This window comes from Crotalus tigris, unplaced genomic scaffold, assembly GCF_016545835.1.
Source record: "Crotalus tigris isolate CLP2741 ecotype Arizona unplaced genomic scaffold, ASM1654583v1 scf7180000018299.754606, whole genome shotgun sequence".
NCBI classification, from domain to species: Eukaryota; Metazoa; Chordata; class Lepidosauria; order Squamata; family Viperidae; genus Crotalus; species Crotalus tigris.
This window is the reverse complement of record NW_024096930.1, coordinates 628,240-700,328: the sequence shown is the minus strand read 5'-3', so window position 1 is coordinate 700,328 and position 72,089 is coordinate 628,240. Positions and strand designations below refer to the sequence as shown.

The following is a 72,089-nucleotide window of genomic DNA, read 5'->3' as shown; positions in this document are numbered from 1 at the left end:
GAATATCTGGAAGAAATACTATTTGCCTGCAAGCAGCAACTGGTAGAATCACAAAACAGATAAAATAATAGAAAATAAAGAAGCTAAACTGCTCTGGGACTTTAAAATTTAAACAGATCAACACTGCCATATAGCACTCCAGATTTAACAACTATTAAGAAAGACAAAAAAGTTTGGAAGTGGACATGGCAGTACTTGGGAGACAGCAGAATAGAAAAAAAATAGAGAAAAATATCAACTAAATACAAAGACCTACAAATAGTTGTAGAATGACTGTGCCAATGGAAAGCAAAAATTGTACCCAAGGCAACCAGTGCTATTGTTACTACCCCAAAACATTTGGAGCGCCATCTGAACACCATTGTCATCAACAAAATCATCAGTCAATTTAAAATGCAGCTTTACTTGGACAACGTCCATCCTGCGATAATATCTTTAATACCATCAAACAACATCTGCCTACTCCATATATTTGGGAAGGACTTAAGAGGTGCATAAAAATGCCAAATTCAGTCTAACCATCTGGCTGAAGTTCTGACGAACAATTTATTAAACTTGTATGTTGCCTGACTTCAAGGACTCAGGGTGGATTATAGCAATCAAATTAGAATAAAGCCATCGAAACATAAAAAATGAAGATAAAAAAAATGGCAAGGGCAACAGGCCAGATGGAACAAAGTGAGGGAGTCTTGTTCTCCCTTGCCAAAGGCCTGGATCTCCATGGCAGAGTCTTCTGCCACGATCTGGCTGGGAGTAGCAAAAGGTCTTAGTATAGCTTTAAGAAGCTCAACCTAATTAATTTGGTGAACCAGGAATTGTAGTTTTACATCATCTTCTAATAAAAATGAATTTCCCTACCATGTATATTCAGATTTTTAGCTTCGCAAGTAAGAATCTCTTTAAGCTTGCTCCATAGAAGCTGGAATAATCTTGTGCCATTATTTTTCTTTTGTCTAGTATTTGAAGAGTGTGTCACAGCATCAGCTCTTGTTGAATCTGCTGTTGGGCTCCTGAAGAACTGTCTTTCTGTTATGCCATCAGGTAAGTAAAGGGTATTAATTCAAAAATCCGGAATGGGCAGGTGAACCGTGTGGAAAGAGCTTCTCTCCTGAAAGTTAATATCAAACAGGATAAAGCACAGGATGTATAAAGCTCTATGTTATAGCCTCCGAACATTTTTCCCTCTCTCAGTCCTTTTTAACATTAATGTCCAAGTGTTGAATATTTATTTCCATGGTCTGTTCACTAGGAGGTTGAATGGAAAAAGCATATTTTAATCTTCCATATCACCCCCTGCATTCATAGTGGGAGAGATACCTTAGAGGTTCTCATTATGACTTAAAACAGAGGTCCCCAATCTTTTGGGCACCAGGGACTGGTTCCACTGAGAGAGGTTTTTCTGTGGACCGGAGGTGGCGTGGTTTTGTGTGCTGCCTGCATCCCGCGGATGGGGCTTTGCTTGTTTGTGCGGACTGGTTGCGGACGGAGGTTGGGGACCCCTGACTTAGAACCCTGGAAAATTGTAATCTTATTCAAGATTAAAATTGATCATGCAAGCAGCTAGGATGAACCCTGTTTTTCCAGTTATGTTTGTGTCAGCTGAAACTGCCCTAAGGAAGCTTCCTTTTGCATGCAAAGGCTTATATGTGAGCTGAAACACTCTATACAAAGGATTTGAACTTGTGTGGAAACTAAATCATAGAGCTCTCTATATGTGAATGTGCAAATGGCTTTTTGCCCTTGATCATGAATTGGAAGAGAGTGGTTCTTCATAAATAAGGAATAGTTCCTGGTTCAATATTTATTCTCCATATTTAGAGGCTGGTGTTAGGAAAGATGAAGAGGAACCATGTTAGTTTACTCCTTTCTATATTTTATGTCTTCAATACAATCCTTTGAAGAGGATTATTTGATCTAATACTAACAATTTCTCCTAAATTAATAAGTATCTTTATTCATTGTTTAGCCGAAACGAACCCTGCTTCCCTGGCTTGCCATGAACATTTTGTTTGGGTGAGCAAGTGGGTGGATTATTCCAACAAGTACGGATTTGGTTATCAGCTCTCCAACCACAGCATTGGTGTCCTCTTCAATGATGGAACTCACATGTCTCTCTCGGCTGACTGGAAGTAAGTGGAAGAAATTGATTGATTGAGGAGTTGAGGAGGGGATATGCATATAGTTGAGGCTGGTAATGCACTTGGATCAGCTCTTCACTACAGTGGAAGATCTACTCAGCCTTATGTGCCGAATGATAATCACTGGGTAGTACAGGCAATATAAAATAATGGATAATTGAAGACATGTGCAAGAAGATTACAACAAAGAGAAAGTGACATTTGTGCTTGCCCTTTTTCCCCCTTGGGATGCTCTTGAAGATCTGATATGCATTTTTAAAACACCTTTTAATATTTATCACTATATTAAAAGCCCTCTTTAGGAGCTGTGAACTCCACTCCCATGTCATATGGCAGGATTGTTGATGTTACCAATGCTAAATTGTTGAATGGCCCAAAAAAAATTATCAAAATAAGAAGGAGACACCTCTCCATTTCATTCTGCCATATGTAGATAATTTGTACATCGTAATAGATCTAAGGTGCTTCTGGCTATTGCTATCTAACTACATTCTCTTGCCTTTTAGGAAAGTACATTACAACCTGACAAATAGCAAACATTTCTGCTTCCCAACTTCAGCAATTCCTGAACAGCTACAGGAACAGATGGGGATTCTGCAGTACTTTGCTTCATACATGGAGGAGCATCTCATGAAGGTGAGATGTCACGTATGTTCATGTTTATGCTGTGTTGGTTTCTGAATGCAGAAGGAATTGCCAACTTTCTAACAATTTCATCTAGAAGTTGATAGGCATCTTTCATAATACTTTCAAAGAGAATAGTTAAATACTCCCTCCCTCTCCCCCTTCCTTTCTCTTTGATCAGCAGGTCCCATTGTCTGATCTGTTCTCAAATGCAACGCCTTATCCTTCTGGTTATGCCTATTCCACACGTGTATTGAAGCTTTAACTAAAATTCTGCAGAATGCAGTGAAATTTTGCTAACCTGACTTTTCTTAAATATGGTTTCTGGTATTGATGTACCTGAACTATTGTTTTGCAGTGGAAGCTGAGGAATTACTTATTCTCATTTGGGTAGGAATGCTGAGAATAGATTGAGGAGGAATGTTAGGAATTGACCATTCTTTTGTCCATTTTTTCTAACTTTTCTGTCCTCTTTCAAAGGGTGGAGATTTGCCCAGCATAGAAGAGACTGGACAGCTGCCTATGCTGCTTCTACAGTGGGTGAAGACTAATCAGGCTTTACTGATGCTTTTCAGCAATGGAACTTTACAGGTGTGTAATGCATCAAGTCCCTTATGTAAAAGTATTTATGACCTGCGCCCTCTTCTACTTAAGAGAGTTCTAGACAGACTTCTCATGCCAAATACTTCCAAGGCTACTTCATGTTAACTGATATGAGAAGTATTTTTATTTACAGGAAGATGCTATACCAAAGGTAGCTTATCTTTGGAAGGTTTTTATTTATTCCCTGCCTTTACTATTTTTATAAATAATGCAAGGTGGTAAACATACCTAACACTCCTTCCTCCTCATGAAAATATAAGGCTGTGCCTTCAATATTCTCTTAAAAACTGATGTTGCAGTGGAAAGGAGTTGCCTATGAGGAGGTTTGTGGGAACCCCTCAATCCTATATATTGCTTTGAGAGTAGAATAGTACAATACAGTCATGTTTGCTACCTTATTATACTTGGAGAAAAGGCAGGATATAAGTGCATATGTGTTTGTCCTAGTAGTTTAACATATATTGGATACCTGTAGGCCCATTTCTGTATATCCGGTTTTCTAGCCCTTCAGTTCAACTTCTGCATTTTGTTTCCTTCCAGTGTTTTAACTGAAGGGAACAGAGGAAGAAAAATACAGCCAAAGTCTCATAGTCTCCTAGCAAATACGCTAACCAAGGGCGTGGCGTGCATATTTTTTACAATCTCCATAACCACAAAGATCATACAGCCAGAATTTAGTAGCAAGCCACTAAATAGTAGCTGTTCAATTTCTTGCCAATTTTCAGTAGGAAGTGAAATATAGTAAGTCCAGCAAAACCTTATATGCTTAATCCACATTATATAAAAGGTATCCACCAAAAAGCAGATCTAAAATTTCAGGCCTATTTCTGCTGAAGTTATAGAACATTGCCTACAGCAGTGTTTCTCAACCTTGACAATTTTAAGGCATGTGGACTTCAACTCCCAGAATTCCACAGCCAGCATTGCTGGCTGTGGAATTCTGGGAGTTGAAGTCCACATGCCTTAAAATTGTCAAGGTTGAGAAACACTGGCCTACAGCAGTCTATAATTGTAGAAGAGTTCTTTGTGCTTAATCTAGATCAGGGATCCTCAAACTTGGCCACTTTAGGACTTGTGGACTTTAACGGCTGGCTGGGGAATTCTGGGAGTTGAAGTCCACAAGTCTTATAGTGGCCAAGTTTGAGGGCCCCTGATCTAGATGCATGCAATATAACGTGGAGAATTCAAAAAGAAATGCTAGACTTTTAAATAGCCATCAGTGATGAGTATTAAGAAAGGGATTGTGCTGTCTTTTTTTTTAATAGGTGAACTTTTACAACGATCATACCAAGGTGATTTTCAGCAAACCTGACCACTCCTGCCTCCTTACCTACATAAACCGTGACAGGAATTCCTATACTTACAAGCTGAGCAGCATCGCAGAACTGGGTTGTTCACCAGAACTTCAACATCGGCTCAAGTATATTCTCAAACTACTGCTACAGCGAGCAGATGCTTAAGGCTGCAACTGGTGTAGTCTCACCGGAACACCCATTACTCCAAGGAGGGATATGTTAATAACATAAAGGCTGGCAACTCTAGGCAGCCATAGTGAAAACATTCCGATGTCTAATTTTCTAAAAAGGAAAACTTCAAATCTGTACACATCTGTAGCTCCGAACCACTCCTCAGGATTCACCCACTTCTGGATCCCTTGCATCATTGTGTTTGGTTTTTTTTTTTTTTTTTAAAAAAAATCATCTTGATGTGAATGCTTCAGTTCACAGGAGAATGGTGCAGGGATAGATGCCTTAAGTTTTATGTCTGTGCAATCATTGCATAATTAGTTATGCACATGGTGTCACTGGGTAGAAAGGGTGGAGAAATTATGCTCCATACACTATGTACAGGGAACAATGCAGGGTAAGGAAAAAAGTACAAATATTTTTTATGATGGTTTCTAGGCTTTTAGTCTAATGCCTGATACTAGATATTTGGTGTGGAAAGTGGTGTACCGGATGGAAAGAGGAATACAAATATAGAAATTGGTGGCTTTACTTATGTGTTGTCTCAAATCCTTGCAACACTACCATCATCTGCTCAGGAAACTGGCATAACACCGCTGGGAGTTGCATTTCTACCCAAGCTTCACTTGGCTCTGACTCATGGACCAAAGCTGTGAATTGGGTGTGGCTATCTAGAGAAGAAAAAAGCTTATGCAAGGAAGCAGTTGTGGCATGGCTCACTTCTCTACTGTGAAAGCAGATAAACAGCTTCTTGTTCCAGCTATAATATAGTTCAAACACAAATGCTTGAGCCACTTTAGTTGGCTAGAGTGCCAATTGCCTGTCCTCTAGAACTGGTAGAGAAGAACCCCTCCAAATTTGGAAGGACTGGTTAATAGACCATTGAATGTTCAGCCTTAAAATCTGGATCAATTTTGGTGTTACTGCGAAGTACTTGAAGCTATGAAAGGACATGTTGGGTAATATAACTATTACACTAATTAAGCAAATGGGATGCCTTTTTGCTGAAACTGTGAATGACCTGCTTGCTTCAATTTCTTGGCTGCTTTTCGGTCCAGGGTACAGCAGGGGATCTCATAAATTGGTACAGACTTGAACAGCTTAAATAGAAGCTGCCCACTTGAAGTTTTGAACCTGACAGACTGTTCAGCTGTGGGGCCTACATGGTGTGAACATCAAAGAACCTTATTTATGTATTTATGCCAACTATTTATTTGCACATGTCCTATCAATCACGCACACCATATTTCCCAAAATGCAGCAGTTTGATTATAATAAACACATTTTTAATAAAAGCAGAGAAATACTTATTTTGTGTCAAAACAGTGTCTTGTGGCAACCAGTTGACTCTGTGGAACTTGGAGAAAGGCAGATGAGCACACAGATTTCTTTAGGGCAGTAATTTCACATTCTCACATGCTATAATATGCTGTATGCTCTTCACAAAAAATGTTTTACATCAGTATTTTGATACAGAGAAACTTAGAAAACAAACATCTGCGTGGTGGACAGATTGGGTGTTCTGTGTTTCCAAACAATTTTCATGCTCCTGGCATTCTGCCTATTATCCAGAGACGCTGACAAAAGACATTTACTGTTTATTGATTGCAGTATATTCATTTTTATACTGCATATCCTGAAAGATGCCAGTTTATAGCCAATTCCCATGAAAAGCATAGCACAAAAATATCTATTATCAAACTTGGATCAGTGAGATAAAATCCCAGATGAAATGAACAACTCGAAAATAAATAGCCTTAAAATTCAAAAGCAGATCTGAGCAAGATTATTTTAACCATTTTGAGGAAGGCTGGCTGTGAAGGGGTCACATGTGCCTCCAGGGCCAAGTGTGTGGCCAACCTGGGGAAATCCCAACCCCCCCCTGAGCTTCTTGAGTTTGCCTGGCAATGGGTCATCAGAGGAATTTAGGTGATCAATTACTTTGATTAGGTTCTCGCCCTGTCGTGTAAACACATTGGAGATTCTTGCCCTCTTTCTAGATAATTTTTATTTATTTTTTAAATACCCAATTAACAAAATAATCTTTTCTCTTAAAGAAATAGTAATGACGCAAACTCAAAGAATGCAATTATGAAAAAGAAAAAAATCTTATATTTAATACTTATCAACAGATTTTTTGTTGTTAGCTGCGAAGTCGTGTCCGACCCATCGCGACCCCATGAACAATGTTCCTCCAGGCCTTCCTGTCCCCTACCATCTGGAGTCCAGTCACGCCTACTGCTTCAGTGACCATACAGCCACCTCATTCTCTGTCGTCCCCTTCTTCTATTGCCCTCCATCTTTCCCAGCATTAGGCCCTTTTCCAGTGAGTCCTTCCTTCTCATTAGGTGGCCAAAGTACTTGAGTTTCAACTTCAGGATCTGGCCTTCTAAAGAGCAGTCAGGATTGATCTCCTCTAGGACTGACCGGTTTGATCGCCTTGCAGTCCGGGGTACTCGCAGGAGTCTTCTCCAGCACCATAGTTCAAAGGCCTCAATTCTTTGTTGCTCAGCCTTTCTTATGGTCCAACCTTCACAGCCATACATTGCAACTGGGAAAACTATGGCCTTGACTATACACACTTTTGTTGGCAGGGTGTTGTCTCTGCTTTTTAGTATGCTGTATAGATTTGCCACAGCTTTCCTCGCCAGGAGCAAGCATCTTTTAATTTCTGCAGTCCCCATTTGTGGTGATCTTGGAGTCCAGGAAGATAAAATCTGTCACTACCTCCATTTTTTCCCCATCTACTTGCCACGAATTTAGAGGGTCATATGCCATGATCTTGGTTTTCTTAATGTGGAGTTTCAAGCCAACTTTTACTAACACATTAATATAACCAGTACAACATGTAAAATATCTCAAAATCTCTGCCATAGTAACACATATAGCTGCATCCTTTGATCAGTAGAAAATTCTACCTTTTCTAAAACAGATCACATATTTCTGACAACCACTAAACATCTGGAATAATGTTTCCAATTTCTCAATATGATTCTTTTAGCCACTCTCCATTCTTGGTACAATCATAATTCCTGATGAACAGATTCTAAAGCTTAGTACAACATCGCATTAATATCTTTATCATATGAAGATTTTCCAGTAAACCTATTTATGGACATAGTTTTTTATTTTTTTCGTTCAATCATGTATAACACTCGGACTGCCTGGACAAGTCCCTGCAATTTTCTTGGCAAGTTTTTGAGAAGTGGTTTGCCATTGCCTCTTTCCTAGATCTGAGGGAATGTGATTGGCCCAAAGTCACCCAGCTGGCTTCGTGCCCAATTCAGGATTAGAACTCAAGCTTTCCCATTTTCAAAGGAATACATGACCGTATCCCATGGGTTAATGAAACCTCACACTTTTTATACTTCCAGCACAGAAAACCTGATGTCCAAACTTTCAGATATTTGAAAGATACTTTGAGATACTTGCACCCTTTTCTAATCTCTTTTTATGCTTTATTGCCCTCTGAATAGAGTGCAATAAAGCTATTTGGGTAGCTTTACTGAACAACCAGAATAGGGTTTTTTTATAAAATTTATACTTTGTAACTCAGAAGCCAGATATTACAGACCTAGAATATCTGATGGGTTTTGGCTTTAATGCATAATGTTAGTATTTTTTATCAGAATTTATCACTCAATTGTGTGTTTGAAGTAATACCTGACAAAATGTGCACAATAACCTACATTCTAATAGGCAATGTAAACAATTCTATCAACAGAATTAAAACAACTTCTAGCAATAGCAAAGATATTTTAACAATTATAGGTGTTTAAGTTCTGTGAAAATAAACATTAGGTTTAATTAAATTTAATTACTTTAATTTAATTATACTTAGAAAATAAGAGACAAGTCTTTCATAGGAAATTACGTCAAGGGCAAGTTGACAGCATGAACTGGTCTATATAAGGTCTGAGGTGATAAAGGGACTTGTGTTTTTTTATGGTAAAGTGGTCTTAACTCTTACAGACTTAAAGATTAAAATGCGCTATCAGTTAGAATGGAAAACAGTGCAGTGGCAAGGCAGAATCTTACTGCCATTTTTGGTAACATTCCTTGGTAACTAAAATCCTTTCTTTCAATAGTCAATCAGGTGGAGTTAAGTAATTTTATGTAGGGAGAGTAATCTCCATATGACCTCTTCAGCATTACATTCAGCATGTTCATTTCTAGTTAATAGGTGCTAATAGTTTGGACATCACTACTCCCATTTAGCAAAGTTGACAGAGATGGCAAATTCATATTTGATGCATAGCTTTCCCTAAATTAGTGTTCACCCAATGTGTTAAAGCATAACTGCCATTATTATTAATATTTGGCTATGTTGTCCTTTTTCTTTCAAAGCAGTAAAGCTAATCAGTTATAATTTCAAGAGTTAAGTCAAGAATGTGTTGGGGTTTTCCCATATTTGTGTTGACAGTATTAGGTTTTTGACCTCAATGGAAAAAGTTACATTGACGTAGGATGCAGTGACAAGAAAGTGTGTTTCTATGTCTCAAACATTCTCAAGGTTTTTAAAAGTCTTGGTGCCGGCAGAGGCCTTTTGATATTTTGGTATTTCACTTGCAGTATGTCGCAAATCCAGCAAATACTTATACAGCTATATTTTGGACATCCTTTAACACAGGGGTGTCAAACTGCCGGCCCGCGGGCTGCTTGCATCATACAGAGGCCACAAAAAAAGTTACCATACGTAGTGACACGTCACGTGATGTGCGGGTTTGACACCCGTGCTTTAACATAATCTTGTTTTGAAAGATCCTCTTTGCTCAAGGAAGAGCAATGGGTTTATTTTTTTGGAAAAGGAAGTTACATAACTGTTTGTACAAGCAAAGACATAACCAAACAATTCTAACTGCAAATTTAACAAAAGGACTCTTAAGGAGTTAGATTGACCACCAGCTCCCACTGGAGCAGATTTCATAGTTATATCTATTGCTACTCTATTATTTTAGCATATATATTTTGCACACTCTCTTGTTACTTTAAACTATGTCCAGATACATACCTAGATCTGACAGACCATAATCTAATGAAGGAGAATATTTGTAGCTCAGGGTTGGTGCTCTCTGAGCTTGCTTGCTTTGTTGCAAACATTTCATTACCCTAACTAGGTAACATCATCAATGCTAGTCTACCTAGTTAGAGTAATCAAATGTTTGCAAGAAAACAAGCAAGCTCAGAGAATGCCAAGGACCTCTCAGACCATAATCTCTAGCAAGATAAAATTAGGAGAAAGGGAAGTTAATCTTTAGAAGCCTGACTCATTCATAATACAGTCCATGTACTGTGACTACAGCAAAAAGCGATGAATTTGTGAAAGTGGCTGAAGCAACGCTATCATTCTCCACATCCCAGAGGGACCGACTAGCAATGTGCAAGCCTTGGTTGGCCAGCTGGCCCAGAAAGACATTACACACAAGTTTGTAGCGTGGTGGAGTTAGTTCTTTGACCCTGCTCCTGACGAGATCTGACAGGTTTTGGACCAACTGCCCACTATTTGCAGGATTGTATTTGACATCACTAAAGTAGCTGTCCAGAACTGACTCAAGAATCTGCTGTGTGCGTGAGGAATTAAATCTGTAACCTTTATCTGGCTGGATCTTGTAGGTGTTCTCATAGTGTGTCTCCTGAATGGGTTCAAAGAGTGGTAGCCCAGAAAAGCTTACTCGACCAGAATGCATCCAGGGCCCAATAGAAAGACGCCTTCCTCCAGCAGCAAATGAATTTCTCCTACTTGAAAATGGGGCATTGAGGATGCTCATAATGGAGCTTCTCCGGGATGGCGGGAAGGGGCCTTTCCCTTCAATACTCTGCAGAGGCAGTAATGGTCTGGGTGCCATATCTGAAGGCTGGGAGCTTTGGTGGAGAGGCAGTGATCCTCTCTTTGGATGGGTAGAATCAGTATCTTCTGAATCCATTACCTAATTGAAAGTTTCCTGGGATGTTGCCAGAGGCCAATCTACCATACCACAGCAGTAAAATCCTAGAAAAGAAAAGAGGCACATAGTTATAAATGATTTCTTTCTGAAACCTATTTTCCCAGAACTCATTCTTCTTTATATATGTACGCAAAAATATATATCCTTAATTGTATTAAATGTAGTAGACTTCTTTTGTGGAATTATTTTTCACTATATGTCCATTAATAAAATTGAAGGAATTACTGTTACATCTCCTATTATTAGACTTATTTACTTATTTATTATTAGCTACCCAACTCTAATGGACTGAATATTTTGAAAAGCACTCCAAATAAAGCAAACAAAACCTTGATTTATCTTCGTTATATAAAATTACATTACAAAATGAAATTATGTGATATACTCATTTGTTCATATATATTTTCTCCTATCTTGATAATCTTGGTGTTCTAATTCTCTATCATTATGAAAAATGTTTATGATTAAAAAATAAAACAAGCCTGGAATAAATAGGCTACTGCTAAAATCATAAAGCCGGTGAGAGAAGAATAACAGCCAAATATTTGATAAGCTTCCTTTAATTATTTAAATTGCAAAACACTTGATAAAAGCCAAATAAAAGAAATCAAGAATGCATCGTCACTCTTGTTGTAATAAACATCACTGCCATATAGAAATAGGTAAAGTCTTAATGTTACCAATATTCTTAAAAATTCAATTTTAAATTATTTTAAAGACTAATATTTATAATATTGGAATAAATTTTTTAAATATTCTGTTTTGTAAATAGTATGGGTTAAGTATTTAAATAAATTCTATTGATACTAGGAATTTGATTTATTTATTTTGCAATTAGGGAATACTATCTTAATCATAGTGGAACCATGATTCATATGGTATGCAAGCATAATCTTATTCTAGCTGTTTCCTGTGATTTAATTATTTATATTGTAATTTTGGCTACTACTGTAACCATCTTGAGTACCCTATGGATAGAAAGGCGGTGTATATGCTAAAATAATAAGTAACATACCTGGAAGCAATACAGACTAGAGGCTAGTAGGCTTCCTGGCAGGTGAGCTTTGCTGGATCTAAGACCTACAGCAGATTGCAAAGGCTTTTAATACTGTTATCTTGTTAAAGCTTGCTCAGGCTTGTTGCAGAAACCTGCTGGAGCCCTTACTACCCTGTCTTAATAAGTTTCTCCCTTGGCCATGGTAAATCATTGGCTCTTTGAAGTGACAGCTCAATGGGAAAGCCATCCAAAGGGCTGTAGTAGGGCTGGGCAACCTGCCATCCGAAATGTGTGATCCCCATGGAGACTGTATCATTTACATTATTTTTGCAGACTGGTGTGCGTGAAGAGGAACGTTAATGCCTCTCAGCATCTTGATGGCTTCTTAAATCCAGTAAAAGGATCTGGATCTGGACAAGTGACTCTTTAATGACTAATTCAAGCTAAAATTTCCCCTTTCAGCAGGCTTCCCTGGAGTCTCTTATTTTACTTCAACGTTTGTCTTTTGAATTTGAAGTAGTACTTTCATAGCTGCAGAAAGTTGATGAGCCAAACCAGATTTAATGCACACATGTCCTTATATAGGCAACTCCTTAACTGTTAGTTTACTTTGAAAAAAAATCAAAATATGGCCACAGGTTTGTGAAATGTATCCTCAGTTTAAATAGATTTTCCAGTTTTATAAACTAGAAGGGATGTATTTTGATACAGCAGCTTTAACTATTCAGCGAGTTTCATTGCCAAAAGCTTTAAAAAAGTGAATTCATCTAAAGAGGTACCTTGCAGCAATTTTGGGACTGCAGTCTCCAATTTTACCAACCAATTTGAAGTTGCAGAAGGCTTAAAGTATGGAAATGTTAGGTATGGAAGATCAGGACCACATATATGCACAGGAATCAACTAATGGTTCATACTATTTTGGTACTAGATAAGGTGAACAGAATTAAAAAGGAATTGAACGCAGTCCATTTGTGGCTACATAGAGATTCTAGGCTGATTCCTCTTTTGACTCTTCCTCCAGGTTCTGCCACTCCTCCTACACTACAGGAAGGATTAAAACTACATTCCAAGGCTTATGTATGATATGGTTGCTCCTGACAGTTGTTTTCAGTATCAGGACTTGCTTAGAAGTTTATTATGTACAGCTACAATTTACTGAAGATTGAGGAAAAACATTTTCTGGCAAAAATTTTAGAAACATTTTATAAATTTCTTATATTTTCTGATATGAACCTAGCATATGAAGTAAGCTGATTGGAATGCCACTACCTTACCTTATTGTTGCTTTCTGAGTTGTCCTAATTTGTTAAATAGTCTTCGTTATTGTTTGTTAACAGAGTTGACCCATTCCAAACTGCATGTCTTGCAGTTTTTAAATCCAGTTTCAAGTCAGATAGAGGGCTTGAAACTGGATTTAAAAACTGCAAGACATGCAGTTTGGAATGGGTCAACTCTGTTAATAAACAGTAATGAAGACTATTTAACCAATCAGGACAACTCAGAAAGCAACAATAAGGTAAGGTAGTGGCAAATGTCAAACATTTTTATGCTGATTGTTCTACATTTTCACAATCACCTTTCTATCTACTCAGACATTCACTTTTTATTCAAGTTCATCCTAATTCTCCTATTAATTTTAACACCTGTCTTTCTGGCCCCATATGACCACTCCTCCTTCCTAACAATTTATTGCCTTGAATATATCCCCACTTAGCCATCAATTTCCTTATCTGTTTAGCTGAAACTCATTTCTGCATTCTCTGCTGAAAGCATTATTTTATTTCTGGCACATCTTTGTTTGGCTACCTTTTGCGTACCGTACTTGGAGACCTTCTATAATAGGAGACAAAGTACCAAGAAATTATGTGTTTATTTTATAGTGAAACATTTTTGTTGCTATGTGACACAGGGTTTCTCCAAGCATATCATTCCCTTTTAACTCTTTGCAGCCATTGTGTGTTTAGAGAAATGGTAAATCAAGATCCTCTGACAAGGCTTAAACTATGGTTCATGGTTTAGTAAAATATATGAACCAATTGCAATTTATTCAATAAACAATGATTAAATAAAGCCCAATTTAACATTTGCAGAGTTTATTCATGTGAAACTTTAAGAGAAGGGTACAAAATAAAGACAGGGATAGAATCAAGACCAAAGGGATAGAACCAAGAGCATGTGAAGTGTTAGTTTCACTTTATAATGCCTAGGTAAGACCATACTAGCAGTATTGTATCCAGTTTTGGTCGCTACGATATAAAAAAGATGTTGAGACTCTAAAACGAGTACAAAGAAGACCAACAAAGATGATTAGGAGACTGGAAGATAAAATATATGAAGAGTGAATGCAGGAACTGGATATGCCTAGTTTAATGAAAACAAGGAGTAGTGGTGACATGATAGCAGTGTTCCAATAACTAAAGCAGTGATGGCGAACCTTTTAGAGACCGAGTGCCCAAACTGCAACCCAGACCCCACTTATGCATCGTCAAGTGCTGGGTGGGTGTGGCCCATTGCCTGGGTGTGGCCAATTGGGTGGGCGTGGCCAATTGGGTGGGCATGGCTGCGGTGGTAACGGCAGACTGGGTGGGACTAAAAAGTTCAATCAATCAATTCCAACTTTGCAAGATCTTTTTTTTCTGGGAGAAGTTGAAATTGACTGATTGAACCTTTTTTTTTTTTTTTGCACACGGAGGCGGAGGCCTAAAGCGAAAAGATTTTATAAAACCCAGCTGAAGGCCTAGGACTGGGGTGACGGCACGAGTGCCCACAGAGAGGACTCTGAGTGCCGCCTCTGGCACCCGTGATCACCACCACTGATCTAAAGGGTTGCCACAAAGAACAGGGGATCAACCTATTAACCAAAGCACCTGAAGGCAAGACAAGAAGCAATGGATAGAAACTAACCAAGGAGAAAACCAACCTAGAAATAAGGAGAAATTTCCTGCCCTCAGTGGGGCAACTTGCCTTCAGAAATTGTGAGTGCTCTATTAATGGAGATTTTCAAGAAGAGATTGAATAACCATTTGTCTGAAATGGCATAGGGTCTCCTGCTTGACTAGGGGGTTGGACTAGAAGACCTCCAAGGTCCCTTCCAACTCTGTTATTCTGGTAGCAATAGGTCAGGGAAGAGTTTGGTATTCTATTTCCACAACAATTCTTTCTTCTAAGCTGAACTGAGCTGGAAACAAATCTGACAGGAATTCATTAAGGAATGAAGCATCAGGATTTCATTACAAGTGTTTGTATTTGGCACATAGTTCAATATATACATGTTCAAAATACAAGGCTAACTCCGTGGTTACTGCTGCTTATAACATAACCTATTCCAATACTATCTTTGGTTGCTCCCCACCCTCTTTTAGCAAAGCCAAGTTTCAGCCATTATTGTACTAGACATGACAGTGATTTGATATTTCAAAATGCTTCCTGGATATTTCTTTTTAGATAAAAGAAATGCAAGGGCAGCAGGGGTGTGTGCATCTAACTGTGATCATGCAATTCCTTCCAATTAATCTGAACTGATTTCTTCACAAACATAAGAAACTCATTTTGACAGGTGTTAGCATTTAATTACCAGATACAGTTGTATTTATTGAATTGCATTGTACAGCTTGGTCTTGGGAAAAATTGTCTCTTAATTAGGATTTGATTAGCCAACAGAATCAACTAAAGGCAAGTAAAATGTGAAGTTTAAGTAAGTAGTTGTCAGTAACAGGAGAGCTTGCTCAGTCTCATATTTTTTCAGATACAAAGCCAGTGCATGACAGGTCTTCAGCTAACCAAAGAGAGGGTTAGATTACAAAGGAGCAAAGAACTGTAATAACATATTCTCATATAACTTTCATCGAGCTGTTAGCTAAATTCCACCAGATCAGTTTAACTTTCATAGTTGGAATAAGCCAAGGCATTTTGCAGGGAGCCAAGATTAAATGAAACAACCTACTGGAAATTCATACAATTATCAGAGGCAGTTTCATAAGATGGTGTTTTATTCTGCACAATACACTGAAGCGAAACAAAGTGAGCAGTGTTGTTTATAAGGATACTTATTTGCTAGTTGTAATTATTTATAATAAAAACTGAAGAATGGACCTGCAGCAATGGATCCCTAGCCCATCTAGTCCAGCAGTCTATTCTCACAGTGACCAAGAATCCTACTAGTCTCTCAGCAGATGGTCTTCAGAGGCAGTTACTGGAGGGTTTGTATTGCCATCAAAGGTATTAGCTTTTGATCTTCATAATTTCCATGAATTAGTTCAACCTGTTTTTGAAGCCAGCCAAGCTAGTAGCCAGCATCACATCTTATGCCAACAGATTCCAAAGTTTAATTATGCATTGTGTACAAAAATGTTTTCCTTTTGTCTATTCTAGTTCTTCCAGTATTCAATTTCATTGGGCAACTTCTTGTTCTAGTATTTTGGAAAAAGGAAAGGAGCTTCTCTTTGTCCATTTTATCCACACCTTGCATGGTACCCTTCAATCATGTTCACTCATGTTCACCTGACTGAGACTAAAAAACCCCAAGTGTTGCAACCTTTCCTCATAGGCAGTCTGCTCCAGCTGCTTTCTTTAAACAGATGATACTAGAATGTGAATGGTAAACATGTTGTAGGAAGCAGAAACCTTGTCATAATGTGGGCTTATAAGTAATTCACCTAGATTTAGTTCAGTAGCATGGGATCCTAACACAGAAGAAGTAGTATCACTTAGGTTATGAAACAGTAATATTTGGGAAAACAGATGTTTGCTATGTCTGTCCATCCCACTACAAACCCCCCAAATGTGTTAACATCAGTTCCCATAATCCCTAAGTATCACTGCCAAAGGCTATTGTGTAGATTGAAGTCCAGTATACTTAGAAGACACAAATCTCTTTCAAACTGAGCTCAATCCTTGGAGACTTCACAAACATAGTCATGCTGTTTTCTTGGCAGTGAAATGGAATTGGTTTGTCACTACTTTTTTCAGGATTATTTAAAACTTCCAACTCTAGCTTACAACCCAGAGGTTCATGGCTATCTCTCATCTGAGTATCAGGCCAGGGGTAGGCAATCTTGACTCTTTTATAACTCATGGACTTCAACTCCCAGAATTCCTGAGCATGGCTGGCTCCATTTCTCCTCAGCATGGCTGGCTCAGGAATTCTGGGAGTTGAAGTACATGAGTCATAAAAGAGCCAAGGTTGCCTACCCCTGAGTTAGGCTCTTCCAGATCAATCAGCATTAGTTGGAAATCATCATGGAAAGCGGTCTACCAAAATATCTCCTCTGGATGATATCACCTTCATTATGTTACTTTATTCTAAACACTTGCTCTCTCATAATAGTTCCCCTCCACATTACTGTATTTGTTGAGCTACTACAAAGTAAAGGGGTGAATAAGTTTGTTACATTTACATCCTATTACCTTCTCATTCCCAAAATTGATCTGCATGAGCATGACCTAACTTGCACATAGATGTATAATGTGCCCCTCTGGCAGGGGTGTCAAACTCAATTTCATTGAGGGCCGCATCAGCATTGCGGTTGCCCTCGGGGGGGGGCAGGTGGGTGTGGCCAAGGTGGGTGTAGCCTACTGTGTGGGCGTGGTTGGAATGGGTATGGCATACTGGGCAGGCGTGGCCAACTCTACATTGTTCGCGTCAAGGGTGCTTGTGGGGGCCTGGGCAGGAGTGGGACAGATCTAAGGCTCTCTGGTAGAAGGGGGTGGGACTGGGGCAAGCGCCAAGGCATGGTCCATTTCTTCATTCCTCACAAAGGGTGACACCTCCTCAGCATGCACCCAGGGGGTGGGGCCAACACAGCAGGGACTGGTTCCTCGCTGTTTCTAGACGGCCTTGTAGAGCTGAGATTGAATGCATTTCAGCATCGATGCCCACCACAAAATTGTACATTGGCTCCCGGCCAGCCTGGGCCAGGGCCAAGGCAGCGGGGGCCGTTCCCTCACTATTTCCAGGATGGCTTCGCGGGCCACATGAAACCACTTCGTGGGCCGCATCCGGCCCCCAGGCCTTTTGTTTGACATGTCTGCCCTTTGGTGTTGGAGAAGATTCTTGAGAATATTGTGAACAGCCATGTAAACAACCAATAAAAGCCAGAATTCTTATTTGAGGTACAGATGACCAGATTTAAATTATCCTACTTTGCATACATTATGCAAAGCCCTAATTTTTTTGGAGAATGTTCTAATGCTGGAAAAGTTAGAAGGGAAGAGGAGAATAACCAGGAGCAAGCAGTTACAATGGCAATGAATGCATAGTTGAAAAAGCTGAAGGCCCAGGCTAAGGTCAGATCATCATGGAGAACATGTATCTATGTGGTCACTAAGAGTCAACATTGACTTGATGGCATCTAATCTAATCTAATCTAATCTAATCTAATCTAATCTAATCTGGAAACAATATGAAATTCCTTCGCAGGAATTCCATCCCATTCCATGCAGAGACGTATTGTTTTAATTTTGTTGAAAGAATAGTTGGCAGTTAGATGATACCTCAGTTCCAAGCACGAACTTTTTCCAAACATTGAGCTGGTTCTGAGCACAAAGCCCATACATGCAATTTCCCCAGGTAAGGAGAAGAGCCTATTTGTTTTCTTTACAACAATCCTTACCCCTGGTTTGAATGATTTCTCTGAGCCTGCTCTTGGGATTCCTTCCCAGTTTTTGCAACAGCCTTTTCCTTCTATATTTTTGTGGTCCCTCCCACAACAGCTGGATATTAGGGCCTTGGCAGCTGCCTGTTGCCCGGCAACAGAAGTGTTGCTTTACGCTTCTTTGGCCTTTCTCTGCATTCCTGCCTTGCCGCTGAGGCTCCAGCCAGCCGTGTCGATTCTCAGTATTATCGCGATTGCAACCAATAAACCAAAACCAAGGAAACTCGCACAAAGCTAGTGTTTGGCTGCCCTTCCCTGCCAGGGCGGACCTATGGCCGCCGCCTCTGGCTCGGTTCGTCTGCTGGGGGATCCATCTGCTTTTGCTGCCTCCCTCAAGACTCTCATCAACAACCCCCAGTTCAGGTAAGCGTGCCAGCCAATCTGCCTGCCTGCCTGCCTGCCGTGGGAATCAGCCCGAAGAACGGGCAGGGATGAGCATGTGACCGGGAAGGAAGGCAAGCCCGTTCCATTAGGCTTGTTGGAAAAGTTAATACGTTATCACAAAGAAACAAGACGACTTTTGTGTGGTTTTAAACAATTTCCCTGACTTTGCACCGCAATGAATGTGCTTGGTTCTTTGAATCTCTCCAGATCACAACTATGTCTCTGATTTGACAAGAGAGTTTCTTTCCGGCCTACGTGGCTTCAGTTTATAAAGAAATTCTGGGTTTGCAGTAAAATTGCATACAAAGGCAAATGGTTGCTTGTTGCACATATAGTGCGTGTGGTCTTCTTTCCTTTGGGCCCTGCTTCTTTAGTAAAAAGAAACGACTCTTTGCAAGAAATGGAAGCCCTCCTTTTTTCAAAATAGCATTGATTTTATAATCTTTCTAGTTGTAAGCATGGAAGGGAAAGAGTGAGTCACATGATTGTTTTGAAAGAGTTGTCCTGTAGATGCCAAAAGATTTGGATCAGCTGTTTTAAAGACTGTTGTGAGAAATGAGGATGAAAGTATCTCTTTACAGATATGCATTGTGAAACCTGAAATTTTAATTTTTATTTATTACATTTATAGGCCATACATCTTGCCTAGAGGTGACTCTAAGTGGTTTACAACAGAGTAAACACAACAAGATAAAACATTAAAATATTAAGATCATAAATATCCACATTAAAATTAACAAAGGTAGCAAGGATGGGAGCAAAATTAAAATGGGATGAAGGTGAAAACTTCTTTAGTCCATTAATCACTCAAGTATGACAAGTTTCCATCGGGGGCCCAGGCCAGTTGTCAGAGCCAGGTTTTTAAGGCCCCTATGGAAGGCCAAGAAGTGCAGATCTCACCTCAAGGGGTGCAGTGTTCCAAAGTGTGGGAACCATGGTAGAAAAGGCTCTTTTCCCAACCCACTAGTGGAATTCCTTGACTGATGGGGTCTCCAGCATGTCCCTTTTGCCAGCATAGGTCAGGCAAGCCCATCCCATTGGGGTAAAATGGTTCCTCAAGTAACACAGACCCATGCAATTAAGGGCTTTTAAGTAATAACAAACACCTTGAATTGGACCCCCCCCCCAAGCAAACTGGCAACCAGTGCACTCATGTAACAACATGGGTCATTCTAGGGGCCCCAAAAACAATCCACATAGCTGCATTCTGCACCAACAGTAGCTTCTGAATCCTCTTCAAAGGTAGCCCCATGTAGAGCATGTTGCAACAGTTCAGCATGAATGATTCGATGCACAGTTACATGAATTTATTGTTCATTGACAGCCTAAAATATGAGAGTTAGTAGCTCTCAAGTATCATTGCTACTACTTTGTCCTAGATAATTATTTCAAGTCAATTAAACTACAGTATGTTAAATGTGTAAATACCTCTTTTAATCTATTCACAGCACTTGTTCTTGACAGGAAAAAAATGTCTATAACCACAAGTGTCTGTAGGAAAAGAGCAAGTGGCAAAATGTGCTTTCTGATGTGACAGACTCAATTTCTTAGGTACTTGTGGTACAAGTGTAAAAGAGTGGCATTTTGATGATGCACATGTTGGCATTTTGATGTAATTGCTGCTGGAAACAGACATCTATAATTATAATATCGGGTTTTGACAAAACCAACTAATACATTTTTCCTAAATGGGAATTTGAATTACAATGTTAGTATCCAGAGATCATTTATATGCCTTATTCTAAGTAGCAGGCTTTTTCAGCAATCGGGGTGAACAAGCCTGTCACTTAGAATAAAGAAAATACACTGTATTGTATACTGTAAATCTAGCTACTATGGTTATAGTTTACTCAGTAATTCATGATGAGGCAAATCGAGTAGTGTATTTATTGTGTTTAGTGTACTGTAGCATTGACTATGCTATAATGTAATTTGATTTTGACTGATACAAAATTCAAAGAAAAAAAATAAATTATATGTTATGGACACAAAACTATTGATTCCAGTACTTTTGAGATTATTTTGCAATATATTGCATATTGGTAATATCGTTGTGTGATTGTTATTATATTGTGTGTTTGTTGTTAGATTTGGAATTAAAGTCATATCATAACTCTTAACGGTATAGACAGCCAATTGTCTCTATAAGCTAAGAGGCTTATAACTAGACCTAGATTTAGGTTAAAAGTTACATAGCTGAATTTCCTGTTTCTCTGTTTCACAGTGAATACAACAGGGTCAGCCAACAGAAGAATGAAATACCAATCTGTGGGAAGATCAAAGGCCTAAACTGTGATCTAGTAAAAGTTTTAAGAAGGCAGTTCTTTTCAAGATATTCAATCTATTTAAAGCATTCAAGAGAATAATGATTAACATTGATGAGAACCAACTGTTAATGCTAGATAGACCATATATTGAATGATCCCTTCTACCTTTTCCATAATGAAAATATTTTGTCTTGCTTTTTTGAGCTATCTTGATCCATGTTTTCTGACTATATTCCAAATGGTGCTGTTGTGACAATACTCAGATTGTATGTGTCTGCTCTTCAGTGGTACTATATAATGCAGCGGTTCTCAACCTTTTTATACGGTGACCTCTGGCCACACGGACGCGCCACGCATGCGCGGCGCCGCCCCCTGAGGGGGGAAAATGGCGGATCACGTTGTTTGGCGACCCCCACAAAATGGTCGTTCGACCCCAAATGGGGTCGCGACCCATAGGTTGAGAACCGCTGATATAATGATAATTGATACTGTTTCTGGTGCAACAGATCATTTGAATCTAATGATCCTAAAATGTATAACTGCCTGATCTGCAGCACTGCTTGGAAAGCAGAAAGTACCTGAGGCTCTACTCATTAAATTACAGTAGTGAGGTTATTGCCTCATTTTTATTTTTTCTGTTTGCAATGTGTTCTAATCTTATTTTATAGTTATTCATTATTTAGTATTCTCTTGCTACTTTTTGTTGAAGGCAGCATGACTATTCAATGAGTTTTGTTATCTGATGCAGAATAGGAAATTTGTTCCTTCTTGAGTTAAATTGTTTAATCTCTAAATTCAAGTATAATATGATCATTTTTTCAATTTTAACCAATTCCTCATTGCTGGTAAGGATTAGGTCGAGAATACTAGATTCACTTGTTCTTCTACCTGTTAACAATGAAGTTGTCAACAAAAGGGAAGAAGAATTTCTTGGAATTTTGACTCTTGGCAGAGATAGATTCTCAGAAGATGTAAAAATAAAATAAAAAAATAGAATCCCTCATTATCACTGATGCATGTCTCTTTGAAAGTGAGGCATTTTATTTATATTTATTTATTTGATTGCCCAGGCAGTCTATAACAAACTCCCTCTATGGCAGAGGTCCCCAACCTTTTGGGCACCAGGGATTCGTTCCGTGGAGAGAAGTTTTTCTGCGGACAGGTGGGTGCGTGGTTTTGTATGCTGCTTGCATCCCACAGATGGGGTTTGTCTGTGCAGATCGGTTGCTGGCATACTGCGGTACCGGTCCATGGACTGGGGGTTGGGGACTTCTGCTCTATGATATTACTTTTGTTTTTTTTCTCACATTTTATTTTTTCAATAAATCCCCACTTTCAACAAGGTGTTACATATTCTGATTTTTTAATTTCTAGATTCCCCCCTGCCTTGTATTCAGTGAACACTCCGTTCCTTCTGTTGCATCTCCTCCTATTGTGTACAGTCTAGCCTTTCAATACTATGTACCAATCATGAGTATCATCCCACCAAGTTTCAATGATATCTGTCACATTATAACTATCTTCCTGAGAGAAGATAAATTGTCTATTTCTCCCTGTTGAATTATTATCCTATAAAATTTGGGGTCCTTCTTCTGGCCTCATGTTTCTCCCATTGTATTCTGTTTTTTTGATCCCAATCTTTGATTGGATATTCAGTTTTTGGTTTTTGCCAATCTCCATCTTTTATTTTAGTTTAGTGCCTTGATGAGAGCGATAAAGCATCTGGCAAACATTTTCTCCTCAGGTTTTATAATGTAAACCCTTCTTGCAACACCATCCATGTAGCCAGTTATTGATTGCTGTGATTCTGTTTTCTTATACTTTTACCCCCAGCTGAAATAACTGATACAAAATTACTTTATTTATTATTTAGATTTTTTAATCTAATCTTTAATATTTTAACTTAAGACAGTGAATATACATAATACTTCTTCCTTGTCTTTTCCCCACAACAACAACCTTATGAGGTAAATTGGGCTGAAAAAGAGTGACTGCCCGAAGTCACCCAGCTGGCTTTCATGCCTAAAACAGGACTAGAACTCACAATCTCCCGGTTTCTAGGCCAGCATTTTCACCATTACATCAAATTGGCTTTTCTTAGTTTACTATCTTTCTATCTATCTTTCTTCTAGTCCAAACCCGGAATAAACAAAATGGAGACTACTTTAGAAAAGGTTGTAGTTTTTTGAAGAGCAGAGCCAAACAGAAGTATGGCTCTGGGAAAGCTGACCACATGTTGCTGGGAGTGATGGGTTAATTCTATTATGTCCTAAAGGTCATGTCTTTTAGAGTTTGGGTGGGGTATGTAGATTTTAGGGGTCTTTGTCTTTCTAATTTCATCAGCTTCTAGCTTCCTAGCTCTAACCTTTCTGAATAGGATTATCAGATCTGTATTTCTTTTTTTTCTTTTTTTTTATTGAAAGTTTTTAGATTTTACAGAACAATACAATTCCCTTCCCCGAGCCCCCCCAACCCTCCCATACCCTCCCCCGACCTTCCCAGAGCTGAATACAGGCTTAATTAAAAAATTTTCAAAAAGTCTTAAAACAGATATAAACCATAAACAAATCTAAATACATTAATTAAACAAGTTGTAAAATAGTTAACAATAATATATGTATAAAAAGACAAAAATACAAGGAAATAGAAGAAAATAGGAAGAAAGAAAAAGAAAAGAAAAAGAAAAAAGAAAAAGAAAAAAAAGAAAAGTCTATAAAGTCTATAAAATATCTTAAATTTTAAATATAAGTTATTGAAAAGCTAAATAATATTTTTTTATATCCAACTTATATTGTATAAAGTCTATCCATTTTTTCCATACCATAAAATACTTCTCTTGCGATTGGTCTTTCAAGAAAGCCGAAATCTTTGCCATTTCCGCCAAATAAGAAACTTTAAAAAACCACTCTTGCAAGGTAGGCAAAGATTCCTTCTTCCAACATTGCCCTACTGACAACCTTGCCGCTGTAATTAAATTTAACATCAATATAGTCTCTTTAGTATCACAATCAGAAATAATACCTAACAAAAACAATTGTGGGGTAAATTTTACCGTTCTTCTAAAAATTCTTTGGATATTCCACCATATCTTAATCCAAAAAGCTTTTATATTTTTACATGACCACCAGATATGATAATAAGTAGCATCCAAACATCCACATCTCCAACATTTAGGCTGTAAGTCAGGATACATACGAGACATTTTTTGTGGATCAAGGTGCCATCTATAAAACATTTTATAAAAATTTTCCCTTAAGTTTTGGGCTTGTGTAAATTTAACATTCCTCACCCAAATAATTTCCCAGGTATCTAATAAAACCGGTTCATCAAAATTTTGTGCCCATTTGACCATACATTCTTTAACTAATTCTGCTTCTGAATCCAATTCTACTAACACCCCATAGATTCTCTTAATATGGGTTCGTCTTTGATCTTTTATTTGTTTTAATAAATTCTCATCTTCTCTAAGCAAACCCACATTACGATCTATCTTCCACCTCTCCACTATTTGTCTATAATGAAACCATGAGTAAATAATATTTTCTTGTATTAAATCTTCCAAAGATTTTAATTGCCAGTTTCTACCATCCCATCTAAGTAATTGTACATAAGAAACGCTATCCATCTTAACTCCTCTCCTTATCTTTTCTATCGCATGCCCCGGTATGGTCCATAGTGGAATTTTAAAATCACTTCTATAATATTTCCTCCAAACCCGAAGTAAAGAGATCCTTATAATATGAGATTTAAAAACCCTATCAACCTTTTTATTAAAAATTAGATAGGCATGCCATCCAAAAAGTAAACAGATCTGTATTTCTACAGACCTGGTTTCTGCTTGGGGGGTGGTGGTTTCTGCCTAAGATTTTCTATTATTCCTTTGGGGAAATATATTCTACTTTTTTAATATTCCCCAAATGCAATATTTCAGGGGCTGCCATAAAGAAGAGGGAGTCAAGCTATTCTCCAAAGCACCTGAAGGCAGGACAAGAAGCAACGGATGGAAACTAATCAAGGAGAGAAGCAACTTAGAACTAAGAAGAAATTTCATGACAGTTAGAACAATTAACCAGTGGAGCAACCTGCCTCCAGAAGTGGTGAATGCTCCAACACTGGAAGTTTTTAAGAAGAGATTGGATAGTCATTTGTCCGAAATGGTGTAGGGTTTTCTGCCTGAGCAGGGGGTTGGACTCGATGACCTCCAAGGTCCCTTCCAACTTTATTATTATTATTATCAATGGAAGATATTTATTTCTCGGGGGGGGACTGCTGTCCTCCTACATGCCCAAGGCATCATAGTTTCCAAGAGATTTTTCTAATGCAGAGGTCCCCAACCTTTTGGGCACTAGGGACCGGTTCCATGGAGAGAGGTTTTGCCATGGACCGGAGGGTGCTTGGTTTTGGGTGCTGCCTGCATCCTATAGATGGGGCTTTGCTTGTTTGTGCAGACTGGTTGCTGGCATGCCGCAACCCAGTACTGGTACACGGACTGGGCATTGGGGACCCCAGTTCTAATTTCTCAAAAACCCCACATAACTAATAGTTTATAATAGGTGTTGAAAAAATGTCAAGCCACTTTTCTCCTTGAAAGTCCTGAAGACCAGAATATGGAATGGGGAAATCCCTGCAAATGGGGAAATAGATTAAAACTGCCAAAAGCTTCATCATTAAAAAAAAGAGAGAGAGAAAGACCAAAGTGTTAAATAATTACATAAATGAACAAGGTTCAGCAGTCAAACACTGTTGATGTTACAGGATCAGAGAAATCTAGAACTGCATTTAAATACATCTTTGTGTCAATGTGCTCTCAATTAGTTCAGTCCTTGGTTTCACTTGCTTTACCAAAGGTCATCTGAATTCTGCATGTTGACTCTCAAAAGGAGGCATGTAAAGAAAGATGAGAGAGAGAGAACAGGCTAAGAAGCTGAGCCATCTCAGCTAGTTAAACTCTGTTATACTGAGATCTATGTTGCCTCTCTTCCTATAGTGATGTAACTTTTCTGGTTGGCAAAGAGAAGCAGAAAGTCTTTGCCCATCGTTGTCTACTCTCCACCCGCTGCCAAGTTCTCCATGCAATGCTAAGCCAGCCCCATGAGACACAAGTCCCGCTGATGTTGAATCACATACAGCCAGAAGTGTTCCTTACAGTCATTGAGTATCTGTACACCAATGGTGTCACTCTCAACAATCTTACGGTAAGTATAACTTATACTACTGGCTGGGCTTCCACAGAAATGGATGGAAGAATAATTAAAATTAGTCAGCGGTATTTTTAATTAGTTTGTAAGATGAAATAGATGAATTTTGAAATTCTGTAAGCTTTTTAGTGACACATAAAAGCATTTGTTTTTTTCTCTCTTTTCCTGATTTTGATTGATTCTGCAAATTGGAAATCTGTTCATATTAGGTAGTCTTTTCTAACTATGAAGTTGCTGTTTTTATTGTCTTTTTAAATATTTTTTTTTTTACCAAGAACCACCTTTAGATATTTCCAGTAGGACAATGAAGTGTGCATTAGACACATGATAATGAAAAATTAATGTGAAGATGATAATTTGGGCCATGGTGAATTAGTGGCCTGGAAAAAATCAGTTAGATATCCTGGTGGGTGAATGATCAATAGACTTTTTTAATCGACAGAACTGACACTAAGATTCTAGATGTGTCCAAATAGCACTTGTAATGTGCAACATATATGATTTTTTACCGTTGAGATGTGTTTGAATATTAGTAGTTTGGGTTGGTAGTTGGGCTGTTGGTTTGATCTCCGAGCTTGGTGATTTGGCTGCAATCGTTTCGTCTCCATTTGGGGGGACATCTTTAGTCTGCTTTTGAATTATGCTCGAGAAAGTTCATTACCATATTTTCTTTGAACATGCAGAGAATATTTTCTCATTTTAGTCATCAGCCAAGTTTTATATCTCTTATTTTTTTTCTCCTAAAGGAAATTATGCACTTATACTCCCCTGATTTGCCATTTTACATATCTGCGTGCTCAGCGTTTTTCTATTTGGTTTTATGCTTGCTTTTATTTCTACGTGGTTATATTTTTCAGCTCTAGACTTTCAAAATACAAATTTATCACCTCACAACTACTTATCTTTTCTTATTGGCTGTTTCTCCCCAAAAAAAGAAAATTCTGTCACGTGTATGGCAACTATCACAATCTGTCCACAATTTGTATTTTTAAAAATTTGTATACAAGTGTGATTTAAAAAAAAAGCAGGAACACACTGTGCACAATCTGTGCTGCAGTTCCAGTGACAACAACAAACCCTCCCCCCCCAATGACGTAATGTGAATGAAGACTCAGTCCTGGATGCAGCCTTTGTGATAGTGATATGTGAAAGATAGGAGCATTGAATTTCATTCATATTAACAATTCTTAATATTTGAAGCAAATCTTTTCCATGGAGTGTTGAACTGCAGAATCTTGAGTTCTAAAATCCTATCACCCCTGTAGTATAGAGAAGCTGGTTGAAGATGCGAAGGAAGAAGGATGTTTGTGCAGGAATGCTGGCTTAAGCAACTACTCTGAAGAGCTTCCAGATAATAAGTCTTGTTGCTTAGCTTTTTTGCTAATTTAACATTGTTGGCAGCCACCCTAAAATCACTGGCACAGTTCTGATATAAGAAAGCAATAAAATGATTTTTGAATAATGTGTTTCAAAACTACACTCAGCATGTAAGGCTGTCTTTTCCTTTACTAGCATGGAGGGAAAGTCTCTTGGAGACAGAGAATTAGACATTGTGATCCCAGTCAATCTGAAATTTCCTATTGAGCTGTCACTTTTTTTATTAGCGTTTAGTCTCTTCATTTGTACTGTGTAATTTCAGAAATACAGCAACTTTATCTTTCCCACTATCAGCTGTGTCATCTGCGAAGCCCACTTGTATGAAGGACTTTTCTGCAATAGAAGATCCTATTTGGATGAAGATAACCATCCATATGGAATTGATGTTGGGTTTGGGGGCAGATATTACCTTTATCATATTGTTTCTACATATGTGTGGAGCATATGTCATCCTATTAATTATCCTGGATCTCTCTTTCTGTTTTTGTTAGTAGTGATTAGTTTCACTTATTGGAAACAAAAAGGTACATTTTCCCACATATGTGGCAGAAGTAGTATCAAGTTGATTATTTCAATGTATACCAATTACCCTTATAGAGTTTTTTTTAATCTACAATTTGCTTCCCTTGGTTTTTAATATCTACAAGAATCTTCAGAGTGAATTGTCCAGAATTACGGAATGCAAAGTCATTAGTATGCATTTCTGAAATCATCAAGGCCCTAGAAATTCAAGTATTCTTTCACAAATCAGAAAATAGAATGTATCATTAAATCTGCTTCATCTACCATTTTTTTCTGTTCACTAGAAGAGCTGAAAGAATATGTAAATTAAAATCTGCAGATGTTATCTTAAAATAAAGATGGGCAATTTGTGTCTCATTATATTTTGCTGAGCTACAGCTTCCATCAAGCCCGCATATTGATTGCTGAGGAATGATGAAAGTTGCAGGTTTCTTTCCCTTCCTTTAAAAAATGATCATATAGTTAGAAAGAATGCATAGTTGGCAGAGATAGTGTCTCCCAACAATGCTGAAGATATCAGTCTGAATAATTTGTGATTCTATTAACAATATACAGCATTTCTGAGAAGGTCAAAATAAACACTGAAAAGGCTCAAAGCATGATGAAATCACATAGAAATTTTTTATACTGCTGGAAAGTTAGAAAATAAAAAATTTAGGTACAATTTTTCATCTTTGACAACATAAAGGATGTGGCTTATTACAAAATATTTGCCTTATTCATTTTATTTACAGGCCCTTGAGGTTTTGACTTCCTCCATTGAGTATGGGTTGAATGACCTCAGAAAGGTAAGGATCTCGCACTATAGTTTATTAATCCTGATCTAGGATTTTATAATCTATGGAAGTATGTGCCATGTAGTTAGTGGTATATATTGTAAGCAGTAGATACTGGCTTATTTGATTAAAATACTGTAAGGTTTGAATCCTTATACTACTTTAGACATTTTGCTATTCTAGACTGGATTACAGGTCATTTAACCTAAATTCTTGAGATCCCTGCCTATGCAGAACTAATATAATGGTAGGATTTTCTACCATTCCTCGCTATGAAAATCTTGTAAGTACAGTATGGATATTGGCAGGACAGAACCACATCTTGATTCAGCCCATAATCAAAATGTTCTGTCCTGCTACTTTTCTCCCTCAGTTTTGTCTGTTACCAAGGTGTGCCATCCCGCTATCTTCTTCCTAAAAGCCTAAGAAAATATTAAGTAAATTATGATAGTTTTGTAAGTAAATGGCAGAAAGAAAATAATCACAGCAGTTTCTACCACTAGGAAAGCAAGGTGGTTTAATTAAATAAGAGCTTTTTCCCACTTGAACTCAATCTTGGCAAAAATCTGTCCTGGGAACATTTCCCCCCCCCCCTCCTGATTGAGTTATATCAGCTCAGATTTGTTACTGAGGACTGAGTGGAGCAGCCTTAAGTCATCTTTAGCACAATGGATGAGCCCCTTTTTCTAGCACCTTCCAAGAGTGCTCTCAAATCATTCAAAGACAGGCTTTGTCACTGGTTATCTCAGGGAGGCCAGATGATTGCAGTGATGAAACAGAGGCAATCTAAGCTCGACATGGCAGTGGGAATTTCACGCTGTTATTATCCTTTTCTGCCAGTTAAAAGGATGGGGGGATACTCAGCAGTGGGGAAAGGCCTCCAAGTAAGCGGAAGCCAAGTAAGGCCTGCATATAGAGGAAGGTTTTGTTGAAAAATTGTCATAGCTATGGTCTATTAGGCAGAAATGTAAGATTTAATGGTGGAGTTTAAGCTGGGTCTTCATTATAGGTTGATTTTTCATTAATTGGAATTTACATACTATTTGTTAAAACTCACAGTACCTCTGACTTTAATAATTAATTGAAGCTTTGTGTGTTGACAATATATTGTCACCGATATCAAAGAACCCAGGGAATTGCTGTGGGAACAGCATTAGGGAAATCCTATAATCTAAATTAGAAAAAATAGAAATTCTACTTTGGAAACTGATAATTCTCTGTATATGTGCACACACACAGAGACACACACACACATTAACTGCAGGTGACTTGGAGGGAGCAGCATATATTGGCTCCTTTCAGATTTGCATCAGTTGTATAAAAACAGCAGCAACTGTCACATTATTGATGGCATCATGGAGCTTTGGCACGGCAGGTGCTATTTAGCACAGGAACTGCTGACATTGTAGAACCCTGTTCTGATGACATCATTAACATCTGTCCTATTTAGACAAATCTAATTTGGATAATTCCTATTATGTGAAGGCTTTGTGTCTCCCCATTTGGTTTGCTTCTGTTTTGGACAAAATCCATATTCTCCCTCCAAGTATTTAGTTCTAGAGCTTTTTTTCTTTAAACCCTTAGCTACATTTAGCCAGTTTCCTGGATTTTTTCTTTCCTATGTTTACACAATTCCAATTATAACATTGTGGAATTTTGATTATTTTGTTTGTACAAACTTACTGAGTTATTTGTAGTGATGAAATATAGTCCATATGAGTTAGCCATCTCTTTGATCTTCCACTTCCACCCTATTGGAATTTTTCCTCCTATTAAACTAGCATTTAATATTTACTTTTATAGGAGTAATCTGAAAGAAGCTCTAGTGCTGGTCTTTTCTCAGACTCTGATCATTCTCCTTCATAATAGTTGTTATAATTTGCTTTGAATATTTTACTGTATTCCGTGTTTGGTTCTTTTCCATTCAGTAGACCAAATAAAAGTCAGTGGGATATGGTTACAAACATTGAGTGTTCTTATTTCTTATTTTAACCTTCGGAAAAAGATACGGTCTTTTTTTTTTTTCCCTGTATAGGGCAACTTCAGAAGAAAAAAATTATGCTGTATATAATGATACTGGGTAGGTTGCTATTGCACAGCAGAAATGGAAGCTCTCTCTTTTTTTTGCCAAATCTGGCTGGGTATTCACAAATAGTACCAGTTTTAATTTGTTGCGTTAACTCACTGGGTGTTATACAGTGAAATAGTGCTTGTTCTCACTTTACCCAATTGCCTAACCAGAGGAAACAGTCTTTTTTATATTACTAATCTCATTATGGTTGAGAGCTTTTTCTCATCCGGTGCCAGTCCTATGGAATCAGCTTCCACTAGTTCTATACCTTGTGTTTGATCTGTCAGATTTTTAAAAGATATTTAAAATGTTTCTTTCTTATGGGCCTTTGTTAACCTGCTTTAGGCATTATTTTTAAGCAGTAAGATATAATAATCATTTAACGTGATTTTTAATGCTTGTTTTAAATCATATGGACCATTCAATTACTGAAGCTGTTTAATTGTGATTTTAAATTGGATGATAGTGAGATTGTGCCTTTTTAATGTTATGTTTAACTGTTTTGTTCTGCTAAGGGAACAAAGTAGATGCATCCGAATAACTAGAGTCATAGATTCATTTTTATGCATGTATAATCTAGTTACAGATATGTGAAAAATGAACATACTGTATACTAGCAATACACCTACTATTGAAGGGAAAAAAGAAACTAGTATTAATTTCCAAAAAGTGAGAGAAAATTAATATTCCTTTGTACTAAGCAAACAACTCCAGATAATTATTGCAATATTAAAAGTATTTTTCAACTATTGTGGCATATAATCCAAGCTACCTGAAGACATTGGTACTTCATTCCATTTCCCCTGTCCAGTTCTAGGAGATAAGATGGAATTATGCAAATTCTTATGCCGGTGAAAGGAATTAATTTCATTTGCAAGAACTCTGAGGTCAAGACCCAAGTACCCCTTACCCGTTTTTCTCTATGTTTTCTGTTCTGGACATTGGTAGCTAGTATCTAGGATGCTTAGAAATATATAAGCTATTAAAGTGAACCTGAGAGTATATGTATTTGATTGATTGTACAGTTATATTGTCCATCCTCTTTTCAATAAACAAGAACCACCAGAAAAGAAGCAAAAACGATTTTGTGAATGCGAATCCATGGGTTTCTGAAGGGCTTGACATTGAATTGTAAAATATACCTTGGAGTTACTCTACTTGCTCAAATTAGTTACGTCCTGTGGCCGGCATATTGCACTTAGAGATGGCATTATGGAACTCTAAACTGTTAGCTCTCTTTTTATATACATAAATGATATATTTCCCCTTTTTATATTTAAGAAATATTAGAGCAACGTATTACGTATGCCTTTTTATATCTTAGTGTTGTAACTAACTCTCTTGGAGGTTTCTGGGGAAACATAAAGCATTCTGAGCTTTTTCTATTCCCTTGCATTTTTGTTATTACAAGTAACAATATACAATAGGCTTGAGAAAAATGCCATTTATTAATAAGAATATATACATGTAAGAATGCATCTAAAGATGGTACTTTAACTGGCAGTGCTAATTGTTAGTTGATTTTCTTGCATATATATATGTGTATAGATAGACATATTTTCTCAAATCTGTAACAGCGTGAGATTATTCAGAATTTCTCTGTCCTCTGAATAGGAGTAAACATATGTTCCCAGAAATAACACAGCAACAAAGACTCACAAAAGGATGGGAAAGCTGGATGAGAGAGCACTAGGTCTTGACTATTAACATGAATTAGTGACTTTTGGAGGGACTTTCTTAGGAAGAGAATAGAAGGAAAATCATGGAAATAAACAAAGGAGAAGTGACAGCTGGCTAGGGACATAAACTTATCCATCTGCTTTCCGAAAGCTTAAAAGCCTAGGCACTGTTCACTGGGGAGTTGTCATAATCTGTCATTTCCTTGCTAGCTTGATGATCCAAGAATAGCCTTATGTGACTATCAGGAGTTTCCCAATTGATACAAGTATTTTAGAATGTGGGAGTAGCGGGAAACTACATTTTGATGAGCACATATATTCAACAGAAGGTAGCTCACAAAGGCAAATAAAAAGGAATTAATGTCATGACCCTGGCAATTAGGAGGAAGTATTGAGTCTAGAATGTGGGAATTCTTGGAGATTAAACAAAAGAAAAAAAGATTTAGAAAATATGATGGTATGGACTTGAAGATTTTACCCAATATAATATTGTAATGCAAATATTAAAAATTATGAGGGAACAGAAAAAAATGGAATAATAGTATCTATAATGAGGAGAGACAAAACTAGAATTAGATCATTGTAAAGATTGCAGAAGAAGAGCCATGTTGGTTTGTGGTAGCCAAAAATCAGAAGGAGTCTGGTGCCATCTTTTCAGGCAAACCAATTTTATTAAAAGTCCTCACACTACAGCTCACTTCAGCACAGGCATGCAATAGCTAAAATGAAGTAGAATTTAAACTAGAATTATACAGGGGTTAAGGAGGAAGAAAACAGTGTGGTTATGCCCATGCGAGTTATTGGTAAATCAGATTGCAAATACCGTATCAATTAACAATTATAATTTAATTGTTAAAACCTACTGTGTTTGTCGAGATTTTCAGAGAAAACCTAAACCATTTGATGTATAGGAAGTTTGGCAGTCTCTTGCTAAATATTATTTGTTAAGTCCTCAGCGAAATGGCAATGACGCAAGAAGTAGTTGTAGTTCTCAGGAACCTCTTTATTTCTGTTCAGCATACTGGTTACAAGACGCCGACAACGCCCAAGTCTCCCTGCCCCTTTTATAGGCGATCTCCGGGCCAAACTGCAACATTTGGCGCGCTTGCACTCTGCGCATGTGCGCAAGTGCTGGCGACAGCCAGTCTGGTCCCGGGCAGCTTGCACCTGCCCGGGACCGTTGCAATGCCCCGAGCCTGCCTTCACAGGCTCAGGACATAACACCCCTTCCCCCCGGCTAAGACTATAATCATACAAATAATAATATACAACCCAATACGAGTGTGATACCCAAACTAGCTTTCGTACCAGTTATCTCTTTTGCTTCTATTGTTCCCCAGTGTTCCATTCTTTTCCTACATGTACAGGAATACTCTCTGTTAACTCTGTTTTGCCAGTAGGGTTACAAAATCTTCCAAATACTTAGGAGATCTTTTAACTCTCTGTGACCTCCTGATTTCTGGGTACCCTCCAAGTACCCCTTGACTGAGGGGTGCTGTATGATTGTTCCCCTTGCTTGGCCCTGGTGATTCCCAAGGACTGTGCTCCAATGCCTGGCCTGCTTGCTTGCCCACCGGGCTCGTCAGGCCAGGGCTTCTTTCTCTGTTTGACCTGGTTGTCCTGCCTGGTTGCAGGCTCTCTGGCCCTCCTAAGTGACTGCCACTGTTGGGCAACTCTGTAGAACCTCCCAGGTCTGTCTTAGACCTATCAAGAGGCTGTCTTCCCTCATGTTCCCGTTCTGTAACTGGGCTTACTAGGGTTTCAGTACTGTCCCAAAACTCAGTTGTCCCCTGAGTGATGCCAGAGGTGTTGTAATCGGGATTCGGTTCCTCGACCACCTCCCTGTGTGCCAGCTCTCTTGCAGGGTGTGGGTTGTTTGGATGCTCCCGAATATCCTCCCTGACTGGAGTACTGAATGATGCTGGTGTGTAGTGATTATGCCCTCGGGGTGACTCCGTGGCTGGACTAGGCACTGGTGCCTGAATTCTAGTTGGACTCCATGAATTCCTATTTGGAGCACTCGCGGAATTTTGGAATGAGCTGTCTGTGGTTCCCTCGTTAATGATAGGCTGCAGCTCACACCCTTCCCTTTGCCCATAGGGGTCCCCCTCCCCCCCTGGAAAAAAAACAGGAGTCTCAGTGGGAAGGTCCTGTCTTGTGCGTAGCTGATCGATGTGTCGTCTCAGGACACGACCGTCGTCCAGGGAAACCTCGTAGGACAAAGGACCTGTGACCCTGGACACAGTGGCAGGGACCCATAAATGACCAGGCCCGTAGTTACGAGTCCAAACCGGGGCACCCACTAGCAGTTGTCTAGGTGCCCTGGGGTGTGTGATTGTAGAAGGTAGTCTGTCCGGGTGCAACCGGTCAAGCTTGGTAGTCAGTTTGCGCCCCCAACGAAGTTCAGCTGGGCTCCTCCTGGTAGAAGTGGAAGGTGTAGTGTGATAAGAAAGGAGGAAGTCAGCCAACCTGTGATGCCAGTCTCCATAGGTTAGTTTCTTCAAAGCATCCTTGGTGATGCGAACCATGCGTTCAGCCATACTGTTGGTGGACGGGTGGAAGGGCGCAGAGGTGGCATGACGAATCATGTTGGCCTGTAAGAAAGCTTGGAATTTGGAAGAAGTGAATTGAGGGCCATTGTCAGATATGAGGACATCAGGAAGCCCGTGTGCAGCAAAAATTCCCCTCAGTACTTGAATAGTCTTTGCAGTGGTGGTGGAAGAGACAGGTACAACCTCAAGCCATTTTGAATAGCTATCAACCAAGACCAAGAAGAATTGACCATGAAAGGGCCCAGCGTAGTCAATGTGCACCCTAGAACATGGAGACTGTGTTTCCTCCCATCTATGTACAGGAGCTTGGGGCATTTCAGGGCATGAGCGTTGACAAAGGTGGCATGCATGCACCTTAGCTTCAATGTCTCTGTCTACCCCAGGCCACCACAAATGGCTGCGCGCAAGCACCTTCATACGTACAATGCCAGGATGACCCTCGTGGAGGGAACCTAAGACCCTAGTCCTCATTGAGGTAGGAATGACAACTCTGCTCCCCCAAAGCAGACAACCCTGGAAAGTGGATAACTCATTCCTTTTGGACCAGAAACTCTGAAACTCAGTGCCTGGACAGCTCTCTGGCCATCCAGATAAAACACAAGATAGGACACGAGAAAGTGTGAGATCTGTGGCTGATTCAGCAGCCACATCCCTGGCATCTAAAGGGGACTCAGGCAAGGCTTGAATTGAGAGGATATTGATTGTTGGTGCAGGCTCAGCCTCTACTGAGGCCATCAGCATGGCCCATTTCTTTCCCAGGTTTGTGAATTAAGGAAAAATCATAGGCAGACAGAAAGATAGACCATCTCAGCATTCTGGGGGAGATGATTTGGGGGGTTTGTTTATGTGTGGTAAACAGCCCCAACAAAGGCTTATGGTCAGTGAAGACCGTGAAATGCCTGCCATATAGGAAATCATGGAATTTTTTGATTCCAGCAACAACAGCTAAAGCCACCCTGTCAATTTGAGCATAATTTTGCTCTGCAGAAGACAAGGTCCTGGAATAATATGCAACAGGAACCTGGGTTCCATCAGGTCTGAGGTGGCTTAGTACGGCTCCCAGCCCATAAGGAGAAGCATCACAAGCGATGCACACAGGAAGGGATTCATTGAAATGTGCAAGCACACTGTTAGAAGTGAGTAAGGCCTTAACTTCATTGAAACTTGCTTCATGTTTTTGTGACCACTGCCACACTGCCTGTTTGTCCAGGAGCCTATGAAGAGGTTTGGCTACACTAGCCTTGTTTGGAAGGAAGGAGTTGTAAAAGTTCAAAAGGCCCAGGAAGGCCTGTAGTTCGGCCTTGGACTTTGGCCTAGGAGCATGCATAATAGCTTTTAATTTGGACTCAGCAGGGTGAATCCCAGTAGCATCAATTTTGAATCCCAGAAAATCTGTAGAAGGCACCCCAATTTTACATTTGTCCTTCTTGAGTTTGAGGCCCGTTTCACTGAACCTCAGCAGGACAGCCCTTAGTCTCTCAGCTAAGTTGTGTGTGGAGTCTCCAGCAATTAAGACATCATCAAAATAGGGGCAAACCCCTGGTATACCCCGTAGTGTGTTTTCCATTATGCTTTGGAAAATTCCAGGAGCAACATTTACTCCAAATTGTAACCTCTTTACCTTGAATGCCCTCCTGTGGGTCACAATGGTTTGAGCTACAGCAGCAGCAGCATCAACAGGCAACTGTTGATACGCCGGAGCTAGGTCAAGCTTTGCAAAAACACGCCCCCCCTTGAGGGAGGCCAAAATATGACTGACCACAGGGACAGGATAGGCATGTTGCTGCAATGCCTTATTCAGAGTGCATTTGTAATCTGCACAGATGCGAATGTCCCCATTTGCCTTAAGAGGCGTGACAATGGGGGTCTCCCAAGGACTGGAGTCAACAGGTTCTAAGACTCCTTGCTGAATCAATTTGTCCAATTCGGTGTCAATTTTACCTTTCAAAGCAAAAGGAACCCTTCTTGCTTTAATTCTAATAGGGGTGACAGTGGGGTCTAGTTTTAATGACACAGGGGGTCCTTTGTACGTGCCCAGCTGTGGGCTGAAAACATCTGCAAATTCTTTGCAGACTTCCTGTAGATCTACTGTTTGCAAACTATTGAGCCCTGTGACGTGTATTCCCAAGGCCTCAAACCAATCGAGTCCTATGAGACTCGTTCGCTCACCCCCTACTACTATTACATCTAATGGACCTTCAAAATCCTTGTACTGCATGTAAGGGTGGCCTCCCCCTTAACACACACTCTTCTGCCTCTTCTGCAGTAACCTCTCTCAAGGCATCTTGGAATGATAAGTCTTCTTTAGCGAAAAGTCTCTGCTGCCATTCTCTATGTCTCAGTCCGCATACAAATCTGTCTCTCAGCCGTTCTTCTAGATCTTTGAACTCGCAGTGTTTAGCGGCTTTTCTCAGCGCAGCAATGTACTCTTTGGCTGATTCTCCAGGCCGCTGATCCCTCTGTTCAAAGGTGTGGCGCCAAGCGATGACGGACAACTTGGGCTGGAAGTGTTCCTTTAGTAGTTTTTTGAGATCTGTGTAGTTAACAGATTCTAGAGGTGCAGGTGCTGCTATGTTTTCAGCGATCTCGAATGCGTCTTGACCGCAAACGCACAGCAGGGTGGCGGCTTTTAGACTATCTTCTCTTACTTGATTGACTTTAAGATAGTTTTCTACCCTGGCTATGTAGGACTCCCATCTTTCTGGATGCGAGATGTCGAATTCTGAAAGTCTTCCAACTTTTGCCATTTTTGTAGAACAGGAAGGGTCTATCAGCCAGCTTACCCCCGATGTTTGCTGAATTGGCGGGCAGCTGCTGAGTTTAACGCCGTTTCCTACTGCTCAGGACTCTAGGGTAAGCTTACAACTTGTCTGCAGCCGTTGTAAGGCATCCCACCTTCGTCGCCAGTATTAAGTCCTCAGCGAAATGGCAATGACGCGAGAAGCAGTTGTAGTTCTCAGGAACCTCTTTATTTCTCTTCAGCATACTGGTTACAAGACGCCGACAACGCCCAAGTCTCCCTGCCCCTTTTATAGGCGATCCCCAGGCCAAACTGCAACATTTGGCGCACTTGCACTCTGCGCATGCGCGCGAGTGCTGGCGACAGCCAGTCTGGTCCCAGGCAGCTTGCACCTGTCCGGGACCGTTGCAATGCCCCGAGCCTGCCTTCACAGGCTCAGGACATAACATTATTGATGAAGTTTTTTTGTTCCATAGTAGCTGCTCTGAGATCTGTAATGGAGCATCTGGGGAGATTAAAATGCTTTGTTATTATTTTGTCTTTGTTCTGATGTCAAACTTGGGCCTATTAATTCTTTTATGCAAAGTCTGGCATGTTCGTCAATTGTATCAAATTAAATCCTATATCATTTTAGCTACTCCTTGTATCTGATAAAGTGAGCACTTTAAATATTTTTTATGCTAAAAATATAAATATAAATTATTCTCTAATTGTAAATGTGCCCATAAGTGGCCCACTCTAGTTCCAGGATATCCCATATGTATACTTTTCAAAAATGTTGTTTCTTAAAATTCTGTTTGTTTCACTAATAAATATTTTAAAAATGTCTTTATAGATACCAGGTAGCAACTACTACACTACAGCTTTATTACTTCTTTCTAATTCAACCTCTCCTGTTTAACCCCCAGAGTTAAATAAACAAGAGCTGAAATGTTTGCACAGTCTGTTTAATTCCAGAGGGACTGAAATTTCCCAGAAGCCTCAACTCTATCTCATTTTGTATAGATTCAGCATTTTGTAACTGCAAACGTAAGCGAGCCCTTATCTGAAGATAAGTGAATATACTTTGGCAAGACAACAAAGTGTTTCTAAATGTAACAAGAACAAATTGAGGACACATTGATTTCTTTTACTACCAGTTTAATAAAAATGGGGGGGGGGTAGCATGATACCAACAGCTGATGAGCATTGCTGAATGCTTTGGAAAAGACATGAAAAACAGGTTTGTAATGTAATCAAAGAACGTCAATTGCTCTTCAACAGAAAGAAGACAAGCCAGTTAAATAAAATATCAAAAATTAAATAAATCAGAAGAGCCAGCACTGAAGCATTAATCAATTATCAATCACATTAATATGTTATAATTTATTAGGCAAAAAGTACTTGGCAGCTAATTTGAAATCATGTTCCGTTTCCCAGGGCCATCTGGAAAAAAAGTACAAATCTATAGGGCAATTGTAGCCTAAGGCATGGTACAACCAATGCATTAGGCTACAGCTCTTATAAATTTTGTTGGCCAATACCATGCTGGCTGGAGATGATGGGAGCTGTTACCTGTAACCAAAGAATGCTAAGGGTGGGAATATACTACCTCATATGATGGGCTTAGAAATATTATTCTGTTTCTACAAAGGGGTATACAATACTGGGTCCGTTAGTTTATCTGCCAATGTAGGGAGCCTAAGATAATACATTCAGTGAACTGTGCAACAGGATATCATATCAAATCTCTTATCCCTGTAGTGTATTTGCTCCTACAGCTCTTCTAAGAATTGGACAGGGAAAAGCATTAGTTACACTATCAATGCTATTGTCCTTTAGAGACCTTAGAACAACAAGCATACGGTCACAGAACATCCAGTCAGTAGTCAGCTCTCTTGCTTTATGGAGAAAATGTCTTTAAAAGATGGAACTGAATTAGACTGGGACTGAGATTCTCCCAAGGGAACAAGGAAACTAGTATCAGTGAATTTTCTGAGGAGGTGGCCGGTTTCCTCTTGCCCTTTGATTTCTAACACTAGACTTGACAGATTTACAATTCAATCTGCTGGGAATTGGTGAGAATGCATGCTGCTTCCATTTCCCCCTCACCCTCTCCCAGGGTCTCCCAGCAACATCTGAGTTTGACTTTGAGTGAGTGGGACAGGGTTGCTAACAACCTCTGGTGGATCAGACAAGAGTGGAAGTAATCCCTGGTGTGAGAGCCAAACCCTTGCAGATGTGCAAATGTTTTGACAAAGATCTTTCTCTACTGCCTTGCATACTGTACTTCTTGGGATTTTTCTCTATATCTTTCAGCTTCTTGTGCCCCCCTGGAGTCCTAAAAAAGGTTAATATCCTTCGTTATGTGAAACTTTACATAGTGGGTTTGGGCCATGAACAAAAAATAATTGAATATCTTCTGGTTATTTAAGTAAAAACGTCTAACATTTCTTTGGTTTAACATACTGTAAATGATGAGATGGATATTAATACAGTTTCTAATCCCACATGGAGCAAGATGAGTAGCCATATTACCTGATGGTAAAAAAATTCAGGAATCTAGTAGTAAGTACCTTTTCAATCAACACATTTTATCAGAAGGCATAAGCTTTTGTAATTTCATCAGAGGCATCACAACTACTAATTGCTAAGATATTTGCAATGTGTCTCACTTTCACTTTCCTAACCAACCTGTCTCCTCCATTTCCCACCCCCACCCCAATTTAACCTATAAATCAATCTAACCCTTCTATGCGTCTGATGAAAATAATGCTGCAGCTCATGAAAGCTATTAATAAAATTGTTAGTCTAAAAAAAGGCTATCAACCCCCTTTTTTTTGCCATGGTAGACTAACACAGCTATCCATTTACAATGTCTACTTAATTGTCAACTGTTACTAGTGCCCAAAAGGGCAGTCAATAGTACGTGACAAAACACTGTCGTGTTATTGCCAAGAAAACTGTATGGTTTTATTCCTGAAGTCACAAGGGATTCAGCTCAGGTCAAGTTGCTGTCAAGTCATCATGGGGGGAAATTTCGCCATTCCATTATGCATGAATAGGATACCTGGAGAGTCACTGCATCACTGTTCCCGTAAAGTGGGCTGATATTCCTTTTTATTTTAGATTTAGAAGATGTTTTCTTAATGATTGTGAGAGTATCTTAGTTCAGCTTATACACTGTGTAAAAGAAAATGAAACAAGCCACCATATGTGAATCCAGGCACTGTGACTTTACTTGTGGGTTTTTCAACATCTTGTGAACATTAAAGAATTCTTCCTCTGAATTGTTCTAAGAAACAAGCTAGTTCAATTGCCAGACCCAGCAGTCACGGATGGAGATGTAATTTGTTATCCGTGAACATAATCAACATATCTCAAAATGATCAATTCACTATCTAGAAGAAGATATGGCAGCACAGATTACCAGTGGCTAGTTATATGAAAGATAAGATAGAAGACCATGTATATTTCAAGACTAGTTTTCAGCTGCTATCTTTTTACAGTATCTTCTTCTGATCTACTTGCTATAACTTTGGCATGACAAGAGTTGTCCCATATTTTTTTCTAATTTACTGGGAAAAGTTAGGAACCCTTAAAGGTCAAATGGGTGAGGAACATTCTGCTCTGTTAAGCTAGGGAATGATGGGTTACTCTAAGGCTTCATTCCTTACTGGAATCACTGGTGGAGGAAAGCCTCCTTTATTACACTTGTGTGACCATCAGGTACTCTGCTTTTGCTTTTAGTCTCCAATTTTGAAGACTCTTGAATGAAATACTTTATTGAATTGAATTATTTGGCCATGTGTGATTAGACACACAATGAACTTGTCTCCGGTACAAAAGCATTCAGTGTTACATGCAAAGCAACAAAATAACAACAACAACAATAAAAAGGGGAGTAAAGAAGTAAAAAAAAATGACCGAGGGAATGTGCCAGCAATAACTGCAGAAAAGCTGTTGCTTTCTCCTTAAACCTGATTTCCCAATTTTGTGCACAGGATAAAAATCGAAGAGCCTCTTTATTATAAGCTGCAAAAGCTGAGTGTGATGATGTGTGAACAAGCTCCCTTATCTAGGCACTATCCAGTCCCAAACATGCTTGATTTTAGCAAGCCTGTTACATTACATGCTTCCAGGACAAGCCCTGTATAAGGTAGGCTAGTATGGCAAAAGGCATTTTGAGGTCATTTACTTTTATACTGCATACTTGTGGTTTATATTGTTTATACAGTTTTACTTAAGAATCACTGTAATACATTTGTTTCTGACTTATCGCCGTCACTGTAGAGTTAGCAAGTTGAAGAGAAAGACTGCATTTCTTCTGTGTGAAGGAATCCATTAGGCCAGCGGCCCCCAACCTTTTGGGCACCAGGGACTGATTCTGTGGAGAGAGGTTTTCCATGGACTAGAGGGGGCGTGGTTTCATGTGCTTCCTGCATTCCGCAAATGGGGCTTCGCTTGTTTGAGTAGACCGGTGCCGGTCCACGGACCGTGGATTGGGGACCTCTGCATTAGGTAAAGGGCGTGCAACACTCCTGGCCTTCATGGTAGACCTTGTGGGTGTGGTTTGTTTTCACTCACCATCTTTCCTTTCAAATTGTCTTAGAAGAAACATATTAATACAAATTATAAATAGGAGATGGTTTTATATTAAAAAATATTTCATCCGTTGGTCTAGTCTACAGAATTGGCATGATAGTTAAAAATAATCAGGAATATTCACTATAAATTTTGTCTTTAGAACTAAGAGGAAAGTACAAAAAGATTGAAATAGAAGTGAAAGAAGTCATACTGTTGTCACGGATGTCAGCTATGGTTTCTAATCAATAGGATTTTCTAATCCTTTCATCTTAATTAGCCTGGATAAACCAAAGCAGATACAAATAGTTGGTTCATGTCCAATCAGCTCTTCTCTGCATGTAAATGATTGCACCTCAGTACAAAAAAAATCCTGGGATTTCCAGGAATTATATTAAGTACCTTAAATCATATGCATATTTCAAAGGGCCTCTAATTAGCTCTGATTTATCAAACTAGAAGTGATCCACTTGAGACTCAGATGCTTCCTCTAAGTCACATGAATGAGAAGGGAAGCTAAAATCAGGATCATGAGCATCAGTCAGGGGGAAGGTGTGATCTTTTCCCTCTGTGTGACATGTTTTCCACAATTTCAGATTATTACTTTCTATACTTCCTAAGTATATTCTTTCCACTATTACTGGAATTCAATTTCCATGAAACTGAAGACAGATTCTGAAATTTTTCTCATCCATTTGCTGAGAATTAGATTTGGGCATGAAGAAACAGCCCTGCAGATTTGGGAAGGCTATTTTAAGAACAGGGAGTAGTTTGTTCATGTTTTGTACCATGGAATTAAAAAATATATACCTATCCTGTTTAAAGAGATACTCTTCATCGTCTGAGGTGCTCTCGGCAGACATAACAGAGATCCCATTAATCCGTTTAACTGAGAACTGACACAAATCTTTGTTATGGCTTTTCCCAATAACAACTTTTGGAAGTATACAGTGTCTGTGATCCACAAATTCAAGTTGCTCATTGTCTATGAGTCAGCAGCTGCACAGAGCTGGCTAGGGCCCATGTGCTTTATGGCAATTTCCTGGCAGACTCATCACTTTTCTTATCTTCCAAGCTTTTGCTTTCGGAAGAATAATTTCCTGTTCCAGAGCTAGAATAGAATAACAGTGGTGTTAGAGAAATGCAGATTGCCGTTCCCATGAAGTGCAGGGGGTTATCAGAATGTTATTTTTAGACAATGTCATCAACAGAACCAGCCTGAAGGAGGGAAAAGCTAAATAAACTAACTAACATTCCTAAGATAGTAGGGTAAATCCATTAGAGCTCCTGCAATTGATACGGCAAGCATTTACAAACCTGCAATAATTCTATTTACTTTTTGACTCTAAAGAATGTTTATTTTTTTTAAAGTAAAAACTGTGTTTTTATTCCACCTGCAAATTTGCTCTCAGAGTCTAAAGAGGATCTTGTGTTTAGTTTTGATGATTGCAAGTAGGAGAACTTTTAGTGCTGAAACCACATTTCAGTTCTTGTTAATGTATATCTGAGAGTTAAAGAAACAAAAATTTCCCACAGTTTTCAGGAGTTTGATGATTTATACAGTATTGGAGACTGGATGTTGATGATCCAAGGGTCGAAGTCAAAGTTTGATTCCTAATTCCAGAAGAGGAATGATGTGGAGATTAGCATGAGGGAAAGCATTCTGTGTATGCTCTGAGGTACTATGTAGCATTCTGTGTATACTCTGAGGTACTGCTGAATATTAGTTCAAATTAAACACTGAAGTTGAGAATTTCTTGTCTATCTTTCTGTTGGGAAGAACATACTTCATTTTCAGTAAGAAGGAATAGTTGTGGTACAACATAAAGGCCTGAATTATGTTTTGTAAGGCTGTCGTGTCATACAGTTCTGTTTAATATGTGATTTAAAAATAAATAAATAAGGAAGAACATTGTTTTTCATCTATGCCAGGCATGTGAAACCTGCGACATCATGTGACGTCGCACAATGTCTTGCAACTTTTTCCCCATTGCCAGCAATGGGGTGGGTGGTGTTTCGGCATGACGCATCTGGCCTGCAGGTCGGCAGTTTGACATGCCTGATCTATGCACTTATTACATTATAACAGGGCTATTGGGATAAAACTCTATGGTAGCGATTTGACTTTGTAGCTATCATGTGATGCCAATCCAGAAAATTGCAGTTTTTTCATTGAAAAGTGGTTAACACAAACAATTGTGGCAATTGACTACCTGAAGCCAGTTGGCATGTTTGAATTAACATTGTGAAAGAATCATAGACATGCTTGTTGCATTTTTATATATCAAGATTTAATACAAAGATGGGGAAAATTTTCAGTTTTAGCTTCATGGGTAATCTTCTGGATGTCATATGATACTCATGTCTAGTGTCATCTTACACTCAGCTCAGAAGTGCAGCAAACTGTTTCCTGCCTATCAGCAGAACAGGCAAGGAAGGAAGGGAGACTGCAGAAACAGGAACTTAAAACGTCATCTCTTCCAACATCTCTTCTCCCTGTTCAGCAGTTAAGTAATGGAGGAAATGATTCTGTAGACTAGAAAAAAATAGATGGAAAAAGTAGGTAAAAATGTATTGCAAGTATAGAGTATGGGAGGGCCACTGGTCATGAATATTCCCACTCCATTATTTCAAATGGTCTAAGAACATGAAAAGACATTCTTTCTAGGTGGGCCAGCCATATCTCTCCTGGAAAAGGTGAAAAAACCAACCTTTTCTTCAAGTTTGCCTTCAGTATCCTGAAGGATAAGTGGGATCTATAGCAGTAGGATAAGTGGGATCTATAGCAAAGTGCAGCAGGGTGGATTTCTCCTATTCAGAGTCCTAGCCAGCCAATATTGTACATTTAATTTTAACTTTTCCCCATTTTTCATTTCTCATTCCTCAGTTAGTATTAGTATTCTAAGCCTGTTCAGTGTACTAATTCCTCACTAATCTATTTGGATTAACTGTATCAGAGATGCTTGTCTTCTCGGGATATTTTTCTTCTTCATAATGTTTTCTGCTTTTTCCCAAGCATGCTGATACACACTATACTATAATAGCAGTATTTTGGTTGTATATATCATAATTATCACTTTAAATCACTTTTAGAGGTCCAATTTCTGTCACTGAGGGAGCATGGTAATTACCCCAAATGAGGTGGTTTAATAGAATTTCCAAACATAATGGAATAGCCATGTGTTTTTGCTCTCCCAGACTCTGGGGGTAGAGTTTCCCAGAGGGAGAAATGTGATCTGAACAAATCATATACATTGAAATTTCCTCATCATACCCTTGGGAACACAGACCTTGACTACTGGATTTACTTCAGCTAATCTATAACTCATAACTAAAGAACTGCAAATAGATCACATATTGCAGGTATGCAAGAAAGAAGGAAAAATATTAGTAATCCAGCATACCAGGAGGAAGCAATGCGTGGGAAGAATGTTATCAGCCATGAAATCCGGCTACTTGTTATGATAATGGAATGTGGGCATGTTTGGGCAAAGGATTTTAGGAAATAGAAGAGGCAATGACTTCAGGATACAGGGGAGTATTCTTATAACAATCCACTTAGTGACCATTCAAATTTAGAATGGCACTGAAAAAAGTGATTTATGACCATTTTTCACAGTTTAGCATCCCCGTGATCATGTGATCAAAGTTCAGATGCTTGGCAGTTGGCTTATACTTATGACTATTGCTGTGTCTCAGGGTCATGTGATCGTCTTTGCCAACCTTTTGACAAGCAAAGTCAATGGGGAAGCTAGATTCACTTAATGTTTCACTTAACAACAGAAATTGTGGGCTTAATTGTGGTTATAAGTTGAAGTCTACCTGTATTACCTAAGGAGAAAAGAGTTGTTAGTGGAAAACTGAGGTAAGAAAGAGATTGGAGTTGCATAGATATGCTTTCATTCCACCCCTTCCTCTGGAAGCTGGCTGAGTCTCAGACTTGGGGATGGTTGGGAAGGAGGTGAGATCATCTAAACTCAGTTACCACGTGGCAGGAAAGGGAACCTCCCTGTACTACATTCCTGAATGATGAATCTAGCATGACTTCAGATATCCAAGTTAACTGTTCTTTATCATGACCATTCCCCTAGAAAGTGAATTCTCAGCTCTCTATAATTGTGCCATCCAAAATACATCATGTCAAGCTATAAAATGAGACTTCTGTGTAGCTTGGTGCCCTCTGCTATTAAAGAGATAAAGAGATCTCCACCAGAGATAAACCCATCATTTTAGAATCAAACAACAGCTGCAGGGAATACTTACAGTTTTGGGAAAAGATGTAGCTACTTTAAGAACAGTGACCCCAAATGTCTTCCATTTCTCCTTTGGATCAAAGCACTACAGGTATAAGTATTGTATAATTTATTTGTTGTTCTTGAAAGTCGGCTGATAACTATATGTCTTTAGTCAGCACAGAATAGCTGGTTCTCTTGCAAAAATGATCTGTACGAGCATCTTTACAGCTTTGCTGCTTCTTTCTAGGCTTGGCATTGCTGCTGCAAGACCCCAAAATCATTCTCTGCCTCGTATGGCCCATTTATACCTGCCTGGCAGTTGTTTATATATATGATGTGTACTCTGAACTGTTCAGAAACCACTTTCCTTTTCAGAGTTCCAGAATAAGTTGCAAAGTGGGAAAAAGAAGAATGAATGTCTAGGAGTAACAATGTCCAAGTTTGCATTTTATATATACACTTTTTGCATATGGTTCTTTCCCCATCCCAGGGGTAGGCAATCTTGGCTCTTTTATGACTCGTGGACTTCAACTCCCAGAATTCCTGAGCCAGCCATGCTGGCTCAGGAATTCTGGGAGTTAAAGTCCACGAGTCATAAAAGAGCCAAGGTTGCCTATCCCTGCCCTATCCCCATCCCTTCACCACTTTGATCAAATAACTTGTGCAATATCAGAAGTAGGAGTATGGGATGTGGAATAGTGCATATCACTGACAAACAAGGCCTCACAGATTTAGTCATGGGCTAATGACTAAAGGCTGAGGGCTATAATTTTGATGCTCCAGAAAATTACTATAATAAACTATGCTCGTTGCACCTTAAAAGGTTCCTGTGAAAGCAGCTTTTGTACCCCCGTTTATAGTTATTAAAGAAGCATTCTGCAATTTTCTGTCATGTATGAGTAAACATTTATGTTGAAGATCTGATTTCTCAAAGAATTTAATGAATAAAAAATAAATTAGGGCCACTTTATAACAAAATTAAACATATTTCTGGAAAAAGACTTTTACACCTGTTGAACCCCCTTTTTTACATCTATCAAAGGATTCCAATCTACTTTTGTATCTACCTACCTACCTGCATTCCGTGCTCAGCTGCAGACCCATAACAACTTAGTTTGCTGTTGTCACCAAATTCCTATTTCTAATTGTACTTTTCACATGGAGTCATGGATTGAACCATATCTCATCTCTGAATGTTTCACATTCAATTCAGTTTTGTTTTGAACATTTTGTCCCTGCTTTATTTAGCTGTATTAATTATTGTTGACCATTCCATATTAGTAACTGTCTAATATGTCTGTGTCTTTACTAAAGGCTTTACACCAAGGGTCTCCAACCTTGGCAACTTTAAGACTTGTGGACTTCAACTCTCAGAATTCCTCAGCCAGCTTTGCTGGCTGAGGAATTCTGCAAGTTGAAGTCCACAAGTCTTAAAGTTGCCAAGATTGAGGATCCCTGCTTTACACATTGTGATATTGTGTAATTTATCCTATCTTCCAAGCAGTAATGTTGCTGAATATTCTTCTTGGATACTCCTTGCCCATACTCACCCCTCAGAGTTAATTATTACCTCTTATAGTCCTGCTGGCTGTGTTGCAGCCCATGTGACTCTGTGTTTCATTAGGCCTGTTTGAACAAGGATGAAATTGAAGAACATGGATTAGAATATAGAGTTACAGTCATGGGTTAAAAAGGCACAGGACCAGTGGTGGGATTCAGCCGTTCGCACCACTTCGTCAGAACCGATAGCTAATTTTTTATTGCCCAGGCTCAGAATGGACTTCCGGAAGTGGCATGCACATAGAGAACCGGTTGTTCACATATCTGAATCCCACCACTACACAGGACAATAGAATTTCTGTACTTTTAATTGTACAGAAACCATTAATTAATGATAAATTAATAACTGTGCTTGTGAAAAAAGGTATTCTTGTTGAAATTTCTCTTAAAAGAGATTCTTTTTGAAACTGATCATACTACGAATCATTATGATTATTATCCCATTCTTCCCAACTTGGATATTGTATGTTGAATTTCAAATCCCATGAGCTCCGACTCCTTGGCCATATTGGTTTTGGATTATGGTAGCTGAAGGCCAGTGTAGTGGGCACCATGCTGGAGAAGGAGACAGAATCATTGCACTTGTTTTCCTCTACATCAGTGGTTCTCAACGTTTGTGTGACGGCGACCCCCGTCACACAAACGTTCTGCGCATGCGCGGCGACACCCCCATGCACGGTGCGCATGCACGGCACCACCCCCCGAGGGGGGAAAATGGCGGATCGCCTTCTTTGGTGACCCCCGAAAAATGGTTGATCGACCCCAAATGGGGTCGTGACCCATAGGTTGAGAACCGCTGCTCTACATCATTCATAATTCTGTAACAAGGATTTTTTTCATTCTTTTTTTTAACTCCTTTTTTTCCTGCTGTGAGCACATAAGAAGTGTTGCTATGGATACATGCATAATGCTTGCTAGCAGACTTAAGAAACTATAACACAAAGTGGGAATTATGATTTTTTTTATAAGGCAGCCAAAATCACAATGTGCTCTTAAACAATGAGGTGCAGTTTGTGTAATATTAATATCAGCAACAATAATAATGCTAATACACAGCTTGGGCAAACATTACATGCCTCATTTTGAACTACCAAATATGAGGAGTGGGCGCATCTATTGCTGTAACATATTCTGGTTTTTGATAACTGTCAAATATTCTGTTCTCATTTATTCTTGAGTACTTTCTGATCTTCAGCTGAACTGGCTGCTACACATTTTATTAGGTTAACATATTCCATCTTTTGTTGAAGCAATAAGTTTTCACATTTATGACTACTTTTTTTTAATTCAGCTGAAACATTGGGGGGAACTGCTAGTAAATGCATTTCATGTGTACTGATCCTGTCTTCAGAAAGTTGTGTGCTACAACGAGCTCTCTTCTAGGAAGTTACCAGTGCTAACTAACAAAAACTATATTCTTTGTATATAAAATATTCCAAGTTCATTTCCTGCATCCTCAAGAAGGACCAGTAAAGATCCTTATCTAAAATCCTAATGATTAGCTAGCTAATGGTAGTGTTGAAGGAAAAGTCTTCATCAGGGTCCAGTCTAAGCTGGGAATAAACAACATAGCGACTGCTTTAGAAAGAAGGTTGCAGTTTATTGAAGAGGAGAGTCAGACAGAAAGTTGGCTCTGGAAGAAAAGAGAGCCCACATGTAGTAGGGAGTGGGTTTTAGACCCTCTTGGGCTTTTGTTTGGAGTTGTTTCCTGTTCCTGTTTGAGGCTTTGTATTTCCTGTATTTCCTATGTACTTTGACCTGAGTCTAAGTGTGCCCCTTTGGCCTCTATGGATTAATCCTATTATGTCCTGTCTTAGAGTTTGGGTGGGGTATGTAGATTTTAGGTGTCTTTGTCTTCCTAAGCTTCTAGCTGGAGGTTCCAGCCTTCCTGAATGGATTATTACATCTGCATTTCTACAGAGCTGGTTTCTGCTTGGGGAGACTTGGGGCTATTAAGAAAAACTGGGCATGCTTTTCTGCCTCTTTCTGCCTTGGAGGAAATATAATATTCTTTTAATATTTTCTTCTGGGGGGGGCTGACGTCCCACAGTAGCAAATCAAATCTATACATTTAGTTTACAGTGTGCTGTGAAAATTGGTTTAATTGAATAAAATATGATTAGGTTAACAGTGAGTATGTCATGTGACTACATGTTATACTTACCTATGACAAATTTAACCACAATTTATAGAATCAGTTTTCTATGATGGTAAAATATACTGAACCATAAGCTACTTGCATAAGCTGAATTCATATATCATATTAGATTATAACATGAATTGTTTGGTTTTAGGATAATATAGTACATGAATAAGAATTAGGGTATATTCAAAACATGGTTAAACATTTTTTTAAAAAGGTATATGAACCCAGCCGCAGTACATACTATATTGATAGAGTTTACAATTTGCTATGACATATTTCAAATTATTACATGTTTGATACACGTAAGATAGAACTATCTACATAATTTGTTCTTTTATGAATTGCGGAATAGAATGTTGCACTTCTTTTGTCAAAGTAATTTATAAGTGTTTATGGTAAACTCCAAATATTCATAAAGCTCTGGAAGAGGTTTGGTTTTTTCCCCCATTTAAGTAGTCAGATCCGATCCTTTATGGTATTGGGACAGTTCATGTTTATTTAACACATTCTGTTAACAATAGATGGGGAAAGTCACTAAGTTGTTTTGCAATTTGTTTTGCCCTGAATTATTCGAACTCCAAAGGGATGATAGAAGATGTGAATGCAGCTTCCAAGATTAAAACAAATGCTTTGCCTTCAGGCCCCTTCCCAGTTCTCATTGTTCTCATACCACCTATTAATGAACTCCAACAACTTAATGTGGGGTGTTTTTTGATGCGGAAGAGTAAGTAGTGGAATAAATAGAAGGAGTGGCTTTGGCAGCTGTATTGTAGCTCTTGCTTCAAAAGCAGAAAAATATCTAGTCTACAAGTAATGAAACAGAGATGTAAATAAGCAATTTATTGTATAGTAAGTTTCATTTCAAAATAGTTTTACACAGAATCCACGTGGCTGTTGAATATGCTTCCTTGATGTCAACGAGGCTCAATATTGCTAATAATATAGATAATTTGGGAAACAGTAGCAGATGGGGGCAAGAATATATGAACATTTCCATCTGTTGCTTTCTTTTTTTCCAGGACTGATGCAATTCTTAAGATTTCAGGGGCAGATTAGGAATTTTACTAGACATGGAAAATAGGAATCTGATGTATTCATTGTAACTACCCCTAAAATGAGATGAAGCATCTCAGGAAAGATTGTTGCAACACAGTTGGGAGGACTGTACAATAGCAGCATCCCCAAAGCTTGTCTCTTTAACCCTTCTTCACAAATATGGCTTAACAACTTTGCACTTGAAGAAGAGTGATCCTTGCAATAGTACACAAAATTGCCATTCTGCCTCTTCCGTCCCAAAATTAGGACTGATGCAAGGCATAAAACCTGATTGGACAGGTCTCACCGAGTAAAACTTTCCTTTCTTTTCAAGCCAGGTCTCAGTGACACACGCCAGGTCTGCCCTCTTGTCCTTGAGTAAATCATGAAGTTTTATTGCAGTCAGATCTGGCATTCAAAAGCATCAACCTTTGCCCAGTTGTTCAGCTGCCTGGATCTTGAGGTGAGACTGGAGAGCCAGCAACAGGCTGGCAGTGAATTTGTAGTCTCTTTTCCTCTGCCATTTCTCATTGTATTTTTCCCTGTTCGTCACTAGTGTTACCCTTCCTTCCATTTTTCCTTCCCCTTAAATAATGACCTTTCACCTCCCTTGGCCTTCTTTCACCAGTACTATTTTTTTCAACATCCAGAATCAAGAAAGCTGAAATGGGGAAGAGATTTTAAGTTCACTTCCTGACTGACCATGTTCCAGTAATCATTATTTACTGTTGGTCCTCTCCTTTTACAGTCCCCTACTTAAGAACAGATTACATTCTGAGAGGCTGTTGGTTTTGTTCGCAAATTCAACAAGCTTAAAAATATGCACATTGCAGTTCTTGCCTTGCATGGGTGGTGGTCTAGGAGGCCTTAGGTATGTGGCGTGCTAGAAACTGGCCATTTCCTACTTTCTCCCAAATTCCTATCTTCTCTCACTGCTGCCAGTGAGTTTGCTGGGCCTGGTATGTGGTGGCTTGTGTGGGGTGATAACTTCGCTGTGGCTCATAGGATCGGGAAAGATAAGGAGAAGGTTGTTTCTGGTGTGCTGCATATATATGGAATGCACGCAAAGCTGATTCCCCCCCCCCTTTTCTCTGACTTTCTGGGTGTGAACAGTTTTGTTTGTTTCAGTAAAAATTTGCAACTCAAACGCTCCTAGTAGAGTAATGTCTGAATTTAAATTAGTGAAAGTGGAAAATAGATTGACAATGAGAGTTCATAGGAATAACTTTTTTCTACTTGTACTGCAGAGTGAATAAGACCCAATGTGATTCAGCAAAGGCTAATTTTGACTTCTTCCACATCGCATTACAGGAGACTGTCTTTCAAAATGATCAGGATCCCACTGTTGAGCTATAATGAGTCACACATATGCAGTAGTTGGTATTGCTAATAATGGTGGGTGGGTGGTTATTCTGTACCTGGGGAACCCCCCAACGCCATATAATCCTCTGCACTCATTTCTTTTCCAATCCACAAGTATTCTGCTCATTACCAGAACAATATTTATAGCTATGAAGTCAGAAACTGCAAGTAGGGGTGAAAAGTCAAATGAAATTATATAAAAAGTTTCAATAGCAAGAGGTGAGTGAGTGCAAAATTGTGTCTACTGCCATAAATGAGTAAACAGCATATGACTCTGAAAGAAGACCAGCCTTCGGGTCCAAGATCTGCTTTTTTCCAGCCTTTCTGTTTTACCATTGCAAAATGAATAAGCATTCATAATCTGGCTCCAGGTGGCAAAAGAAAACCAAAATGGACTTTGAATGCAAAACCTATTCTTTCTAAAGCAGCCTAGGCCCTAGCATAGACAATTGATGTATTTTAGATCAGTTGGATCAATTTACATTATTTGCATAGCTAGGTAATTGACAGCTTTATGTCATATGCTGCAATTTATTTCATAATACATAGGATATAAAATGTCAATTGTGTAATTACATAAATAACTTAAATCAACACTGATGATGTAAATTTGGGTTTAACTGACATTTAGATTTAACAGGCACTCCTTTCTCCCAAATTGCCTACTAAATCAAAGTAAGTTATATTGACTGCTTCTTGAACTTTGAATTTACTATCAAGACAAATTTAAGAACCAATTCATATGGCAGCAAGAAAAAGCACAGCATTTAGCGTAATTTTAGTTTCCTGGGATATTTATTTTTATTTTTGGCTATTTTTTTTTTCTTACAGACCAGAAAGGTAATTGAAAGATAATTCAATTATCTGAAAGATAATTCAGATGTCCTTATTGCCTGCAACTCTGCTTTCTGCATGCAAAGCGTAAGGAATAAATGGGAACCTATACCCTGCTCTTATAGAAACATTTATATATGGCTATTGGCATACAGCTGATAAACTGGGATCTGTGACCAAGCCACATAAAGTGCTTCTTTTGGTCAGCTTCCTTGGTAATACTATATGAAGTAGCTCTCAGCTAGCAGTGAAAAAATTTCAGTTTGAAAGAGACTCCAGAACAGAGGCAGCACTCAGAACTGGATTTCAAAGCAGAAATGTGAATCCCTCATTCCACCTTAAAAAGATGACACACACATACACACCCTGCATGAAAATAAAATATATTGCAGTTTTGAAGCAGTAAGAAATGTGATGCTCGCCAAATGTTGTTGAACTACAGCTCTCAATTTGCCTTGCTATTAGGGTTGCTGGGAGAAAGCCTTTGCTTTCCTATCCCTGTTGCATGAGTCCTTACTGCAGCAATACACATCTGATTCATTCTCAGTCTCTTTTATTTCAGCTATGCATTGAATTCATCAAAGACACACTAAAAGTGAACCAAGCAGGTGACGCCTTTCAGGTAAGTTGTAATATTCCTAGGCTTGCCCATATAGCAGTCCCTGAATCTCTTTAAGGATAGAAGCAGGAGATCTTTCCCAGACAACCAATGCTACAGACATTGGCAGCTGTCTAATTCCATGCAGATTCCTTGTTGTTAGGCTGAATTCAAAGACATGCAATGCCTTAATTGGTAAAAACACCTGAAATCATGTCAACTGTAGACAGACAGCAGTGGTAGAACTCGTCATCACAGACTACATATATTAAGCAATTGGTATGGAAAGACTAGCACTAGTCTTGCACTTGCAGTTAATCACCTTTTCTGATACCCGTGATGAGTAAGCATTGCCTCTATCCTACCAGTTGGATGGAGAAAGAGAATAATGTTGAAATGTGTTGATACGTAGATTAGCAGACAAGCAAATAAGCAAATACTGTTGAAAGGAAAAATGCTGTAAGAGAGATTTGTTCACCTAATAGTAAGGTCATAAGGTATGAAGGTTTTTATACATAGTAACTAGAGCTTGAATTGCTCCCAGAATTCAACTATCTGACAACTACTACAGCTCACAAAACAGGGAATGCCATGGCATGGCCAATACTATTTGTGTCATTGCATTCTGGACCAGCCACAGCTTCCAAGAGGACTTTCAGATAGTCTCATGTAGAATGCATTGCAATAATTCACACATGATTGAGGCATGAGTGTCTGTCTGGAGAGCCTCTTAGCCCAGGAATGGGAGCAGCTGGCTTATAGGATGAAGCTGTGCAAAGCCTCTAGCTTTCGTAGCACTAGCTACTAATTGCTTTCAAGGAGGAGCTGTAAGTCTAGGAATGTTTCCAAATTGTGTGCTAATCCTGAATAGGGAAGAGCAGCCCTATTAATGACTAAAGAGCCTTCGTGTTGCAGTGGTTAGAATGCAGTATTGCAGGCCAACTCTGTCCACAGCCTGGAGTTCAATCCTAATGGGGTTCAGGGTTAACCCAGCCTTCCATCTTTCCGAGGTCGGTAAAATGAGGACCAGATTGTTGAGGACAATATGCTGACACTGTGTACCGCCCAGAGAGTGCTGTAAAGCATTATAGGGTGGTATATCAGTCTAAGTGCTATTGCTAAAGATGGACATTCTTTAAAATCAAGTGGTCTAGCTATCCACTTGAACAAATTGAATCTGTTCCTTCCCATCCAGACCCTTACAGTCTCCAGCCATTTGGGACAATAAATGAATCGGTATATAAAGACTAGATGATGGAATGGAATGGAACTAAACAGAGGCTACTTTTGCTTTCTGGTAAATTAATCTGTTTACCAGAAGATTCTTATTATAGCTATTACAGTTTTAACTCTGAGGGGAAAAAACTGAATTGTTGGTAAAATATCTGGAAAAACAGCATCCATCTGATGGTGAGAGAAGCATTGGAAACCCATCACTGTTGCAATTTTCAATATTGTAAGAAGGTATTTTCCCAGTTCAGGGTAAAGGAACATAAAGCCTCTCTCACAAGTCCTCTCCTTCCCCGACTTCTATTCTGTTCTGTATTGAAAGACAGTAGTGAAATGTTGCTGTCTTCGAACTTCTCCCACTTTATTGTTCTTTTTAAGGGATATTACAAAGTACCCCACTGTGCCAAGGCTTTTGTACTGCAAGCCCTTCAACACTGATGAACATTTACCCTGGCTGATTTCATAGTAGCTAACATGCAGAAGCCATATACCGAAACTGAAATTTAAGAGAAACCATTATGTGAAATGTTGGCAGCTTTCAACATTTCCCTAAGCCAGAGATCAAACACATAGTACAATGGTTCCTGTTATGTTTGGTTTTTGTTGGTTTACTCTGCTACTGTTTGCATTGGATTTTGTCCTGTGTCACTGCGTAAAAGTTAACAGGATGTGCCACATGATGTAGTGCAGCCATTTCTGTGTTGTTTGTGTATGCTATCTCAGTTCAATAGCACATATTCTGTGTATGTGGCAGGAGGATGAAAAACTTAGCTGTTACAAAAGGGCCTGTGCTGATTTGGGGCTCTTCAACATGGCCCAGTTATTTTGTTCTTACCAGCAACATCAGCAGAATAAAACTTCTTGTCCTCATCGATGATCCCAATTCTGCTACAAGCATAATGTTGGCAGATGATGGTGTCTTTATATATGGTGTACAAGATACAGTTGATGGATTCACCCTACGTCGTTTCCTCCTCCCCCCCCCAAAAAAAATCATCATCTGGTGAAAGAGTCATCCTTCCCTACAGGAATAAATATGAAGGAGGAGGTTGGTTGTGACAAAGAGCCAGACAGCAGGTTTAGCCTTCTTTCAAAATGTGCTGATGTTGTACAAGTGCTCAGGTGTGTTCAAAGAGAGCCTCACCATCAGCTGATATCAGCTAATGGTTCAGCTCTTTTGGACACAAATTTATGGCTATTCCAGAATAGCTCATTCAGGAATTATGCTAATCTTGTGTTCAAAAAAGCACGAGACCCATACTGTATTCAAAAGAAGTCTGAACAACAGTTGACAACAGTAATGAGATACGTTTCATCCTGCAGATTCACTGTGCAGCTCACTGCTGTCTTCACTGTAGATTTTCAGGGTTTTCCAAATGATCTAGCTCTCCAAGACCTCAAGAGCACACAGGAGAAAACTCAGTTAGAAAGAATTGGACTCTCCCACTGCTCTTATCAGAATGGCCTTGGAAGATAATTTCCAGGAACTGGAGAAGAGAGGGCATGTCTGCTTCAGGATCAGGTGGCCAATAGAGTCTGGATTAATTTTCTATTGATAAAATAAATATGGAGCTTTCTGGACCTAGCTTAAAGTGATATTAGCATACACAGCTTTGTGTTATATTGGACAGCTGGTGTCACAAATTGAGAGCCTTCAGGACCTTATTTCTAGTGGTGTTGCAATGATGCCCAGCTGTGCTAGGCAAACACTACTGTAATATGATAGCTGTGAAGAAATTGCAAACAGAAGTGTTTTAAGGTGCAGCCTTGAATCACAGTCTTGTGATTCATATTCAGTGTGCCCCTGAATCTCTATTTCAAATATGCCCACATTCCTTGCTTGTGACAGAGATCATAGGATTTCTGTTACTATGTAGTTTGCCTATCAGTATAACCATGTCATATTATAAAACTCATAAAAGACAAGAAGTGACAATCTAGATATGCTAGTTTATTTCTCACATTCCTAAACTAATACGTAATCATCTACTGTAAAATTACAAGGAAATTCTGTTTCGGATGTGAAAAGTCAATCATCTTTCTCAGAAAGAGGTTCAATTCTGCCTGTTCTCAAAGAATGATTTCCTCTGCTAAATTTGGAACTAAGAATTTGTCATGAAGTCTTTTTGTATGGTTAATCTTCGTTCCTCACTTCAGATAACAGCCTTCTCCTTTAAAGCTTTCCATGCAGATATCTTTATGTCTATATGTATGTCTGCATGCATATGTGAATTTATTTTTTAAATATATTTTATATATTGTAGACATTTATAATCTATTAATGAACTTCCCTGGGGAGTTTACAAAATTTAAAATGCAAATTAAAAATAAAGTGTTTTTTTAAAATGCTGTATCTTGTGTCTCCAGATGCATTCTTTGTTTGCTGTAATTTTCTCAAAAAAAAAAAAAAAAGTTTGTGAAGTAATGGTGGAACTAAAGCCAGTTATCTGCCTGTTATTTTTAGTGTTGTTATTTTTAAATGGGTCTAATATCTCTGTAACCTGAGGACTATAGTGATAATAGAGAGGAAATCCTCCATCCACTTCAATACCTCCACTTATTCACCCTAATTGAGTTTAATTGCTCTAACAGCATCATTATGGCACCTATCATTTGTTGGGGTGGGGTTTAATGAGAAATGAGCACTGCTGCAGTTCCTATACTGCAATTACCCTCCAGCCTAGGTGAACATATGTTGCTTTTTTGCTATATCTTTAAGCAAGTGATATCATGGGCTAAAGTACAGTACAAGAGCTACCCCAAATTATTCAATACATAAAACCATATTTTTTCTTCCAACCAGATATGGGGTAGGAAGCCTGTAGTCACTTTTTATGACCTTCTGAAGTATTAAGCTTGGCTGCTAAAAACTGATGGCACAGTTTCTTACTACAGTATCTTCATGTTGGAAACACAAGAATGGCATTGTAAAAGCTGTAAAATGGGTATATCAGAGTGAAAAATAGAAAAGAAACTCAAACTCCCCTATTAACAAAATTCAGACCTGACCCAAAATGTGCCTCCACTCAGTTTGCATTCCCTGGTTAATTGCCACTCTTGACCACCAAAGATGGCCTAGCCCTAAACTGTGGTTTGCTTTTGCCCATCAGGATCATGACACAATAGAGGTAGTCTTCAACTTACAACCAATTGCTTAACAACCATTCAAATTTATAACGGACCCCAACAAAAAGGTACCTACAACCCAGATTCAAAGTTCCAATGGACCCTCCCCCTCCCCTATGGTCATGTGATTGCATTTGGGGCACTTAGTAGCTGGCCCACATTTACAACCATTTGCACTGTCCCATAGTGTCACTTAACTGTGATTTATGATATTTTGGGCTGGAAACTGGCGCTTGCTTCTGGTTTCCAGCAGAAAAATGCCAATTGCAGACAATGGGTTTGCTTAATGATCACTGCAAAAAAAGCATGGTAAAATTGGGTTGGTCATGTGATGACCCACTTAACAACCTGCATGACTTCCAGGCTCCATTATGGTGGTAAGTCAGGACTATCTGTAGACAAGATTGCCTTGCCTTTATATTGTGTTTGTATTGCTTCAGGGGCTTTTTTTTTTTTTTTTTAAAGTAAAGCAGGATAAAATAAAATATATAAATAAATAAAATATTATATCTGAGATTATAATTTACAATAAGCTTTTTTATTAAATCATTTTAGGGATCACATTTATATAATATGAGGCCTTAGAATGGTGTGCAGTCCCTGAATACCTTGGTACAGCCTCTGACAGCCTTCCTTCTAGAATTTCTGGCTGAAATTACTTTTTTAAAAAGGCAGGTAAAACATTCAGGGCATTGTTCCTAGAACTCTGTGCATAGCTGTAGAGTAGCTTTGCTCTGGGTCATGTGATGGTGATGAGGGCTTAGAATGGATGTATATGGTGTAACACAAAGGAGCCTCTTCCATACTCGAGTTCATATTAGCTTCTTTAGTGTCTCACAAACATTTGTAGGTCCAGGAGAGATTTATGAGTAATCCAGGAGCAAGGAATGAAAGTAGTGGTTAGAACTATGGGTACATTCTTTCTTGTTTTCTGCAAAAAGAACAGCTCATACGGAAAAACCTCTGTATGCAATTGATGAACTTTGTGGTGTCATGATGGGGTTTGCTAAACTTGCCCTTTGTGCCTCTGAGGCACACCTACACATTTGAAAATGGATTCCCCCTTTTGTGTTCTCCATAACCACTCAGCAGCATTTCCTTTATTTGTTGTCAAATGATGTGTATTTATTTATGAATATATACATTACTTGATTAGCCCACTTTGCAGATCAGGGGAAGACCGACTGGGCCCACTAAAAACATAGTCTGTGTTCTATTTTCAGTAAATACAGGAACCAGATCAAAGCACAAAAACAGCTGTGGTCAGGTGTGTTTTGCATGGTGTTTGGTATTTACTGTTTTTGAAGCCGTTGGTGAGTTGCATGCTTGCCCTATGTAGAACTGATGTATCCTGAGTTCAACTGGCAGGATAATGTGGTTTGCCACAATCACATTGTTTTCACACGTATAGTTTGCCACAGAAATTGTTTATATCTTGCATACTGCCTGTTTTATTCCTTTTCACTCCCAGCTGCAGTTCTGCTTAGTGAACCTGGAATATGTCAGACAAAACAGTAGTTTTATTCTGATGAGGAGCAGTAGAGCAAGTAAAGTGAGATGTAAACATGTCATATGGAGACTGAAACTCCATTAAGTCTAGGCATAAGATAGCTACTCTCCATACTTTCGAAATGAACTCAGCACTACATCCATAAATGTTTCCATTACTCTAAAGAATCTAAAGCAAGCACCACTGACTTTAAAAAAAAAAAAAAAAGCCTGGTGATGCACTTAAAAAGAAAAGCAAAATGTTTGATCTCCAGGGACAACAGAAATATGTCTGATGATAAAGTAATATTATCAGTGATTGGGCCTGAATATTTTCTGTCTTCTTCCAATCCAGATAGTGATAAGTTGACAATAGGACAAAAATAGCATTTAAAAAAATGCATAATTTTGCTGCCAATTTTGTCAATGCAATCTAAATACCAGGTAATGAGATTTGGGAGCCACGTGCCAATTTGTTTTTTCAGATAATGGTCAGAGGACAGATTCCACAGCTGTTTGTTAGGATGCGATTTGCAGATTTTGCCTATAGAAATAGTTTGATTTGAAAATTACAGACAATATTAGTTCAACAATAAGCTATGTCCCCCGTTCCCCATTTACCCCATGGTACCCAACAACACAATCAGATAAGCTCTAAAGGAGCCCCCCCCCCCAAGCCTGCTGACAAAACTATATATTCAATGCCTTGTGGAAAAGGGAGGGAGCCACCACAGAGAAAGGCCTTTTTCTATGTCTAGATGTACCTTCCTGTTGTGGGACTTGCAACATGCCCTGGCTTCCTGTTCTGGTGGCCCAGTTAGATGTAATTGGGGAGAGGCCAATTGATCTAATGTATCTGCCAGTAACACTGAATTATACTCTCAGTTATTGAGATCAATTTTCACCCATTCTGAGTGAACACATCTGAAAGATACCAGCCAGGAAGTCTAAACTAGACATTACGAAAAAGAGAAGTGGGGCAGGGAAATGCAGAGACTTTAAATGACTACAACATTCTCTGTCCTTTTATATGGCATTGCTAATGATTACAATATGTAGGCATTCACCCATGAATAGACACTGAAACAAATATGTTATTTATTTTAATCTTTCCAATACTAATTCCTTCAAAAATAAAGGCTATAAAATGCAGTTGTACCCGCTATAGTCATTTTATCCATTTTTTTTCTTACTCTCTTTATGATAGGCAGCAGTGGCATATGGACTCCTAGATTTGCAAACATATTGCTTGGCCTTTATTGAGAAATATACACAGGTAAGAAGAGATAGACACTGAGATGACATGCAGAAAGGCCCAATACAATGCTTCCCATTCTAACCAAGACACTGGAGAATAAAGAGAATTTATATTTATATTAAATCAATGTAATTTTCTTTCCTATTGGGACCATGGGTATATATGTACAGATGTATGAATGTATGTATGAATATATATATATATACATTGATACTGCCCATCAGCAGTATTCAAGATTTGATCATCTCTCTACCTCAGAAAAGTTTTTTGTTCAATGGTGCAATAGGAAATGGTGGCAGTGAGTCTAGAAATGATGTTGGTGAGTAATGTAATGGGGAACTGGATTGCCCTCTATTTTTTCCACAGACGCTTCATCTTTATCTGAAGTTCTTCATCCTCATATTGTATTCTGTATCTCAGAGGTATACAGCATCTTTTTTTTTTCTGTAGGAAGTGATCCAAACACGTGGGTTCTTGGAATTGTCAGAACAGGCAATGCAAATTATTTTGCAGAGTGACAATTTGGCTATTGACGAGATGAAGCTGATCCATGCTGTACGAGAATGGGCTCATGTTGGGTCTGTAAGTACTGATAGCTTAGAGGGCGGGAAATGGGAAAAAGATTTAAGTTTTTTTTTTAATAAGCTTCATAGAACTAGAAATAATCCTCCTCAAATACTTTGCAGTAGTCAGTGATAGTAAAACAATATTATGATAATGATAGACTTGTTGAAATAACAGCAGAGATATGGTCATTAAATAAAATCAGTACAAGATGATGATAAGCTGGAGAATAAAAAACTAATAATCTTGTAATTCATGAAAAAGTATAATAAAAGAGGTTTTAGAACCCTCATACAGCCCAATAAGAAAATAACCAAAGATATTTACTTGAGACAATAATTCATAGTAGTTTTGTCACAGATACTCAGGGCCTACAGAAGATCTGGAGAATAAGGACTCTTGAAGACTCTCAGTACCATTTTTTTGAAACTAGCCCTTCTCTCCAAGTAAAACAATAGCCCTTGCAATAAAGGCCCCATATCCCCAATTCAGTTTTAGGTTGATACTATAAAATCTGTTACCATGAGCACTGACTGCATTCAATGCAGGAAATGCACTTTCTCTACATTGATGCTCCAGTATAGATTCCATCTCAAATCCAGATGAAAAACTGGATTAGAATGAATCCAAATGTTCTATTCTATAAAAATGTCTACAAATGAGAAGGCATCCCTCAGTTTAAAATCTTATATAAAAATAGCAGGTTAAGCTATGTTTTAAAAAATGGTTGTCATTGCCTCTTTTAAAACTATCGGAACTGCACCATCTCTTAATGCAGGGGTCCCCAACTCCCGGTCCATGGCTGGTACCGGGCCGCGGCATATTGGGGACCAAGCCGCACAAGTGCAGGCGAGCATGTGAAACTCCATTTCCGTAAGTGGCAGGTGCATGCACAAAACCATCCCCTCCCGCCGCTGCCAGTCTGCAGAACTGGAAAGGTTGGGGACCGCCGTCTGAATGGGACTTTTGCTGCAGTGTTTGTATAAACAGAATTTAATCCTGGGTAATTTCAAATGTCAGGATAAGCAATCATGAAAGAGTGCACTGCTCTCATCCGTTTCAGAGGCTTGTTAGCATCCTCAAGCTACAAAAGCTGCAATGCTGAAGGATATGCTGATATCCTTCAGGAAAACTGGTTCTGTGGTAACAGATCAGATGGTTCTTTGGCTATTTCTAATTCTATTGAAAATAATGGCATATAATAACTTTCAGCCAATAAATGGCATCTCTCACTTATTTTGGGTACATTGTAGAAGGGAAACCATGCTAATCAGAAGTCTGGCAGCACCATTTCTGACAAACACACTTTATTAAAAGGTATAAGCATTTGTGAACTGCAGCTCCTCCTGATCTTTTGCTATTTCAGATGTCTACAGTAAATGTTTTTTGTTCCAAGATTCCTATATTATATTGTAATTAGAGCAGGAATTGTAGGACCAACGAAGAGAATTGCTTTGAACTCCGGTATTGGGCTGAGAAATGGCAATTATAATAGTCAATAACAGTTCTGTCTTGCTATAGTTTATAGTTTATTATTTTCCGTCTTTATTATTTAAAGCCATTCAAACCTGTGCTGGCCCTGTACTCACTCCCTGCAGGCTGTGCTGGATAGGACTGTGCCCGATATGGCACGACCTGTGGTGCCACAGCTGCGTCTGGCTCTGCTGTCCCCAAGGGAGCTGACCTCTCTGGAAGAAGAGAACAAAAAAGACCAGATGATTCCGGTGAGGGTGGCTGTCAGCCTCCGTGCAGTTTCTGCATGCATTTGAGACCTGGCACATTGCCATTCAGTTTGTACAGGTTTTGTAATTTCCGTGGTTTGCGTGTTCTTACGTTGTAGTCCTGCTCCCGGAGGTGAATTAACTCGCACAAGATAGGGCCTCTGGTGGTCTCATCCACTTGATTGGAAATTCTATTTTAGAATATCCATCAAAGGATATTTTTTTAAAAAAATAAATAAATTGAAATACCCCCCCCCAAAAAAATAGATTGCAAAGGCAGAATGGTAGAAATTAATAGAGCCATTGCCATCTGTGTCAGAAGTTCACAGAACTTAACTGTGTGCTCAAAAGCTGTACAAAAATCTGATCATATTTGGGAAGGATGCCTTTGTAAAATGTTTTATAAAAACCATTTGTTAGGAAAACTGCATAGAAAAAAAAGAAAGAAAGAGAGAAGAGACGTTTAAAAAATCATGTTATAGTAACTGAAAATTTGGGGGATTGTTTTAAAAAAGAATCACACCGAAGAATTAAATGAAACAAATCAGTAAGATTTGAACCCCCACGGATCTGTTCAGTCTTGCTTAGAAAAACCAATCACAGCCCAAGTACAAACAAATCTGAAACAAAAAAAGTTAAGGAAACACTGGCCAAACAGTCTACTGGGATGGGACAGGCTCTGTTGCCATAATAGATTGCTTAACGACATTTTGTGGGGTGGTGAGCGTGTGCAATGGGAAAGATTCAATGGATTAATATCAGAGCCGACATGTCTGGCTGGCCACCCACTGAACAGGAACTATTCAAACTACAATCCTTTGTTGCATATCCCAGTTGTAAATAAGTAATCCCAACATTGTAGGGAAAAGCTTTGTGACTAAGAAAAGTATAACTAGTAATTGGCAGGGGATGGCCTCTTTGCCTTTGAGAAGAGAGAAAGGGATGCATCCATTTTCCATGGCGTCTCTGTAACATATTCTGAATGTGTTACCTATTAGGTTCCATTCCTATACAGCACCGGTTCAAGTATTCTGTAACTGTTTTGCCTCTTCCTAGGTAGAGAGTTTTGCTGAGGTCTGGAAAACCCATGCTCTGTGGAAGAGGCGTGGGATGCCATCCTCCTTGTGCCAGCGTCGGCGTGGCACATTGCCTCGAGTCCATCATCGCCACCTTGACCCACATCATAAATGACATGATATCCTTGGAATGAGGAGGAAACAGCACTTTTATGCCGAGGCAAGGGCCAGTTTGGTTTAGTGATTAAGGCACCAGGCTAGAAACCAGGAGACTATGAGTTCTAGTCCTGCCTTAGGCATGAAAGCCAACTGGATGACTTTGGGTCAATCACTCTTTCTCAGTGCAACCCACCTCACAGGGTTGTTGCTGTTGTGGGGAAAATAGGAGGAGGAATATCAGGTACATTCACTACCTTGAGTTAATTATAAAAAAAAACCCTCTCTTTGGTACGGGCTGCTGCTTTTGGGTTTCCCTTGGATGCTGTATCTACATAAACAGGACCAGAATTTGAGGGTAACCTCCTCTCCTTTGTATTATTTTCCAGGCTGTTCCTTTCACCCAAAATGAACAATTTACTTTTAATCATCAGAGAAGCTTTTCAGCTATTAATTCCTCTACTGTAACCCATTTGCTTCCATTTGCTATTTAAGATAGCACTGCCTTGTCTTCCTCACTATTTCTTCTGTTCCTTTTGAGCAAATAGCTATACTCCAGTCATAGGGCCCATCCCACCAGTTCTTTGTTGTATCTATTAAATATTTGCCTTCCTCTCTGAAGATCACTGTACAATCCTTTTGCAAACAGATGCCAAACATTTTAGAGCGATTACACTGGGGAGGGTGGTTTTGTAACAATCTGCACCCAAGTTGAAAATACCTGACCTCTTGATCAGACTACTGCCCTTACCCTTTATAAAAATAATTTGTTATACTTTAAATTGGAGTACACATATGTGTGTGTGTGTGTGTGTGTGTGTGTGTGTGTGTGTGTGTGTGTAATATCACTCATCTTCCTCCATTGCTTATCCAGAAGGAGAATCATGCAGAGAGAATTCCAAAATTTCTTTTAGCCTTCATAGAATTCTCCTCCTCCTCCTCCTCCTCCTCCTTCTCCAACAGCATGTTGTTGCTGTTATTCAATATGAATGGAATGGACTATACAAAAATGGACCCTTTTGTGTGGAACACCTAATGGTTTACATAAGCAGCACTGATAGCAATCTATTGGTTCATCATTGTGTGTGAGTTTTCTTTTTAAAGACCAAGATTTTTTTAAATGTGCCAATTTAGAAGCAACTTCCTTGCTGCATTGGCTCTTACAAACAGCTTTGTAGAGGTGTGCATACTGGTGGCTCAGGGTAACCTGGGCCAAGTAAATGACTTGCCCCAGCATTGTGCCATAAGAATTCAAAGTGAATCAGATCTGACTGTACTGTGGCTATTAACATAGCCTATCTGCTGTTCCAATCAAGTAAATGCCAGATACCCCAGCTGCTTTAGATCAAGATCCAGGCCCTGCCTAGATTTGTTTGTTTGAGTGCCTGGTTGCTAGGCAGGCCAATGACTTGGAGAATACAGAAGAAACCTCTCCTTCACCCTGTGGCAATATATTGAATCACCTGGTTCAGGCATTGCTAATATCAGCTTCTCCTCTGTGTGAAAATGAGAGTGGGAGTAGGATTAGCCAAGAGCGTATGGCTAACGCAGTTATGATCTAAAATAACAAATATTTTGCAAACAGGTAAACCAAGATCCACACTTCATGAGCATTATGTGACTTCTAAAAATGGTAAATGTAATTGTTTATGAGACGGAGGAATTTAGAACAGATTGAAGATATTAAGGAAGACGCAATAATCCCCTTCCCACTTCTAGGTCGCTACTGCCTTATGGCGCTGTATACTACGTTTTGTTTCTTGTCATGATTTGAATTTCAACTGCCCTGTCTCCATAGCTTTATTTGCCATGTTGGAAGTAGGTAGAAGATTCCTATTAGGCTGTGATATTTTATGCGTGATTCCAAAGCACTTGTATTTAATACTCAAAACAAACCTTAACAAATGCATTATTTAGAAAGCTAGGAGCACATAAGACCTTTCAAACATAAAAGTATTTGAAAGTACAATAAAACTATAGAATAGTTTCATATAGCTATTCAGAATTAAGTCCTTTTGTTAATAGACCATGTCTGTTCTAGTAGGCTATTCTCTGGTTGTCCAGCTGTGTTGTACAGCTACACCCTTTTATTTATTTAAATGGAAAATCCATTGAATTAATAAATGTGCTCCCATCTTGTTGTTTCTTACATCAATTATGCAAGTCAGGATACAATTGTATTTCCTTTTCCTATGTGTTCTGTTTTTAATTAATACTATAATGGATTAGGTGATTCCATTGGTAGGAGAGTTTGTCACTTCTACTCTCTCAACTGCTTCTTGAATCAAACTCAGCCTTCCTGAGTCTTGTTCCTCAGATTAATTGGCTTACAATAAACAACCTTCTTTACCAAGACGACCATTACCCAGATTGACCAGTGGGGATGATTGGATGTACAGTCTAAAACATCTGGAAGATATCAGGTTGTGGAAGGTGAGTCAAAGCTGACAGTCCCTCCTCATTGCCATTTGCTTCATGTGGCTTTACTCTAAGGCTGTTTAATTTTGTATGTTGCTTATTACAGCATTGGGAGGTTTTGGGGGGGGGACGTTTTTCTCATGTATGCAGCTGCTATGTAAAAATGGCTTTCTTATGCCTACACAATCCATAGCCAGTATGAATATAGGTAAAAGGTATAGATTTTCCCTGTCCTGTCATTTCCCACTCTGTTTCTTAGCTGAGAGAGCCAGCATTATCTGAAGACATTTCCATATGTATGAATGTAAATGTATGCAATTACATTTGAGAATATAAATTCCTTAGGAATTTCTCCACCCTCTCCTGCTTGGCAACATCAAATAATACACCTCTTGACTTTCAGCCACTCCTTATAGCACTTCAGGGACCAATTTATCCTCACTGCTGCATCTTTGAACTCAGCATCCACTGCATACCATCATTTCCCAGTAACCTTTAAACCAAACTTTTATTCAACCACTTTGTCCTCACCATCCACAGATCCCACAGATCTCACGTTTAGTGTAGCTTTATTCGCAGGAAGCACTTTCAACTGAACAAATCAATATAGTAGCTGATTTCTGAGAACACTAGTTTATTAGTGCTCACTCTCTCTTTTCATTATTTTTCTCCTCCACAGTTTCCATTGCTCCACAAAACAATAGGAGAAGCAAAAAAAAAAAAAAAGCCTTTGATTCATTATTGCCCTGTTCTATCAAGCTCATGAGATGCATTAGTCCAAAAATCCTGATAGCATAGCAAAGCTGCATTTGAAGACATTCCCCCAGAATGGGCATGAATCAGGGAGATAGAACAGTGGAGTAGTGTCAGGTAGTTAGGTTCTCCAGTGAGAAAGAAAATGCCCCAGAATGACCTCATTGGAGTTTCTTAGGAGACGTAGAGGAAGGAACCGAAATATTAGTTTTCAAGGAGCGGTGAGGAAGTGGAATTTTTAGTGCATTTTGCTGGTGCACTGATAGCCTTATACAGTAGGCAAAGATGTCAAGCAGACATGCAGTAAAATTGTCAGGTGGTACTTTGTTAAAAAAAAATAATCTGAAAGCAGAAACTTGTTTTGGCCTCACTGAGATTGAAAGATGCAAGGAACTGGATACACAGTATGTAAACGTTATCCAGGAAATGTTACCTTGATTCTGCTGAATAAGGTGATGCTCACAAAGTCCTTGTATCATGCTCAAATAACGGCCACTTCTAGAGTTGTCCACTGTGGCCTCAATTCTATCCACAAGGCTAATAAGCACTGTGACATAAAAGGAAACTGCCATTGTAGGGCAGTGTAGTTTATATAATCAGTTTCCTGATGTATGATTGGTTTTTAGCTGTACCAGTAGCATCTGTATGTGTATATTTTAAATCACTCTTGTATGCCACCTAGAGTCTTGTGAGATGGGTGGCCATATAATGTAGTAAGTAAGTAAGTACGTACATACATACATACATACATACATACATACATACATACATACATACCTAATGAAGTTAATGGGGTTCTCTATTTTTACTGGATGGAATTCTATGGAACATATATTTTCTTGTTTATTAATAAACCAGTCAAGCAATTTTCGATTACCTGCAGACTGAATAAATTTTACATTCTTAGAAGGCAACTTTTTACTCTTTTCCATATATTCAGTTTCTATTACTAGATTAGGGAGACTTAATACCAGACTTTTAAAGGATATGATATCACAAATTTGATTAGAAATCATTTTCTTATTTCTTCCTACTCCATGCTTATTCCTGTTCTTTGACAAAATCAGGAACTGAGAACCAGACTAACACAGAGAAAAAGAGAGATCAGCTGAGAAACAGTGCTTGGTTCAAAATTACCCACTGAGTTTCCGTGGAGATTCCCAGTCATCTAGGTCATAGTTATCTCAAAGGTGTTTTTTTTCCTCAAAAGGCAACTGGACTGGTTGTTTTTTTTCCTTTGAAGAAGAAGAAGGAAAAAACCCTCAAAGAAAAACAATCCAGTTGCCTTTTGAAGAAAAAAGCACTTTTGAGATATTCACTAAGTTTCATGACAATGGTCTCACATATAGATGGGTATGATTGGGTGAGATCTAGGTAGGCAGAAACAAGGGAGCTGAGGTCAATATGAAAGTTACGAAAAGCAAGACATCTGTTAAACCACAGAGTTCTTTGCTAGATACTAACTAGGTGTCTCAATTTTTGATTGCCCTTAGGTGGCCACTTTGGGGCAACACCTACTTTAAGTCAATTTACATTTTAAATTGAGAGAAGAATCATTTCATTACTTCTTTATCCTACCCATTTTATAAATTTGGTGGATATCACAATTCACTGGAATCTAATTTCATTGTATTAAATCCAAACTTTCATCACAACTTGTGACTTCAGCATCAAATCGTTCTCCTCCACCCCATCTTTTTTTCCCCCCAGATTCTGCCCAAGCCTCTACTGCTTTTCTGAAGATCTGGAAAGTTTTTATATTGTTATGCTCTTGGTTTTGCCTTAAAATAGATATTGCATTTAGCCAATACCAACTTGCTTTTACAGTATTTGTTTTGTTTCTTCTGCCCTCTAGTGGTAGAAGCAAATCCTCAAGCTTCCCTCATGTTCCTCCAGTTTTTTTTTCTTTGTACAATATTCTTGTACCTTACAATTGTGCCTTCTTGTGCCACCTGCTTTCTGCTTTTCTTTTGCCAGATCAAGCTGGCAAATCTCCTTAGGATTTCATACTTTATAAAACAGTACTTATCAATATCTTTCCTACAATACATCAAGGAAGCAAACAGGAACTCCGAAGTGACTATAATTGCTGATGGACCATGATCTTCTCAACTCTTTAATTAATTTCTTCCTGCAAATTAATTTGTCTCTCTTGAGCCCTTTTCCTGGTTGAGACTGTATATCAACCCTAACAGCAACCAGTTCAGAATCTCTGCAGGACTTCCAAACTACCGTAAGATAAATTCGTGGCTATTTGATAAGTTGCCCTATGGATGTCCTGGTTGATTGAAAAATATGAAACTGCCTTCCAGTGTTGATGCAATTCTATGTAGGTGTTTTTTTCTAACAAATAAACTCAGGAAGTCTACTCATCATAGTTGAAAATGCAGTAATTAGGTTAATGATCAGAGTGTAGTCAGTTTGGGATGCTTGATAACAATCTCAAGTAATTATTTGAGGAAAATCACCTAAGTACAAGAGTTTTAGTATCATCAGAGCTGTATTTCTCTATTTTTCAGATTACAAATGTAAGTGGAGTTAGTGCCTTGTATAATGAAAATTTAAACTAAAAACCTTTAAAAATTATTTGCACTGCAGCTGTGATGGGTGATGTTATTATAATGCATGTATATGTATGTATGTATTTTATAGAACACCTAAAGTTTTGGAGCATCTTACAGATCTCAAAATACAAACTTACAGTAACACGTGATTCAATGATGGAAAGAGGAAAGGAAGGGAAAGGAAAGGAGGATGTTGAAAGCACTAATTCTTTCTAAATATGCAAACATTATTTTCAGTTTCACTCTCACTTTATATTCTTTTTTAAACAGACTACTGTTGTATTGTACATGCAGGCATAGAAAACGTACTACTGATACCTGTAGATGGTGCTGCCTAGCCATGTTTTAAATGGAACATAGTCATTGATCAACCCTAGCAAAAGCCACAGAGAATTATTTCTGATTCCTCTGACCTGTACTGAGGGCTTTATAATCAAAGCTAATATTTTTCTTTTAGCCTTATTACGGGTATGACATTAACTCTTTTCCTGGATATGTGACAGATATGCCTGGGGGATGATGCCTGTTTCTGCCTTTCCTCTCCACTTCTCTGGGTTAACAGGGAATTGAAAACCCAATTTGTGCAAGCTTCTGGTCCTCTGGAGTTTTGTGATCCACCAAATATGTTTCTAACCACATTACAGGCCTTACTGAATTGCAAAAGAAGGGAGCAGATGCAGGGGGGAACATTGCCCTCAAGCTCTATGCATGTGTTTTGCAAGTGCACCTGGCTGTTATAGATCAGGGGAGAGATGACTGCTGCTTTGCCACTGCTGAATACTTTGTCCTATTCTTCTTTCATAACCATAAGCCACCATACTTCTTTTCTCTCACCTTTTCTACCCAGATGCTCTGCAAAGAGCCGAGGTTAGGCTAAGAGAAAGACTTGCTTGCAAGAGCCAGCTACAACTGGTTTGAGACTGCTCTCTGAGACAAAAATGGCATCATCTCCAAGCCCTAATACCAAGAAGCCATATGAATTGAGCCTCTTTTGCTGTGACATGTTGCTGCTGAAACTCCACAGATAAAGTTGGAGAATACTAAGTAATAAAAATAAAGAATTAGGTTCCAATCAACATGGGCCTGCAGAAGACTGATTTCCTAGGATTTCTAGAAAGCGCCACTGTAGTTAACGTTAGAAAGTGAGATTAGATATTTTAAAAGCAAAAGCAAAAGAAAGTATCAAGCCAGGTGAAAAGTGAGGGAATGATGATTAACAAGGAAACTGTCATTGAGTAATATAATCTGCCCAACATAGCTTCAAAGTTATTTTGCCTTATTCAGGAATATTTTTGTTTCACCTATCTTCAGTAAATGCATGCTACTTTCTAATATTCCATATTTTTACTAGAAGAAAGAAAAAAGATATTTTCCTCTGAAGAAGGTAAACTGGAAAGGAGCACGTGTGTATTGTTCTCTGACGGGAAATAAGAGATGGAAGAAACACCCAGCCCTATTTTTGTCATTGGG

General features: G+C 38.8%; 3 protein-coding genes across 6 annotated transcripts in view; 2 read left to right on the top strand and 1 right to left on the bottom strand.

Moving 5' to 3' along the window:
- PLK3 (polo like kinase 3) overlaps positions 1-6,141 on the top strand; it is a 19,182-nt gene extending 13,041 nt beyond the window's left edge. Inside the window, exons 11-15 of the mRNA XM_039349625.1 lie at positions 958-1,041; positions 1,967-2,129; positions 2,645-2,774; positions 3,243-3,353; positions 4,631-6,141. Of these exons, the coding sequence (XP_039205559.1) occupies positions 958-1,041; positions 1,967-2,129; positions 2,645-2,774; positions 3,243-3,353; positions 4,631-4,825 (683 nt within the window). The 3' untranslated portion in view covers positions 4,826-6,141. The remainder of the gene's footprint in view (positions 1-957; positions 1,042-1,966; positions 2,130-2,644; positions 2,775-3,242; positions 3,354-4,630) is intronic.
- Positions 6,142-9,603: 3,462 nt separating this feature from the next.
- On the bottom strand, positions 9,604-11,838 carry DYNLT4 (dynein light chain Tctex-type 4). Its single transcript, XM_039349630.1, has 2 exons — positions 11,792-11,838; positions 9,604-10,820 (listed from the first exon to the last, which is right to left on the bottom strand). The coding sequence occupies exon 2, from the start codon at positions 10,753-10,755 to the stop codon at positions 10,099-10,101; it is 657 nt and encodes a 218-aa protein (XP_039205564.1). The 5' UTR covers positions 10,756-10,820; positions 11,792-11,838; the 3' UTR covers positions 9,604-10,098.
- Positions 11,839-18,506: 6,668 nt separating this feature from the next.
- Positions 18,507-71,695, top strand: BTBD19 (BTB domain containing 19). Of its 4 annotated transcripts, XR_005557470.1 has the most exons (9): positions 18,507-18,789; positions 26,065-26,272; positions 28,909-28,962; positions 54,290-54,349; positions 61,377-61,445; positions 61,878-62,009; positions 63,590-63,715; positions 64,773-67,317; positions 71,467-71,695. XR_005557470.1 is itself a non-coding variant. In XM_039349622.1 (8 exons), the coding sequence occupies exons 1-8, from the start codon at positions 18,698-18,700 to the stop codon at positions 64,920-64,922; spliced, it is 891 nt and encodes a 296-aa protein (XP_039205556.1). In that variant the 5' UTR covers positions 18,507-18,697; the 3' UTR covers positions 64,923-71,695. The 4 variants fall into 4 exon arrangements, 3 of the variants coding, with proteins under 3 accessions (XP_039205556.1, XP_039205557.1, XP_039205558.1); XM_039349622.1 differs by having other exon boundaries at positions 64,773-71,695; XM_039349623.1 differs by lacking the exon at positions 71,467-71,695 and having other exon boundaries at positions 64,769-67,245.
- Positions 71,696-72,089: the final 394 nt, after the last annotated feature.

Bases quoted from the DNA above. Each gene is read 5' to 3' on its own strand.
- DYNLT4 (XM_039349630.1), bottom strand. From the start codon at position 10,755: ATGGATTCAGAAGATACTGATTCTACCCATCCAAAGAGAGGATCACTG.
- BTBD19 (XM_039349622.1), top strand. From the start codon at position 18,698: ATGGCCGCCGCCTCTGGCTCGGTTCGTCTGCTGGGGGATCCATCTGCT. The intron at 54,350-61,376 runs GTAAGTTGTAAT...TCTTTATGATAG, and splicing joins AAGCAGGTGACGCCTTTCAG to GCAGCAGTGGCATATGGACT. The intron at 61,446-61,877 runs GTAAGAAGAGAT...TTTTTTCTGTAG, and splicing joins TTATTGAGAAATATACACAG to GAAGTGATCCAAACACGTGG.